The following is a 72089-nucleotide window of genomic DNA, read 5'->3' on the forward strand; positions in this document are numbered from 1 at the left end:
AGATCATGTCCCATTACGTCTATCCGAGCACTCATGAGTCCTCCTTCACTGCAGACATGGCTGTTCTACTATGGTGCATCCTTACAGACCAACCTCTGAATCTTTCAAGACACATCCGGAATGCTATGGAGCATGTACAAATCGCGGGCAACCTACCTTTTCCCGCCTTGGTCTCAGATCTTGTCTCAGCAGCCGGAGTCTCCTACAGAGCTGGGGACACCAAAGCCATGCTTCCACGGGATGATCAATATATCCCTCACGGGAAATACCTCAGACTTTCAGCAGCCACTACAAGCCAGCCTACTGGGCCAGTTGAAGATATTCCTTCTTCAACACTACAAGCATCTACAACCGAGAAATTGCTCCAGCAGATACTTGAAAAATTAGATCGGCATGAACTGAAAGCTAAGATGAGAGAGCGCCGTAACAAGCGCTGATTCAAACACCTCAAGGAGCTACTCAAGGGACGCTTAAGAGACTCAGACACCCCGGACTCCACTTCCTTTACTAGCACCGGGAGCCATGACGGCCCCGACGATGGAGATACTACTACCAGCCCACCCCTGTTCCTGACAGATGGCACCGAGGACGGTGCAAAGCCTTAAGTGTGGGGAGGTCGGTCAGTACCTGACTTCCGGAGGTAAATTCTCTTCTCTGGCACCAATAATTAGGATATTTTAGTTAGATTTTCTTTCTTTTATAAAATAAAATAAACTGCATAGGTTAGAATAGTTGCATGCATGTTCTACTTGATTGAAAAGACAATAAGTTTCTTTTAAAATCTATCTTTGGAACAAAATTTCACTAATTTTTCAAAATTTTTATGATAAATCTGCTTGAGTTGTATTTGGAACATGATGTTTGAGCTAAAGAACACACAACCTGTGAAAGATTTGAGCCTTTATGTATGGTTACATTATTTAACCATAATCATTTTATTCTTGTGTGTTTACTCCTCTATGATTGTAATCTATATTTTGTTTTATCTTATATGTCCAATATTTACTATATTTACATGCTTGCACATGATTGAGGCCATTATTTGTTTAAACTCACTTATCCAAATCAAGCCTACCCTTCTCAATTACCTTTGTTAACCACTTTGAGCCGTTAAAACCCCATTTGTTCTATATTTTATCACATTACTAACCTTAAGCTGAAAAATAATTGCATATCCCAAATTGAATCTTTGGTTAGCTTAAGATAGAATTGTGTATGCTAGTTAAGTATGGGAAATTGTGGGGACAAAAGTTGTTGAGGGAATGTGTCATGAAAATTTAAAGGGAATTTGGATGCCTACTCATGTGAAGATATGAGAACAAAAAAATCTATGTACATTAATAAGCTTTATCTTTTAAAAAAAATCAATAAATAAGGGGACAAAAATTACCCCAATGTTAATTTTAGAATTCAAATATCAATGCACATATGATAGAATCAAAATACAAAGTTGAAACATGAGTATGGGTTGAAAAAGGGAATTATGCGTAGCTAAGCATGAATTTAAAAGTATATAGAATATATGTATATTAGGTGAGAGCTTAGGTTAATTAAAGATTCAATTTATAAAGCTCACTTAGCCATATGTATATCCTTACCTGCACCTTGGCCCCATTACAACCCTAAAAAGACCTCATGATGTTTGCATTGGTATATTAACTGTTGTTGATTGGTTAAGAGAAAAACAAAAGTTAGAAAACATGACTAGAGAAGAATAGAGTGATTACCCTATACACTAGAGATTAGAGCGTACATACATTATCAGTGAGGGTTCAATGTTTGAATTTTCATGTTTCCTGCTTTCATAAGCTATCTTCTTGCACTTTTATCGGTTTTATTGTATGATGATAGAATTAGTGGAATTTGAATTGTAACTGTTTTGAAAGGCTTATTTACTTTTGATCAAGTAGACAATAATCATATAGTTGCATTTATTTATACACGTAGGATTGCATTACATTTCATGAGTTTCTACATGTTCATACTTATTTCCTTGTCTCCTTCAATTTAGCATGAGGACATGCTAATATTTAAGTGTGGGGAGGTTGATAAACCACTATTTCATGGTTTATATTGTGTTTAATTGTGTGGTTTTGTCATGATCCTTGCCCACTTATTCATCAATTTAGCATGCATTTAGATTTCCTTCCTAAATTCAGTACATGTTTGAAAATTGCTTCCTAGAGACTTTAATTATTTACTTTTAATTCTCCTTTATTCCATTCGATGCCGTGATCTGTGTGTCAAGTGTTTCAGTCCCCATAGGGCATGAATGAGATGGAGATTGGAGAGGAAGCTAGCAAAAAAATGGAAGGAACACAAGAAATTGAGGAGACAACCAGCGAGAAGTGACGCGGTCGTATGGCTCACGCGACCGCGCGAAGGAGCGCAAATCGCAGCGACGCGGCAACATGGCTTGCGTGGCCGCGCGGATTGGAAAGCAAAGGCGACGCGGTAGCGTGGACAACGCGAACGCGTGAAGAGGAAAAAGCGCAAGCGACGCGTCCGCATGAACGACGCGATCGCGTGACATGTGCGATCTGCATAATCTGCAGAATTCGATGGAGGCGATTTTGGGCCTTATTCCGGCCCAGTTTTCGGCCCGGAACAGTAGACTAGAGTCAGAGAATATGCAGAAACAACACAGACATTCATTAAGTAGTTTTTAGATCTAGTTTTTCACTCTCTTAGGTTTTTCTCTCGAGTTTTAGGATTTTAATTTTCAATTGATCTTAGCATTGGAACATTGAGAAGAGTTATTTCCTCATCAAGACATCATCATTCTAGTTTGTTCTCTTAACTTGGTTCTAATCTTCCATGTTCTTTGTTATGTTCAATTTTGTCATTCAGATACTTTTATGATTATTTAATGCAAGGATTATTTCTTTTTAATTCAATTTCAATATCAATAATCATGTCTTCTTTTAATTTCCTTTCATGTGCCATGGATTCTTTATTTATAATGCGTGAGTAGTTCCCTTACTTGATGGGGAGTTGATTAAAAGGAACTCTTGAGTTGGAAAGATTGAAAGAAAATTTGTAATTGGGTTAAATGTTGGATTGCTATCTTGTCACCGACGCCAATCCCTTTGAACTAAGTGGGTTGCAACTTGTGAATAGATCTGGCACTCCCACTTGGTTGACTTTCCTTTACCTAGTAAAGGATAACCAAACAGAACAACCATTAATTACAAATTAATCTTACAATCACACCATTAATGATAGAGATTCTAACCAATCAATTCCCAGTCAAGGCTTTTATTTATATTATTTAAAATTCCTCAATTTAATTCCCAATTTACCTAGCTCAACTTCTTGGAACATCTGATTAATAAAACAGCACACTTTTCTGCAACTCGTTGGGAGACGACCTGGGACTTAAAACTCCCAGTAATTTTAATTTAAACTTTCTGTGACACATTTCTAAATTGATAGGCAGATTTTCGGTGAGTTAAGAACTATACTTGCAACGTAACCATTTTAATAAATTTTTAATTCACCAGCTTCTGCTTCCCATCAATTTTTGGCGCCGTTGCCGGGGAGTTGCAATAGAGTGCTAATTTTATTAATTAGAATTTATTTATTTGCATTTTATTTAATTTTGCTATTATGAGCTGCATGTTTCTTCCGTCAAATGACACGTTCACTTCCTGATCCGCGCTTGCTAATATTCGATCCTGAAATTGAAAAGACAATTTCACGAATAAGGCGAGAACAACGTAGGTTAGCCCACTCTGAGGGCGGATCTGAAAGTGAATTTGAGGAAGAAACCAGCCCCCGTTCTACTGATTCGGTTGTTTTACGTGCAGAAAACATGGCAGCTAGAAGAGTTACCATTCAGGAGGAAGGAGCTCCTAATTTTACAATGAAACCGTTTCAAGCGCATCATCCAGCGGTAGCTATGGATTTTGAAATAAAGACCGCACTGCTAAATTTGATGCCCAAGTTTCATGGCCTACCTGCTCAAGAGCCTATCAAGCACTTGAGAGATATCCAGGCAGCCTGTTCTACTGTCAGGCGTGATGGCACTGATGAAACTTCAATTCTGCTGAAAGCTTTCCCGTTCTCTCTTGAGGGGAAAGCGAGAGAGTTGTACTACACTCAACCCCTAGCAAATGTATCCAACTGGGATACACTCAGAAAGGAGTTTCTGGAGAAATTCTTTCCATCTGAAGTTATTGATAAACTAAGGAAGGATATCTCTACAATTGTTCAGGATGACAATGAGACTCTCTTCGAATACTGGGAGCGCTTCAATAATCTTCTGGAAGCATGCCCCTACCACATGATTGACAAGATCGTGCTACTTAGCTATGTCACACAAGGAATGAGGCCCCAGGATAAGACCACATTGGAAAGTGCCAGCAATGGGTCTATGAAGAAGTACAAGACCACTGATGAAGCTTGGCAATTGATCAGTGATTTAGCTGAATCTACTCGGAACCACAGACAGAAGCAAGGCCGTTCAAGGGCCGTTGCAGAAGTATCTTCTGGCATAGAGACTGCTACTCTAAATTGAAGCATCTGTGAGATGACCAATCTGCTGAAGCAAATGCAGTTGAATCAACAAGCTCAGCAAACCCAACCACAGCAAAACCAACAACTAGTCCCACAAAGAATTTGCGGAATTTGTGCTGATTACAGTCATTACACTGATGAATGCCCGCAGCTCCAACAAGAAGACAACATGGTGGCATCCACTCACAACTTCTATGACCGCCCCAACCAAGGGTAGAATCAAAGTGGAAATAATAACCATGGATGGCAGGACAATTCAAACCAGAATTGGAGGGACAACAATAATAGAGGAGGCAGAGATAATCAAGGAAATCAGAGGTGGAATAATAACAACAACAGGCAGCAAAATCAACCTTACCGAGCACCTCACCTGAGGCAAAACCAAGGACCACCGAACAATCAGCAGCAAACCTCTCAATTTACTCATTCTTCTGTATCTTCTAATGAAGATTTATTACAAGCTTTTGAGAAAAGACAACTGGCCATGGAGAATACCATCGTGAACAATATTAATGCCAGTCTGAATGGTTTCACCTCTACTCTGCAAGCTTTTATGTCACAGCTTAGTTTAGCACAAAATTCCAGTAACCAACCTTCAAGCACCACTGGAATCCCCTCTCAACCATTACCCAATCCAAAGGGAGGCATTAATTCCATCACCCTGAGATCCGGAACCACACTGCAGGAGAGGAATCAAGAGGAACCAAGCTCACCAGAATACGCCTCAGCTGAAGAGGTGGTGGAAATCGAAGATGTTGAAGAGGAAGAGGATATACAGGACATAGCCGAAGAAGAGATAGCTCCGCCACAGGAAGAAGCACAAAAAGGCGCAGGCACCACAGAAAACACTACTCCCATTCCATTTCCACAACTTGCAAGGAAGCCCAGGAAGCAGCTGGAACCTGATCCTAAAATGGTAGAAATATTCAAAAAGGTTGAGGTAATTGTTCCCCTTTTTTATGTTATTCAGCAGGTACCTAAATATGCAAAGTTTCTAAAGGACTTATGTATTCATAAAGACAAAATTAATGAATTAGAAACTATTCCTTTAGGTAGTTCTATATCTGCTTTAATGGGAGGATTACCTGAAAAATGTAGTGATCCAGGTCCTTGCATAGTTAGTTGTACTATTGGTGGTGTAGTAATTTATGACTGCATGTGTGATTTAGGAGCATGTGTCAGTATAATGCCTTTGTCTATATATGATGTTTTAAGGCTCCCTCCCTTAAAAAGGTCGGTAGCTCGTTTTGTGTTAGCAGATAAAAGCATTATTACAGTGGCTGGAGTTGCTGAAGATGTTTTGGTGAACATTAAAGGGCTCACATTTCCCACTGATTTTTATATCTTGGAGATGCCCTATAATGATTCAGATAAGCCATCATCAATCCTACTTGGAAGACCATTCCTGAAGATATCAAAATTCAAATTGGATGCTTTTTCAGGAACATACTCCTTTGAAATAGATGGCCGCATAGTGATCTTCAATCTGAATGGAGTCATTGACAACCCCCCAGAAGATCGTTCTATCTTTCAGTGTGATGTCATAGACGAAAGTGTGGCTGAAGTTCAAAAAGAAGAGTTTGAAGAGAGGCACACTGGACAAGGTCCAAGTGTGGGGACCCTCTTAACTGACAATGAGGACACTTCGCCATTTTCGCAAGTCCCAGATAATCCAGAGCCTACCCATGATCGGAAGTTAGAATTGAAACCTCTCCCTCCACATCTCAAATATGCTTATCTTGAGGATGAGCAGAAGCTTCCGGTTATTATTGCTAGGGAACTGACTTCTCAACAAGAAGAGCAGTTACTTGATGTACTGAGGAAGCATAAGAAGGCAATTGGGTGGAGTTTGGCAGACATAGTGGGAATTAACCCTCAAGTATGCGAGCACAGAATATTTTTAGAAAAAGGAGCAAGACCTGTCCGTCAACCACAAAGAAGATTGAATCCTACCATCTTGGAAGTTGTCAAAAAGGAAGTGACCAGATTATTGGAAGCCGGTATCATATACCCCATTTCAGACAGTGAATGGGTAAGCCCAGTACAAGTGGTGCCCAAGAAATCTGGAGTCACTACCGTGAAGAATGAGCATGGAGAGCTCATAACAACTAGAGTTCAGAATGCTTGGAGAGTCTGCATTGATTACGGACGTCTCAACCAAGCTACCCGTAAGGATCACTACCCACTTCCATTCATTGATCAAATGCTAGATCACCTGTCAGGTAAATCACATTATTGCTTTTTAGATGGTTACACAGGTTATTTCCAGATTCATATAGCTCCTGAGGATCAGGAAAAGACTACTTTTACATGTCCTTTTGGGACTTATGCTTATAAGAGAATGCCCTTTGGCTTGTGCAATGCACCAGCTACTTTCCAAAGGTGCATGATGAGCCTTTTCTCTGATCTTATTGAGGACTGTATAGAAGTTTTTATGGACGATTTTAGCGTTTATGGTGATTCTTTTAACCTTTGCTTAGATGGATTATCTAGAGTATTAGATAGATGTGTTGATACAAACCTTGTATTGAATTTAGAAAAATGCCACTTTATGGTAAAGCAAGGGATTGTATTAGGACATGTGGTATCTAATAATGGCATTTCTGTAGACCCAGCAAAGGTGAATGTTATTTCTAGTTTACCTTACCCCTCTTCTGTGAGGGAAGTCCGTTCGTTCTTTGGCCATGCAGGTTTCTATATGAGATTTATTAAGGACTTTAGTAAGGTGGCACTTCTCTTATCCAGATTACTGCAGAAGGACATTGAGTTCGAGTTCAGTGAAGATTGCAAACAAGCATTTGATAAACTGAAGACTGATCTAACTCAAGCCCCAATTGTAAGAGGACCCGACTGGAGCCAGCCGTTTGAAATCATGTACGATGCTTCCAACCATGCAGTAGGAGCAGCGCTGGCTCAGCGTGAAGGTAAGGATCCTTTTGTTATTGCCTATGCGTCTAAGACTTTAGACACTGCCCAGTCCAATTATACTACTACTGAGAAAGAGCTACTTGCTATTGTTTTCGCTCTGGATAAATTCTGAGCTTATTTACTTGGTACTAGAGTAGTAGTGTATTCGGACCATGCAGCTCTAAAGTATTTATTAGCTAAAAAGGAATCCAAACCAAGACTTATATGTTGGATACTGCTGTTACAAGAATTTGATTTAGAAATAAAGGACAGGAGTGGTAATCAAAATTTAGTAGCAGACCACTTGAGTTGCCTTGAACATATTAAGGATGATTCTACTCCTATAGATGATAATTTTCCTTTTGACAACCTGCAAGCAGTATCTGAGGTAGTCCCTTGGTACGCATCTGTTGCTAATTATTTAGTTAGCCGCACATTTCCTCCACATTTCTCTAAACATCAAAGAGACAAGCTGAAAAGCGAGTCTAAATATTATATATGGGATGACCCATATTTATGGAGATGTGGCGCTGACCAGATAATTAGACGATGTGTACCTCAATCAGAATTCCAGTCCATTTTAGAGGCCTGTCACTCATCTGAGAGTGGAGGACACTTTGGCCCTCAAAGAACAGCTAGAAAGATCTTAGACTGCAAATTCTGGTGGCCTACTCTTTTTAGAGATGCTGCTGAGTTTTGTAAATCTTGTCACCCATGCCAGAAATTTGGTAACATATCCAGGAGGGATGAGATGCCTCAACAGTATATGCTTTTCTGTGAAATTTTTGATGTATGGGGCATTGACTTCATGGGTCCATTTCCAAATTCTAGTGGATATTTTTATATATTGTTAGCTGTGGATTATGTTTCCAAATGGGTGGAAGCAATTCCTACCCGCACTGATGATGCTAACACTGTTGTTTCCTTTGTGAGAAACCATATTATATGCCGCTTTGGATCACCACGAGCGATCGTGAGCGATCAAGGCACCCATTTTTGTAACAGGAGACTAACAGGATTGATGAAGAAGCATGGGATAATCCATAAAGTTGCAACAGCTTACCATCCCCAAACTAATGGGCAAGCCGAGGTGTCAAACAGAGAAATTAAGCATATCTTGCAGAAGATAGTAAAGCCTCATAGAAAAGACTGGAGCACCAGACTACAAGATGCACTGTGGGCATACAGAACAGCATACAAGACACCCATTGGGATGAGTCCCTTCCGCTTGGTTTATGGAAAAGCTTGCCATCTCCCAGTTGAAATAGAACACAGAGCCTTCTGGGCAGTTAAGGAGTGCAACATGGGAATTGAGAGTGCTGGAGCTGAAAGAAAGTTGCAACTGCAGGAACTGGAGAACCTTCGCCTGGAAGCTTATGAGAACTCCAGAATATACAAGGAAAAGATGAAAGCTGTGCATGATCAAAACATCAAGAAGAGAGAGTTCCAACCTGGAGATTTTGTTCTCCTTTACAAATCTCGACTGAGGCTCATGCCCGGTAAGTTGAGATCAAAATGGGAAGGGCCATACAGAATAGAGAAGGCTGAACCGTACGGAGTTTATCACCTAAGCCATCCTTCAAGCTCTGAACTTATTAAGGTTAATGGACAACGCCTGAAGCTATACCATGGCGAGAAGGTGCAGAAAAATAAGGAGCTTGAGATCTTCCGCCTGGAAGATCCCCACATCGCAGCAGATTGAGCTATAAGAGCGTCCAACTTACGGACGTAAAAGCAAAGTGCTTGGTGGGAGACAACCCACCGCGGTATGATCGTTCTTTTTTTCACTTTTAGTTTTTCTTCTTTAATAACTCTTCTCTTTATTAGTACTTCCGTGCTCTTTCATATGCATATCTTTATATTTCTTATTAAAAAAAAAATTTTGCCGCGCGACACGATCGCACCAGCGACGCGTCCGCGTGGCAGGAGGAGTGAAGAAAAATCAAAATGAACAGAAAGTTATGCAGGAGGAGCGCTATAATTGCGCCAATGGCACAAATTACCCCATGCGACTGCATCGCGGACGCGACCGCGTCGCTTGGACATCATGACCTCCCACGCGACCGCGTGCCCCACACGGCTGCGTGCCCTGCATTTTCGACATAAAAGGGTGCACAATGCTATATTGTGCGAGAGTGGTGCTGGATTGGTGCTGGAAGCACAATCCTTGTCACGCGACCGCGTCGCCGATGCGGCCGCGTCGATTATTCTCTGACGCACACTCACGCGATCGCGTGACCCACGCGATCGCGTCACCCAATTTTGGCAAATAAAATGAATCGAACAGAGAGTTGTGCTGGAGCGAGGCTGCACTCGCGCCAGCAGCGCAACACCTGTCACGCGACCGCGTGACCGACACGATCGCGTCATCTTACCTAATGCGCACCCACGCAAATGCGTGCCTTCCGCGGCCGCGTCGCATGCTCCGCACTGCTAAACCTCAATTGCCAAATTATCTTATCTTTCTTTCCTCCAAATCCTAATTTTTTTCTTTTCCCTCCTTCTTTCTTCTTCCCCCCTCCCCCTTCTATCTCACCTTTCACTCTCTCTCTTTCTCCCCCATTAACAAGGTTTTACCTTCTTTTTCCTTCTTCTCTTTTCTATCATTCTTATTATATTACGTATATATTATTATTTTCTTTTTCCTTTCTTTTTCTTTTCAAACTTCTATTTTTCTTTATCCTTCTTTTCCATTTTTACATGGTGTTAGAAATTTTTTGGGTCATTATCCCTCATTATATGCTTGTGACTTGTTACAATTCAATGGACAATTATTATCTTTAAGGGATTGCTTGCATGTTCAATTTCATACTTTTTATATCTTGTTTAACATGCACGCCATATGTTTGTGAAAATGCCCATATAGCATTATGCACTTCTCTATGTTACTATACTATTCAATGCTTGCTTTTCACAACTTTCCCTTATTATTTTATTAATTAAATTCAATTGTCAATACAAACGTGATGGTTTGTTACAAAGTAATGCTTCGTCTACGCTACTCATGCCTTTGCCTGCATGCCAATAAACCTCTTGCATTCCTTTGTCCTACATACACTTGCTATATTTCCATTGATGAGCTTTTCACATGTAATCCGGACCATATGTTAATGCCATTTATCTTTATCGTGCATTGACTATCACTTACAATACCCTCTCCCTTGCTCTATCTCTTTGAATTTAATTCCCTTTCTCTTCCCTTCTTTCAGGATGGCCACCAAGAAAGGAAAAGAGAAAGCTACTTCCAAACCACCAGCAAGAAGAGGAACTAAAAGAGCATTAGTGGCAGAGCCTTCTTCAACAGCAGTCAAGCCCTCGACAAAAAGAGTTAAGAGGATAATAAAGGTTGATGACAAAGAGAAAGCCTTTCCAGCAAAGGACTCTGCGCAATTTCCTAATCGCTACTGTGAGCAGATGTTCCCTATCCTAGCAGAAAGGTACTATAACAATGAATACCTCCTTATCCTTCCGTCCAATATTGCAACTTTTGTTGAGCCGCAAATTGAGCGAAGACAATGGGGTTTCCTACGGAAACAGCCACGGCAGATCAATCTTTCTTGGGTAGTTGAGTTCTACTCCAACTTCTACATACCGACCCTACAGTCTGATTATGTCCGGCAGAAATAAGTCCCCATCACAGAAGAGGCCATTCAGCAAGTTCTGAGTCTCCCCCCTATTCATGTAGGAATGGACGCTTTTCAAGAAGCCACTCTTCAGCGCCAGAGATACCAATTTGACTGGGACTCCGTTCTCGGAGTCATTGCATTACCTGGCAGCCGTTGGATCTATGGATACCACCGTACCCGCCCTAAGGGAATCTTGGCTTCCGCACTTACCTTGGAGGCTCGCGTATGGGCACAGATCATGTCCCATTACATCTTTCCGAGCACTCATGAGTTCTCCTTCACTGCAGACATGGCTGTTCTACTATGGTGCATCCTTACAGACCAACCTCTGAATCTTTCAAGACACATCCGGAATGCTATGGAGCATGTACAAATCGCGGGCAACCTACCTTTTCCCACCTTGGTCTCAGATCTTGTCTCAGCAGCCAGAGTCTCTTACAGAGCTGGGGACACCAAAGCCATGCTTCCACGAGATGATCAATATATCCCTCATGGGAAATACCTCAGACTTTCAGCAGCCACTACAAGCCAGCCTACTGGGCTAGTTGAAGATATTCCTTCTTCAACACCACAAGCATCTACAACTGAGAAATTGCTCCAGCAGATACTTGAAAAATTGGATCGGCATGAACTGAAAGCTAAGATGAGAGAGCGCCGTAACAAGCGCCGATTCAAACACCTCAAGGGGCTACTCAAGGGACGCTTCAGAGACTCAGACACCCCGGACTCTACTTCCTTTACTAGCACCGGGAGCCATAACGGCCCCGACGATGGAGATACTACTACCAGCCCACCCCTGTTCCTGACAGATGGCACCGAGGACGGTGCAAAGCCTTAAGTGTGGGGAAGTCGGTCAGTACCTGACTTCCGGAGGTAAATTCTCTTCTCTGGCAACAATAATTAGAATATTTTAGTTAGATTTTCTTTCTTTTATAAAATAGAATAAAGTGCATAGGTTAGAATAGTTGCATGCATGTTCTACTTGATTGAAAAGACAATAAGTTTCTTTTAAAATCTATCTTTGGAACAAAATTTCACTAATTTTTCAAAATTTTTATGATAAATCTGCTTGAGTTGTATTTGGAACATGATGTTTGAGCTAAAGAACACATAACCTGTGAAAGATTTGAGCCTTTATGTATGGTTACATTATTTAACCATAATCATTTTATTCTTGTGTGTTTACTCCTCTATGATTGTAATCTATATTTTGTTTTATCTTATATGTCCAATATTTATTATATTTACATGCTTGCACATGATTGAGGCCATTATTTGTTTAAACTCACTTATCTAAATCAAGCCTACCCTTCTCAATTACCTTTGTTAACCACTTTGAGCCTTTAAAACCCCATTTGTTCTATATTTTACCACATTACTAACCTTAAGCTGAAAAACAATTGCATATCCCAAATTGAATCTTTGGTTAGCTTAAGATAGAATTGTGTATGCTAGTTAAGTATGGGAAATTGTGGGGACAAAAGTTGTTGAGGGAATGTGTCATGAAAATTTAAAGGAAATTTGGATACCTACTCATGTGAAGATATGAGAATAAAAAAATCTATGTGCATTAATAAGCTTTATCTTTTAAAAAAAAATCAATAAATAAGGGGACAAAAATTACCCCAATGTTAATTTTAGAATTCAAATATCAATGCACATATGATAGAATCAAAATACAAAGTTGAAACATGAGTATGGGTTGAAAAAGGGAATTATGGGTAGCTAAGCATGAATTTAAAAGTATATAGAATATATGTATATTAGGTGAGAGCTTAGGTTAATTAAAGATTCAATTTATAAAGCTCACTTAGCCATATGTATATCCTTACCTGCACCTTGGCCCCATTACAACCCTAAAAAGACCTCATGATGTTTGCATTGGTATATTAACTGTTGTTGATTGGTTAAAAGAAAAACAAAAGTTAGAAAACATGACTAGAGAAGAATAGAGTGATTACCCTATACACTAGAGATTAGAGCGTACATACATTATCAGTGAGGGTTCAATGTTTGAATTTTCATGTTTCCTGCTTTCATAAGCTATCTTCTTGCACTTTTATCGGTTTTATTGTATGATGATAGAATTAGTGGAATTTGAATTGTAACTGTTTTGAAAGGCTTATTTACTTTTGATCAAGTAGACAATAATCATATAGTTGCATTTATTTATACACGTAGGATTGCATTACATTTCATGAGTTTCTACATGTTCATACTTATTTCCTTGTCTCCTTCAATTTAGCATGAGGACATGCTAATATTTAAGTGTGGGGAGGTTGATAAACCACTATTTCATGGTTTATATTGTGTTTAATTGTGTGGTTTTGTCATGATCCTTGCCCACTTATTCATCAATTTAGCATGCATTTAGATTTCCTTCCTAAATTCAGTACATGTTTGAAAATTGCTTCCTAGAGACTTTAATTATTTACTTTTAATTCTCCTTTATTCCATTCGATACCGTGATCTGTGTGTCAAGTGTTTCAGTCCCCATAGGGCATGAATGAGATGGAGATTGGAGAGGAAGCTAGCAAAAAAATGGAAGGAACACAAGAAATTGAGGAGACAACCAGCGAGAAGTGACGCGGTCGCATGGCTCACGCGACCGCGCGAAGGAGCGCAAACCACAGCGACGCGGCCGCATGGCTTGCGCAGCCGCGCGGATTGGAAAGCACAGGCGACGCGGTAGCGTGGACAACGCGAATGCGTGGAGAGGAAAAAGCGCAAGCGACGCGTCCGCATGGACGACGCGATCGCGTGACATGTGCGATCTGCATAATCTGCAGAATTCGATGGGGGCAATTTTAGGCCTTATTTCGGCCCAGTTTTCGGCCCGGAACAGCAGACTAGAGTCAGAGAATATGCAGAAACAACACAGACATTCATTAAGTAGTTTTTAGATCTAGTTTTTCACTCTCTTAGGTTTTTCTCTCGAGTTTTAGGATTTTAATTTTCAATTGATCTTAGCATTGGAACATTGAGAAGAGTTATTTCCTCATCAAGACATCATCATTCTAGTTTGTTCTCTTAACTTGGTTCTAATCTTCCATGTTCTTTGTTATGTTCAATTTTGTCATTCAGATACTTTTATGATTATTTAATGCAAGGATTATTTCTTTTTAATTCAATTTCAATATCAATAATCATGTCTTCTTTTAATTTCCTTTCATGTGCCATGGATTCTTTATTTATAATGCGTGAGTAGTTCCCTTACTTGATGGGGAGTTGATTAAAAGGAACTCTTGAGTTGGAAGGATTGAAAGAAAATTTGTAATTGGGTTAAATGTTGGATTGCTATCTTGTCACCGACGCCAATCCCTTTGAACTAAGTGGGTTGCAACTTGTGAACAGATCTGGCACTCCCACTTGTTTGACTTTTCTTTACCTAGTAAAGGATAACCAAACAGAACAACCATTAATTATAAATTAATCTTACAATCACACCATCAATGATAGAGATTCTAACCAATCAATTCCCAGTCAAGGCTTTTATTTATATTATTTAAAATTCCTCAATTTAATTCCCAATTTACCTAGCTCAACTTCTTGGAACATCTGATTAATAAAACAGCACACTTTTCTGCAACTCGTTGGAAGACGACCTGGGACTTAAAACTCCCAGTAATTTTAATTTAAACTTTCTGTGACACATTTCTAAATTGATAGGAAGATTTTCGGTGAGTTAAGAACTATACTTGCAACGTAACCATTTTAATAAATTTTTAATTCACCAGCTTCTGCTTCCCATCACTCATGCCATCAGAAATACAATATGAAGTGTAAAAATGTCAAAAGGTACAAAATAAATCTCTAAAAGTAGTTTTTATACTAAACTAGTGACCTAGGTTTACAGAAAATGAGTAAACTAAGATAGATAGTGCAGAAATCCACTTCTAGGGTCCACTTGGCGTGTGCTTGGGCTAAGCATTGAAGCTTCCATGTGTAGAGACTTTTCTTGGAGTTAAACGCCAGGTTGCTGCTTGTTTCTGGCGTTTAACTCCAGTTTTTATGCCAGTTCAGGTGTTTAACGCCAGAATAGGGCGGAGACTTGGCGTTAAACGCCAATTTGTGTGATCTCAACTCGGGAAAAGTATGAACTATTATATATTGATGGAAAGCCCAGGATGTCTACTTTCCAACGCAATTGAGAGCGTGCCAGTTGGAATTCTGTAGCTCCAAAAAATCCATTTCGAGTGCAGGGAGGTCAGAATCCAACAGCATCTACAGTCCTTTTTCAGCCTCTGAATCAGATTTTTGCTCAGGTCCCTCAATTTCAGCCAGAAAGTACCTGAAATCACAAAAAAACACACAAACTCATAGTAAAGTCCAGAAATGTGAATTTTGCTTGAAAACTAATAAAAACATAGTAAAAACTAACTAAATCATACTAAAAACTACCTAAAAATAATGCTAAAAAGCGTATAAATTCTCCGCTCATCAATCTCCGTGACAAATCTTGGGGAATCGGCACAATTCCTCAAACTTGTTTGTGTATTCAGTGACTGACATCTGATCCTATTTCAATTGCAGCAATTCAAGGTCTTTAGCAATTTTGACCGAATCAGGGAAGTATTTCTTGTAAAACTCAGTTCGGAATGCATCCCAGGGTATAGCACCATCAGCCTAGTGCAGAAGGCGTCACGTCCCTTACCACCAATACTGGGCTTCGCTCACTAATTGATAAGTTGCAAACTCAACACATTGATCTTTAGGGACTTGCTGTGCTTGTAAAGCCCGCTGATCACCTAAAACTAGTTGTCGGCCTTAGTGGGGTTTGTGGTTCCTCCAAAGATCGGTGGATGTATCTTCAGAAAAGTTACAAGCGTCATTGGCCCGTTATCCCCATTAGTGTCGTTTCCATTTCCAGCTTGATTCCCTAGCACCTTGGCTGCCGCTTGCATAGCCGTAGCCATATTTTTCAGGGCAGCCATGAAGTTCACAGGGTTATCCCCCATCGTTTTAGGTCCCGCATTACTATTCCTACCTTTGCCTCAGCCACGACCGCGTCCACGAGTCACCTTCTGGTCCCTGTTCACATCAAATAGGTGATATTAAGGTGATCAGTCTTAATATCCTAAGTCCAGTGCTTCAAAGTCTCAAATGCATGCTCATGAATATTCATGCCACATATATCAATTAGATATCCTAATTATCATGTACAAACACCCAGATTATGCCCAGAAGCATAGTCAGTCCGTTACTCAAGCTCTACAAGAACGAACTGCTCTGATACCATAATGTTACAACCTATTATAGAGAGCTTTACGCTTAAGTCGTAAAACAAAGGTGGTGAGATATTATGACCTCTAAAAATAAAATATATACGTAGATATAATTGAAGAGATTTGTAACTTGGAGTCTTGAAGAAAAGTTTAAGCAAAAAAAACAGTGAAAAGAAAAGCGCATTACACTTGAAACGTAAAACCGAAGAAAAGATAAGGGTAAGACATGAGTATATACAAAGAGTCGAGTACCAAAATACATAATATCAAGCTCCAAACACAACCTGCGAACAGAAATACATAACAGAAAACCCCAAACTATAACTTCCCAACTTCGCTTGCCATAGAAACCTCTAGATACTTACCGAGGCACATCTCGACCTGCATCTGAAAATAACAACATAGATATGGAATGAGAACTGGAGATTCTCAGCATGGTAATCGTGCCCACACACATAATATATAAGGTCTCAGAAAAGCTAGAGAAGATCCTAGAACTTCGACACTTAGATATAGAGCTTAGAGTTAAAGTTTAAAACCATAATATAAGATGAGTTGTCTAAGGTTCCTAAGTCTAACTCAATTCTACTTATTCCCTCAGCTTCTCGCCTTCCTCTAATCCTCCAAAACTCTAGTGTACAGATAAGCAATACAGACAAAGCAAACACAAGTAAGATACAGATACAGTAGGTAGCAATATAGCAGGTAAGCATAATAATCACATAGGCCAGCCCAACTAATGCATAATCAAAAAAGTCACACATATGCATATGATATATGCCTGCCTTATGGCTGATGAGTCTCATCTGTCGGTTATAAAGCTAACTCGATATGTCCGGTAGCTAACCCGGACATCGTCCTCTTGAAAACTGGTGAGCGGTACAGTACCACAATCCTTACCTGGTGAGCGGTAAACCACCTCGATCCCCACCATCTGCGGGCGGTAAACCACCTCGATCTCCACAAACATTTCCAATTAAAAAACAGCACACACGTGGGCAATAAATAACCACGATCCCGACAAACACATTCACAACCCGTGGGTAGTAAACAACCACGATCCCCACGCCTATTGTGACATTGGACAAGCGGTACACCACCACGATCCTTTCCAGGTCAAAACTCACATTCAAAATCACAATCTTTTGGCCTGGAGCAAGTGGGACTAAGCCACAACCCTTGCGTACTGCCCAGGTAATTCAAATCTCAAATTTGTTTTCCTTTAAAACTAAAACCACCTCTTTGTAATATTCTCCAAAACCTTTAAAACAATTTTACTTAAAACCAATTCTTCTTTCAAAAGACAAAAGAAAATCATTTATTAGTTAGACTCGGCAAGGCCTCTAGACTATAGAGGAGCGACAAACAATCTCATTTTCCTAAATTCCTTAAAATCATAGCTTCTCAATTTGAATTGATTAAAATAAAATTTAAACCAAAGCCAAATCATTCAAACCAAACTAACTTATTTAAACCAAAACCAATTTCAATTTCATTCTTAAATTTGAAACACTCCCAAAATTCTCATAAAATTTTGGCAGCTCCTCCCCTAAAACTCGGACTTTGCCACCCTTCTCAGGTCCTATCCAAACCACTCAATCATCCATAAATACATACATATATATAATCAACAAATCTCTACAACTCATCCTCATCATCATTTACTATCAATATTATTTATCACATTCATTAATAATCAAACATCATGCATTTCAACTACCCACTCAACAATTTCCAACAACGAGTCACTAAACCTCAACCTTCCATATCATACAACTTATCCTATAGTCATCTAGCCTATGTTTTCACGAAACATATATATTATCTACGAGAAACCAAAATCATACCTTGGCCGATTCCTCGTAAAGCCAAAAAGTACTTCAAAGTCCTCCTCACCATAAGTCCCAAGTTCTAATTCACCACTCAACAAGTTCAATCCAGCATCCAACACCACCAATCACTTTAAACCTCAAGCATTTAATCTAAAAATATACAATTTCATCATAATTCAATATAGCGCTTATTAAATTGAAAAGTTCACCAAGGGTTGAGAGCTCCTTATCTCACCCATGGCCTAATGGGACAACACCCAACAATACTCGCAAGTTAGAGCTCACCTAAACCATTAAAATCACATAATTCTCAATTTCAAAGCTCATGAATTTCAAAATTGAAGGGAGGAATTTTGGGTGATAAAAATTGAATTTCTTACCAAATTGGTTAGTGAACTTTGTAGAGAATTCCGAGATAAACGCGTAGGCGCTAACGGCTCGTCAATCGAAGCTTCCAATTGAAAGATAAGGGGAATTGAAATCAGAGCCAAGGGTTTGTGTTCCTCCCCTTTCTCCGTTCCTTGCTTCAATGTGATTCCCAATTGAATTTGGGGAAGAAGAGCTGTAGCTCTTCTTTTAAGTGGCAATTGGGTTGGGTCTTGGGTCCGGTTTGGGCCTAGTTCAATCGGTTTGGTCCGTTCGACTTAATTTTGGGTCAAAATCTTTAAAATTAGTGTCAAAATTTTTATTTTAATTATTTCTTCCATTCTAAACTATAAAATTTAATTTTTTAATTTTTTTAAATAATAATTAATTTATTAGCTAATTATTTATTCATTTTTACGGTTAAACTATTGTTGTTGCCTTTTTTTCTCCTCCTCCTCCTCCTCCTCCTCCTCCTAGTGTTATTGCAGTATTTTTTATTTCCTCTTTTTCTACATTTATTTTTTCTTGTTTTTATTATTTTTAAGAGGATAAAAATAAGAAGAATTATGGAAAGGTGAAACAAGAAAAAGAACAAAAAATTTTCTAATTGTGATATAGATTTTTGTTAAGACAGTGAAAGAAAAAGAACAAGAACAAAAATTTTTTAATGATGATGATGATGAATTGTGAAGAAAACTTTTAAACTATGGCATAAGAATTTCTTAATTTTGACACAGAAATTTCTTAATCGTGACCTAAAAAATTTTTTAGCCAATTAAAAGTTACTAAAAACAAAAATAGAACCAAAATCTCTTAACTACGTGATACAAAATAAAATTTAACCGTAACACATGAAATTTCTTAACCAATCAAAAGTTATCAAAAAAAATTTTAACTTGTGGTCTTTTGAGGACTTTTTGTATTATTCACCAAAAAATTTTGTGCCATTTCTAATTAAATGATATATTTTTCTTATCATTGAACTGATTAAGTGATATTGAACTCATATATAAAAAGTTTAGCGATTCCTATCTCATTTGCAATAAATTGATTTTTTTTAATTCCAAAGCACATTTGAATGTGTTTTTTGGCTAAAGTTTTACAGTTGTGGTTCTTTAAAGATTTTTTTGTATTATTTACCAAAAGTTTCTATGTCATTTTTAATTAAATAATATTTTGTTATCACTAAAATTGATTGTATGATATTGAACTAATATATAATTAAGAGATTATTCATTTTCGTATCATTCGTAATAATTTGATGTATTTTTTAAATTTAAAATATATTTAAATATATTTTTGTTGGTTGAATTAGTCAAAGTTTTAGATTTATGGTCTTTTGAATATTTTTTGTGTTATTCACAAAAAATTATAGTATTATTTATAAATAAATTATGTGTTTTATTAATTGTGTGATATTGAACTAAATGATAATAATAATAATAATAGTGATGATCAGTGGCGGAACCAGAAATTTCATAAGAGGGGGCCAATTAAATATAAATATAACAAAAAATTAACAAAATATGATTTGTAGCATATATATCAAAAAAGTAATTATATTATATAAAAGTCAATGTTCAACTACATACTTTAAGATTTTGATATTTTTAAACTTGCTCGACGATGCTTCATGGAACTAAAATCATCAATTATCATCTCTGAAGTGAATTTTGAAGTAATTTCCTTTTCAATATATACAATCATACAATCTGCTAAAAATTCATCTTCCATCTTGTTTCGAAGCCTTGTTTTAATAATCTTCATAGCTGAAAAGGCCCGTTCAGTTGTTGTTGTTGTCACAGGAAGAGTCAAAACAAGACGAATTAATCTATCAATTAAAGGATATATATTTGATTTTCCTGTCTCTGTCAATTTTTGACACAATTCAGCAAGAGTAGACAAATTTTGAAAATCTAGAGCTTTAACCACATCAAGTTCATAATGTTGTAACTCATAATCCAATTGAATCTTTTCTTGCTCAGAAAAATCTAAAGAATAGAAATTCTTTACAAGATTGCATATGTTGCAAACACTGAATAACTTGAAAGCATCTTTAGGATCTAAAGATGTACTCAATATGAGGAGCTCGGTTGCTTGCTCACTAAATCTACTATTTAGCTCTTTCAATTGAAAATCTATCACGCTAGTAAAAATGTCAATACGATAGTGGTGTTCAACAGTGACAACATCCTTTTTATGACGAGACCGAATTATGTCACTAAAAAAAGCACCCATATCAGGTATCTGAATAGCATGATCATTGCAGAAAGAACTAACTTTCTCCAAAAGTGCTCTCCAACTATTATCTCTTAACTGTTGAATCAATGACTTTGTACTAGAAACCAGATGCATAGCATTCAAAATGTCTTGAGATTTTTGTTGCAATGCTTGACAAAGTTTATCAGTGATTCCCATGATTTCTTTCATCATATGCAAAATGAAAACAAAATCAAATGATAATAAAGATTTAAGAGCATAAGTAGCATCACCACGTTGAGAATATGTAGATCCATTAGTAGCCAAATCTTCCAGAACTGAAGTTGTTGCTCCAAACATACGTAAAAGGCTACAAATTGAGTTGAAGTGAGAGCTCCACCTGGTATCCAAATTTGCGGACGCTTTCCGGGATCACGCATCAATGTATCAATATTAACTTGATCTATTTCAGTCCTTGTTATTTTGGAAGCAGGGGGTTGAATATCTTGCTCAACAAGTTGTGTCACAGGTTGTTCAATAATATTTTGAACATTACTCAAAGAATCTGAAGCTGAATTTTGTTCATCATATATTCTCTCTTTTCTCTTGAAAAATGAGTGAATTGTTTTCATCTTTGACATTTTTAACTTAACTTGAACTATCTAACAAAAAAAAACAAAAATAATTGCATATATTATTTTCTTAAAAAAAATATTAAACCTATTGAGTAATAACAAATAATTTTAGAAACACAAATATATAATAACCAAAAATAAAGTTATTGATTTACCTGATTATTTTTTTTGTTCCAAGTCTCACCAAAAAATAATTCTATTGAGTTTTGTCCTCACTTCAATCTTTGAACACTGTCTATTATAAAAAAAATAAATTAATTATTTTAAATAAATAATATAAATAATACTTGACATTGTTATTAACTTAAAAAAAATTGAAATATACCTCTTTGAATCTTTGTTGTGCATTCAATGGTTAATATTTTGCTGTTCACTTCTCTTCAATGGTTTTTCTTCATATGTCTTGTTTTAGTATGGAAGGAAAATTAGAATGAGAAGAGTAGAAGACCAAAAGTTTGGAAACCACTAAAAGATAGAGAAAAGTGGCGCTGATGCCTCTGATGGTTTGAAACAAATATTTGAAAAATGTACTAGGGTTACTTTAATTAATAGTATGGGCTTGGGCTAGTATAATAGAACCATTTTTATTAATTATTAGAATGGGCTATTTATTAACAAGAGCAACAATAATTCAAATATCCAATACATAGTGCAATTTTTAGTTATTTTAATTTATAAAATTTTGTAACTTATATTTTTTTTAATATTATATATAAAAAAATTTAATATTATTAATTATTACTATTTACTATTTTTTTAAAAAAATTTTGGGGGGACCATGGCCACCTTAGGTCTCCCGTGGATTCGCCATTGGTGATGATAGTGGTAGTAGTGATAATGATGACAAACAATGGCAATAAAGGAGAGGAGGATGAGAGAGAAGAAAAAAAAAGAAAAAAAATAAAAAAAGAAAAAGAAAAAAGAACTGATAAAAAAAATGTTGGTCAGGGACAGATCCAATATATATAGGAGTGGATATATAATATCCTATTGTAATAATATGTTTGTCCCTATATTTAAAAAAATTTTATTTATGTATGAAAAACTTTTATATTATTAAATATCAATATAATAATAAAAGTAATTGTATTATATAAATTTAATTTATTAAAATTAAAAAATTAAATATAAACAAATGTAAAACAAATAAACAAACAAATCGACAATAATAATAGTAATACTAATAATGATTGAATTAGCTAATTATACAAAGTCAACTCTAGGTTCTCAAAATATCCATGAGAGTATTAGTATTTAATAATACTTCTTAAAAGTTAATTGAGATCATATATATCATTTATTTATTTTTATTATTTTATTTAATTTAATTTTGATAATAATATAATAATTTATTTCTATAAAAAAACGTTTATCCCATAAATATTATAGAGTGTCAATTCTATAATTAAATATAAATTATATTTACCTTATAAAAGAAAGCATTATATATATATATATATATATATGAGAATTGTGTTTGTTTGATTTTAAATTTTTATTTTTTATATAATTTTTTTGTCTCTCTTATATAATTATAATAAAAAATTAAAGTTAGTCTATTTGAATTTTATTTTTTATAGATTCTTTAAATATTAAGTTATAATCTTTTTATATTATGTAAAAATAATCAATAAAAATATGACTTGATGGATATGAAATGTTTGATAAGACACTAATATCAATAATAAACATATGATATAACGTATTAGAAAACTGACTAACATACTTTAAATTTTAGATTTTTAAATATATTAATGTTAATTTTTTTAACTATTTTTTTATACTATTTTTATCTACACAACTACAATTTTTTAGGTTCATCATAGGAAATGGTACGGTGATGATGATCATGATCATGGTAAATTGGTAATGAAGGTGAAGGAAAACCGGAGGAGAAGGAAGAGAAGATGTTGAAGAAGCATGCAAATGTAAATTTAATTTAATAGAATTTAGTTAAAAAAATTTGGTTATCTAGCTTTTCTGTAAATAAAATGAGTATATTAATATAGGTGTTAACGTGTTTAATAATAATAATAATAATAATAATAATAATAATAAAGTTAATTGATTTAATTAATTAGACATCTTAAACTCAAATTTCAGAAATAACAATTTTTTTTTTATATCATAAGGGTATTATAGTGATGAATAATATTTTAAAAAAATATCGTGGCACCTATGCTCGGCAACGCAAGTAGCATGCATCTCTCATGGCGACGAATGTGTGTGTATGTATGCATGTCTGTCTCTCTTTTGGGGAAAAAAAATCACTGCTATATTCACCGTCGATGAAATGAGTAATCTTCATTCTATCACACCTCATCTCCTAATTCTCCCAACCATCCCCGACTCACGTAGTAGGTAACAAATTCTTGAGTATATGGTCAAATTAAGGGATTGTGGGTTTTGATATGGGTTAAAGTGGATTTGAAATTTTCAGTGGAGGTGAGCTTTATACCAATGGGAGCTGGAATTAGTGGATATGTTGCATGAGACCTTAAGGCCCATAAAGTTAACACATCAAAAGCCGGACAGAATTTTTTGGAAGTTTGACAAGGAAGGTATATTTTCAACTAACTCTTTTGTGCAGGTAGTACAGTCAGAATCCCTTCCGAAGGATATAACCAGCTACAGTTTCACAAGAACACTATGGAAATGTTTGGTGCCGCCACAAGTGGAGTTATTTACTTGGTTTACTCTAATAGGAAGAGTAAATACTAAAGAAAGACTCCTTAGATTGGAAATTATTAGCCAAAGTAATAACATGTGCGTCCTGTGTAATAAAGAAGTTGAACATATTCACTTATTCACCATTTATTCTTGGGGTGTGAGTTTACTTGGCAGGTGTGGTGTCAATGGCTAACTGAATTTGGGAGATCGTGGACTATCCCGAGCTCACTGAAAGAACATTTTGAGAGTTGGACAGGTGCTGTTAATAGGAAGGTAGAGTGCAACAAGTGGTTCATTTGCTTTTTCTCGGTTATTTGGATTGTTTGGCTCGAGAGAAACGGACGAATCTTTAATAACAAGGAGGCAACTGCAGATGTGGTATTTTAGAAATCTTTAAATAGTTATAGAGAATGGAGTAGTTTAGATTCTTTCTGTTGTTGATGGCAATATCGGAGGTGACATTAAGGAGATTTTTGTTTTCATTTTCTTATTTTTGTTGAATTGTTGGCTTATTTATCGCTCTACTTTATTGTGTTGAGCTCTCTTATTCAAAAAAAATAACGTTTTTTTTTTTTTTCAAATTCAACACTATTTTTCGTAAACAAGAGAGAGAAAATAGAAAAGAAAGAAGAAAAGAATAGTTGAATATTTTGAAAAAAGAAATATGGTTATTTTTTATATTATTATAATAAGAATGGAGAAAGATGAGCCACATAACTTTTATATTGGTGAAACAATAAGATTTTAAAAGACAATTATGTATAAAATAAAAGTACAATCAAATAGTATATAACTATATATAGCCATTCTCTTTGTACATTATCTTTCAATCAACAATTTTTTATAAGTATTTCTTTTATATGATAATGATATATAATTGGGTAATATTGCAAAACAACATTAACTCGTGAAATATTATATAAAATTATGAAATGAAAAAAATTATGAATCTATTAAAAGATTAAATGAAATGAAAGGGAAAAATCATGTATATATATCTTTTATTTAGATTTTGAGTATAATCAGTGTATATCAATAACAAACTTTATACGCCTAGAATATTGTTTGTCAAATTGTCATCAACCTTAGCGCAATTAACACATGATTTCCCAAAAAGCGAAAAGCAAAATGTGCCTGAAAAAATAAAAGCACTTTATTTGCATTCACCAAAATTTCAAGCAGTGATTATAATTTATCTTCCTGAAAGAACGTATGGCGGGATGGCAGTATTGTTGTTTAATATAATTTTCCTGCTGCAGGAGGAAATTGTCAGCACTGAACAGGAAATAAAGATGAGTTTCAACGACGTGATTATTATTATTATTTAATTTTGATAGAATTAACAAAACTAACTGCATAGTTAGGTATGAATCCCCACAAAAATTGTGTCAAACATACAAGACAAAGCCAAGAACTCCTTCCAACTTAGCATGCCAATTTGGAGTTAAACCATAGGTTCTTGAAGATTTAGTTACGACGGCATCATCAAAGGTATCTCAACAATGATCTGTATTTGTTTTTCTTTAATTACATCACAAAATTAGAAACGGGCCAAACAGGAAACAACAAACTACTCCAACTTTTCCCACTTTAATTATCAGAATCCAAATCTCAGGCCAGCCGGCCGTACAGCCAGCCTCTTCCATCTCCACGTCACTGTTCAATCCTATGCGGTAGAACCAAAGTTCTGATTCTTTTTTAATGCATACAAATACAATTAACTTCTGGGGTTTTCATATTAACAAAAGATGGTTATTTCTTAAATTATGCGATCAATAATAAAGTTTTTTTTTTCGTTTAATTGATAACAGAGTTGACGTCCTAAACACAATTTACTACTACTTTAGGGAAAACCAATATTAATTGAGGGAAAAAAAAAGAAAATTCATTCGCTACTGTATACCCCATAATTCTGTAAAAGTCACTTCTAGGATTCTTCTACCACACCCTGTTTTTCCATCACTACTTGTGAGTTGTGACAAACTATAAGAATTAAGGATTTAAGAGGAGCTCCATAATAAAGTTTGAACTGTTGCCATTATAACAGAACCATCATGCAAATTGTTGTAGATGATCATGATTATAACACAGAAAGTGGAATAAAAGATCCTTAAATGTCTATATAGAACGAAGAATTACCTTTCTGCCGCAATTCCTTATATATAAAAATTGTTATTTACAATGCTAATATTTTTTGGGTGTCTATTACAATCTGCTAATATGTTTCGAGTATACGCTGTATATCTAATTCTGAAATAAAAGAAGAAAAAAATTAACTCTATTTTTCCTAAAATTGTGAGAATCTCCAATCCAATGGCCGTTGAATCACATGAGGGAACAAGCATTGGGATTCTCGTCGCTGAACATCTGAGGAGCAGGATAACGAGGGTGCATGTAATAAGGGGGTGGCTCGGTATACCCTTGATTATTATGATGATTAACATCATGGCTCCCTCCATAACCCCAATAATCATAAGGGTACCCTTGATTATTAGGGTACCCGGCCCCTGATGAAGAAGGGTTAACCTCCACCGCGTAGCTAGTACTAGTTTGACCAGGTCCATACCCATCGTACCAATACATAGGAGCAGGTGGGTACCCGTAACCGGAGTGCTCCATTCTGTTAATTTCCACTGCCTTGGTCCCACCTTCCTCCACCACCGCCTTCTTCCCGCCGTCTCCTCCGCCGCCACCACCACCACCACCTTCTTTCTTCCCTTTCTTTTCCCCTCCTCCTTCTTTGTTTTTTTTATCTTCTTCTTTCTTGGGTGGGCCCATCACCTCAACGTTCCTCTTGAGCTTCTCGTTCAGGAACGGCACCATTTCCTTCACGTCCATGGTTCCCGTAACGGTTACCAAATCCTTCCCTTCTTCAATGTTCACCGATTCCACTCCTGCTCAGCAACACGTCATCACACACCATGCTAGATTAATTAGTCGGTACTCACCTTAATTCTTAATCAATATTTAATTAATTAAAATTTAAGTGCCATTTTAAACAATAATCGTGTGGGGCTCTTGCATCACAAGCCCACCCAACTTATAATTAACTAATTAAATAAATAAAATACGTTTGTAAATTAAGTACAGAGAAATAACAGCTTTAATTTAATTTAATTAGGTCCAAAGTTACCTTTGACCTTGAGGATAATCTTGCGAATTTTCTGAATGCAACCGTCACAGTGCAATCTGATCTTCAACGCCACTGTGCTCTGCACAACACCAAACCACAAATTAAACTTAAACAATTAAAACAGAGAACACTCTAAAATCAAATGAAATTCAGAAAAAGAGTCATAGCTATGAGGAGAACGAGTCGCACTAATTTAACTCGGTCGTTACGGAAACATTAGGACTCAAAATTTTTCAATTAGGATGAAATTTGCACTCTGTTTCAGTCTTCACCGTATTGACCAAGATAAAAAATAAGTAAATAACAATAAAAAATTGAGTTATGTTAAGTATACACCAAAATCAATCACAAAAAATTGATCACTAATATAAAATATACATTGAAATATATCTATATATTAAAAATAAATTAAATTACCTATATATTTATACACAAATATATTAATACAAATATATTAATAACTGATTTTAGTGACTAATTTTAATCTACAAATAACATTTCTTTACAAAATTGAACTAAATCATAATAATCTACCTCTTTAGGCTTTTTTTCTTCGGGCTTTTTGGCTTCCGGTTTCTTGTCATCGGACTTCTTCTCCGGCGGCGGTTTATTATCGGCGGCGGGGAAGTCTTTCTTGGGCTGGGGGGAAAGGAGCTCGACCTTCTTGTTGGTTTTCTCGGCCAGCCTGTCTCGAACACTAGCGGGGTCCACTTTTCCGAAGACGGTTAGTTTGTTAGAGGAGATGTCGGCCTTCACGTCTTCCACACCTGAAACCCACAACAAACCAAAGTTGAAAATTCTGTCATCGATAACGGAATTCGCTTGTGTGGCCAGTGGGTGGGTTTTAAGTTAGTTAGTTTGTTACCGTCAAAGTGGCGAACGGCGCGTTTGATTTTCTTAACGCATCCCTCACAATGCATGTCTAGCTTCAATACGACAGGGGAGGGAGCGTCGTTTTTGTTCCCTCCGCCTTCGGTCTTCTTCTCCGTGTCATTCTTTGGCTGATCTGTTTTCTGTAACCGAACGATGTCAAAAAAAAAAAAAAACGGAAATTGCGTGAGTGAGGAATTTGAATAAAAAAGAAGACATGGAAACTGAAACTGAAACTGAAATTGAACGTTGAAACTGAAACTAACCTCTCCCATGTGGGGAACTGTTTTGGGGGAAATAAGAATAAGAGTTGGTTTTGAGTTTTTGACGAGAGTTGTTGAAATTTAATTTGAAGAGGAATCTGAAAAGAGAGGCAACGGGGTCAAATATATATAAAGAGAAGGGGTTTAAGGTCAAGGGAGTGAGGATGTCAGTGGTTACGGCAGAGTTGGATCTTGTTCATGATGTATGTGTATGTTTGAATGTGCATACATGATGATATTTAGATGACGTGGATTATATATTTATTTTCTATTTGAAGAATATAAATGTGGAACGTCAATTACTCGTATTCCTGTAGGGAAGAAAACGAGGAGCACGGTCATGTGCTTTCGGAAGGTTTGTGTTTTGTGGTTTTGCCGCAGGTTTGGACTTGAGGACGAGGTTATCAATTTATCATGACTTTGAACGTAACGGATTGGCTTAGGTCCGTCGAATTTGAACGGAACCGAACTGATTAAATGGATATTAAATGTGTATATAATATTAGAACGAATGAATAATCTGGTATAATTGAATCTGACTTTATGATATCCGATTATAATTAGTTTGAGTATTGATTTTGGAGAAGCTAAGTCCAAACTAATCTGTAAACTCAATTACTCTTTTATTAAATAAAAAAATACAAATTTTTATATATAATTTTTGCACTAATTAACCTAATTTTATTATAATTATTGACGTGTGCAACCTCCCAGTAATGTAACCGACCTAAGATTTCGGCATCAATCACTCCTGGCTGAGTCCGCTTTATCCTCTAACCGAAACCCATCACAGCAAGATACGCTAAAAAGAAGCACGTGACGACTCCTCGGAACTGAAAAGATACTAACAAACAATCCCGGTCATTTGGTATCGCAACTAACTCACACCTCACTTATAAAAACAGAAACCACAGCCCCTGGAAGGCACAGTATTCTCTTCTCTTACTTAAGACTCTTTCTTCTTTGATAAATACACGTTCTGACTTAAGCATCGGAGTGCTTTTGCAGGTACTCCCACCACCGTGTTTCAGAGACATCCGAGGACCCTTGCCACACTGATCCCAGCGGACGTGTAAGCTCGCCCGGACCAAACAAGCTCCCAAGGCCGAGCTTACTCCTCGGATTACTTGAACGGAACATTTGGCGCCCACCGTGGGGCCGATAACACTAACCCCACGATTCCCTATTATATTTCTACCTCTTGAGTTTTTCTTCGCAGGATAGCACGGGTCCCAGTCATGGCTGACAACGGAGTCCCTCAATTCACACAGGCCGAACTCATGGCCCAAATGGCGGAACTTCAAGCGGAGGTCAAAAGACTAGCCGAACTATCAGCACGAAATAACGCCAACCAGATAGGCGAGGGAAGTTCCAAAAGATCTTCCCAGGGCGCGCCTGACCTGCTGATCGCTGACCCACCGAAAGAGAGACTGACCTTGGACAACCCTTTTTCCGAAGAAATCACAAATTTTCAAATGCCAAAACATTTCACACTCCCCTCCTCACTTGAGCCGTATAAGGGGATTGGTGACCCCCGGGCTCACATTAAGAAATTTCAATCTATGATGTTTTTTAACGGTCCTAACAATGAACCTGTACTTTGCAGAGCATTCCCGACATATCTTGACGGAGCAGCTTTGCTTTGGTTCTCAAAACTACCTGCAGGTTCAATCTCATCATTTGAAGAACTGGCGAAGTCTTTCATTGATTACTTCGCCGCAGCGAGAATATACGTCCACGGATCAGATTACCTCGGCACGATCCGCCAAGGTCCACAGGAGAGCCTAAAAGATTACCTGACCAGGTTTGCAGAGGCGACCATGGAAATACCCGACCTAGATCCGGCTGTCCATCTCCATGCGCTTAAGGCCGGCCTCCGACCTGGCAAATTCAGAGAAACAATCGCCATCACCAAACCGAAGACACTGGAGGAGTTCAGGGAAAGGGCAGCCGGACAAATGGAAATTGAAGAACTACGCGAGGCCAACAAAACGGAAAGGAAACCCATAAGGGAGGAGGAACGATCAATGAGATCGACCCACAACAAGGAGGTCGGCAAAACGTTCAAGCTCACTCCGAAGTTTGACAATTACACCAGATTCAACACAAGAAGGGAAAAGATAATCAAGGAAATACTCAATGCCAAGATTATAAAACCCCCAATAAGAGCAGGCAGTTACCAAGACCAGAGGTTCGTAGACAAAACCAAACATTGTGCTTTCCATCAAAAATACGGACACACCACCGACGAATGCATAATAGCCAAAGACCTTTTGGAAAGGCTTGCACGGCAAGGCCTATTGGACAAATACATTGAGGGGAGGAAGCATAAGGAAGACGACCGAGGCAGGGAGGAAAGGCAACCGACTTCAGTAAACAAGGAAAAGTGGCCGAACAACAACCTGCCCAAGGCAGTCATAAACTGCATCTCCGGGGGATTCGCTGGAGGCGGCGAAACAACATCGGCCAGGAAACGAAGTTACCGAGCCATGCTAGCCATAGAAGGAGCCTCACCTCCAAACAAGAGCGACGCACCAGATTTAGAGATCACCTTCAATAAAGCGGATATGTCCTCGGCCGCCCCACACCTGGACGACCCGGTCGTAATTTCTATCCAGACAGGCGACCTACTGGTAAGAAAGGTCCTTTTGGACCCAGGTAGCAGCGCAGACGTACTTTTTCATTCTACATTTTTAAAGATGAACTTATCTGAAAAACTCATACAACCCTCCTCCGGAGAACTGGTAGGATTCTCCGGAGAAAGGGTACCCATAAAAGGTTATATATGGCTTAAAACGACAATAGGTGAAAACGCATCATTCCGAACACTTGATATACAATACCTGATTGTCGATTGCAATAGTCCTTATAACATTATCCTCGGGAGACCTGCTCTGAACATGTTCAGAGCAGTAATATCAACTTTCCACCTATGTGTTAAGTTTTAGGCACAGGACGGAAAAATAGCAACGATCCACTCAGACCGCCAACAAGCTCGGCAGTGTTATAACTCTTGCTTGAAAAGGTCGGATAACAGAGGAAGACAACATGAGATCAAAGCAGTACAAACCAGAGAGGAAGTCCTTTCCCTAGCCGAACTCGACCCCAGAGGAGACACACAAGAGAGACCACAACCAACTGACGAACTCCAAAAAATTCGACTAACGTCCAAACCAGAGCAAGTAACATACATAGGTCAAGCACTACAAGGGCAAGAAAGGTCGGATCTCGTAAAGCTGCTAAGAGCCAACGCAGACTTATTCGCCTGGACCCCAGCAGATATGCCGGGCATAAGTCCGGAGATCATCTGTCACAAACTCGCCACCAATCCTTCGAGCCGACCCATAGCCCAGAAGAAAAGAAACCTAGGAACAGAGAAATCAAAGGCGGCCCTGGAAGAGACCAGTAAACTCCTACAAGCCGACTTCATCAGAGAAATCCGCTTCACCACATGGCTCTCGAATGTGGTAATGGTAAGAAAAAACTCAGGTAAATGGCGCATGTGCGTCGATTTTACAGATTTGAACAAAGCATGTCCTAAAGACGCCTACCCTTTACCATGCATTGATAAACTTGTAGACAACGCTTCAGGTTTCGAAAGCTTGAGCTTCATGGATGCATACTCGGGGTATAATCAAATACTGATACATCCTGAAGATCAAAGCAAGACAGCATTCATAACCGAACATGGAAACTTTTGTTATCGTGTAATGCCATTTGGCTTAAAGAATGCAGGTGCGACCTATCAACGCTTGATGGACAAAGTCTTCCATCACCAAATAGGACGCAACATGGAGATATATGTGGACGACATGGTCGCGAAAACCAAGAGAGAAAAATCGCACTGTGAAGACCTCAAGGAAATATTTGGTCAACTACGAATTTACAATATGAGACTGAACCCCGAGAAGTGTGCCTTCGGAGTAAAGGGGGGAAAGTTTCTCGGATTCATGCTCACATCCCGAGGAATCGAGGCGAACCCTGAAAAATGTTCAGCAATACTCAACATGGAAAGCCCTAAAACGATAAAAGAGGTACAACAACTTGCAGGAAGGGTAGCTGCGCTATCCCGATTCCTCCCCGCTGCATCAAGCCGAGCATATCACCTCTTCCAAACGATATCAAAGAACAAAAAATTTCATTGGACAGAGGAAGGCGAGAAAGCATTTTCCGAGCTCAAAGCGATCTTAGCAACACCACCCGTGCTACAAAGACCAAAAATCGGTAACCCTTTATATTTATACTTATCTGTTTCAAACTATGCTATAAGCTCGGCCCTTGTTCTTGAAACAGGAAAAACGCAACAGCCAGTATACTTTGTCAGCAGAGTCATGCAACCAACCGAGCAACGATATCCGAAGATAGAACAACTCGCCCTTGCACTGATAACAACAGCAAGGAGACTCAGGCACTACTTCCAAAGCCACACAATAATAGTAAGGACGAATCATCCACTGAGACAAATATTAACAAAACCAGAACTGGCAGGACGGTTGACCAAATGGTCAATTGAACTCTCAGAGTTCGACATTTAGTTTCAGACAAGACCGGCCCTCAAGGCACAAGTTCTCACCGACTTCATCACAGAGATGACCCCACACGATCACATTGAAACATGGGAATTGCACGTAGATGGGGCGTCAAGTCGAGAAGGAAGCGGGGCTGGAATGATATTAAAGGAGGGAAATAAGGTGGTAGCCGAGCAAGCCCTCCAATTTCACTTCTCGGCAAGCAACAATCAGGCCGAGTATGAAGCCCTCATAGCGGGATTAAAGCTCGCCCTAAGCCACAAAGCAACGAACTTGACGGCACATTGCGATTCCCTCCTGGTGGTCCAACAAATCCGAGGAGAATTCCAGGTAAAAGATCCCTTGCTAGAACAATACTGGCTCATAGCAAAGGATCTAATTTCAAATTTCAGTTCGTTCACCATATTACATGTGCATAGAGAGCAAAACGTCAGGGCAGATATACTATCTAAACTCGCCGCCACCAGAGCGGACACACAAACATCAACATTATCACAGCACACACTCACAAAACCGAGCATTGAATTATTATGTATTGAAAACATTAACCACCTCCACGATTGGAGGAAACCTTTCCTTGAATACATATGTACAGGTGCATTACCCAGAGACGAGCTCCATCCTCAACAGTTCAAACGTAAGGCAAGCTTCTACACAAAAATATCAGGAGAACTATACAGACGAGGTTTCTCACAACCACTACTAAGATGCCTAGACCAAAACCAAGCCAGAGAAGTAATGAATGAAGTCCATGAAGGAGTATGTGGGAACCACATAGGAGGACGAGCTCTCGCCGCAAAAATAATCCGAACAGGATATTATTGGCCGACCATAAAGAGAGATTGCATAGCTAAAGTCAAAACATGCGACAAATGCCAGAAACATGAGGCGATCTCAACCAAGCCAGCCGAAGTACTGCACAGCATGGAGGTAAGCTGGCCTTTCTACAGATGGGGGCTTGACATCCTCGGCCCCTTCCCAACAGCACCATGACAGGTAAAATTTCTTTTGGTATCCATAGACTACTTCTCAAAATGGATAGAAGCGCAACCTTTAGCAAAGATAACAGCTGAAAAGGTACGATCTTTTATTTGGAGAAATATAATATGCCGCTTTGGGATACCAAAAGAAATAATATCGGACAATGGTAGACAATTTACAGACAGTAAGCTCGGATTATTTCTAAAAAATTTCAATATTCAACACCGTTTTAGCTCGGTAGAACACCCACAAACTAATGGGCAAGCCGAAGCTGCTAACCGAGTTGTGTTGCAGGCAATAAAGAAGAAACTCGACAACGCAAAGGGAGAATGGGCCGAGTTCATTCCCGAAGTACTATGGGGCTACAACACCACAATACATAACACTACAGGCGAAACACCCTTCAAGTTGGTCTATGGCTCGGAAGCCCTGATCCCCATTGAGGTCGGATTACCCACGCTAAGAACCGAGCTGTACGATGAACAACAAAACCTAAAGGCCAGGAGCGCCGAGCTTGACTTAGCTGAAGAGGACAGGGAAATCGCCGCAATCAAACAAAGGGCCCAGAAGAAAATAATAGAAAGAAAATATAACAGGACGGTGATTCCGAGAATATTCAACAAAGACGACCTTGTGCTCAGACGAACAGAGGAAGCCAGAAGACCTCCAGCTCATGGCAAGCTCGCCGCAAATTGGGAGGGCCCCTTCCGTGTCACCAAAGTGCTCGGCAAGGGAGCATATCAACTCCAAACATTACAAGGCAATGCCATTCCAGGAAACTGGAACATCTCGTCACTCAAAATGTATATGTCCTAGTCTGTATCAAATGCGAATGAAGGTACTCTTTTTCCCCCCTTAGAGCTTTTTTCCCAACGAAAGGGTTTTGCCTAAGGAAGGGTTTTAACGAGGCCGGACGCCCCCCAAATCCTTGTAAAAGCGTTAGATTCTTTTCAAATAAAGCCTAACGATGACAAAATACAACAAAAACACTTATATTATCAAACTGGCCTGAAACATCGGCCAAATACCACTACTTAATAGTCAAACCAGCCTAACGTCGGCCAAACACCATACAAAGTCCAAAAAACTAACAGTCTAGAGCTCAGACAGTTAAAACAAAAGCCACAAATACAAAACAAACTAAGAAGGAGCATTCTCATCATGCTCCTCCACAGTACCATCTACAACTAACTTTCCACCTACAACTATCTTTGTAATATCGAGCTTATTACAATCAAAATCAGGAGCTAGCAGGGCAATCTGACTCACAGCACGATCAAAACCATCAGAAAACATCTCCATTCCAGCCTCCTCTAGCTCGTACACGCGAGAAGTAAGCCGACCTTTAGCCACGTCATGCTCCATAACTTCAGCTTGCAACAAGCGGATCTGATCTCTCAGACGAACCACCTCATCCTCAGCCTCTTTCGCCCTAGCCACAGCACTAACAGCAACATCTTCCTTTTCCTTTACAACCTTCTCCAAATCAGCAATCCGAGCTGTATATGACTTCTCCATGGAAGAAACCTTGTTGACAGCTTCTTGCTGATCAGCACCAATACACTCAACAGTCCGACCAACGCAGAGTAAGCGAGAAGCAACCACCTACCCAGCATCCATAACATGAGAACAATACAAAAGATTGAAAGAATAAGAAACACAAACAAAAACATACCTGAACAAATTTACCAAGCGCTTCCATTCCAGCACGCCGCGTCATAAGCATGTCCCCAGGGTATTGAGAGGCCCGATCAGAAAGTTCGGCAAAGTCAAACTGTTCGCTCCACAGAGAATGAGAGTTAGACCCCGCAATGAAGCCATGAAGTTTCTTCTGACGATCAAACACAGGGTCCCCCTCACCACGGATTTCCTGGTCAGCCTCAGAGATAACCTCCAAAGAAACATCATCCCTCTTCCTCTTAAACGAAGAGGCCGGACGACCAACAGAGGAAAAAGCCTGTTCGCCACCATCCTTATGCTCGGCCTGACCGACAACCTTGTCCTTTTTCTTATTTAAAAAAGTTTGCAACTTTAAAGGATCCAGCAAGGGAACTCGTCCTCCTACAACATACCCAACGGAAACGATAAACAAAATAGGAAAATGGTAGTACGGACGAAAATTAAAACAAAACCTTACCTATATATGTTTTCAAAGCCTCAACATCACCCGAGTCATACAAACGCAATACATCAGAAATAGACATGCACTCCCCAGCAGCAACGCTCTCAACCAAAAAATCCAACACAAATTCCTCCTCTTCACTCCGCTCAGAGGCCTCAAGGATTTGACTAGGCTCAGAACACCAATAAAGGGGAAATCTTTCACAAAGATCATCGTCCAAGTAAAACGGGTATTCGGACTCAATGGACCGAACTTTGACAAAAAGGGACTTGAAATTTTTAAAAGAAGACTTATAAAGAAGAAATATGGAACGGCCAGGGAAACTGCTAAAGCAAACCCACAAACCTTTTCGAGTACCTTTCGCCTGAAAGAGCGAGAAGAACAATGGCAGGGAACAGGGAAAAGACAGATAATCCATCAGAATCTGGAAGGCGCGAAGGAACGCCCAGGAGTTAGGATGTAACTGCGAGGGAGCGCAGTTCAGTTGGGTAAGAACATCGCATTCGAAGGGCGAAAACGGAAAACGCACGCCAAGCTCAAGCATGCAGGGAGTGTACATGTAAAAGTACAACCAATCCCCTCTCCTCTCAAAAACCCTATCATCGCTAGAACAGGGAAGGAACTCTACACTAACCCTGGAACCCTTCCTCACGAAGTCCAACCCTTTCAACTCAGCAAGGGAGTCAACACTAGTAAAAGAAGACGACCGGGTCTTAACGTCCTCACTAACCCAGTGGTAAGGATCATCTTCCCTGACCTCCACAGCTTTTAGTTTCTCTTTCAATTTTTCCCCCGTGAATGACCAAAAACAGTAAAAGACAGAAAGAAAACACTAACCTTTCGAAGACATAGCAAGATAAAGTGGGAAGAAGAAGAAACGGCGAAGGCGTAAGTTCCGAAAGAAGTGATTATTGCAAAGCCCACTATTTTAGTGGGTAACTTAAACCCATACCCACTACGAAACATGGGGAACTAAAACGACACCAAATGCGCAATAAAAGCGACACGAATCACTAAACACACAAACCAAAAACCAAGCCCACCAAAACGATTATCGCGCGCAAATAAAGACATGGACGATCGAAGCTCGGCCGATATTCCTGAGCACAACACCAGCCGAGCTTGGGGGCTATGACGTGTGCAACCTCCCAGTAATGTAACCGACCTAAGATCTCGGCATCAATCACTCCTGGATGAGTCCGCTTTATCCTCTAACCGAAACCCATCACAGCAAGATACGCTAAAAAGAAGCACGTGACGACTCCTCGGAACTGAAAAGATACTAACAAACAATCCCGGTCATTTGGTATCGCAACTAACTCACACCTCACTTATAAAAACAGAAACCACAGCCCCTGGAAGGCACAGTATTCTCTTCTCTTACTTAAGACTCTTTCTTCTTTGATAAATACACGTTCTGACTTAAGCATCGGAGTGCTTTTGCAGGTACTCCCACCACCGTGTTTCAGAGACATCCGAGGACCCTTGCCACACTGATCCCAGCGGACGTGTAAGCTCGCCCGGACCAAACAAGCTCCCAAGGCCGAGCTTACTCCTCGGATTACTTGAACGGAACAATTATAAATTTATGGGTATTTTATTTATTGTCATGCTACACATCTATATATCCATATATTTAAGTTGGCCCAATCCCAAACAACTTCACGCGCATCCAATCTCACTAAATAAACATGACTTTCACACACCCAATACACACGAAATTGCTATTTCATTCGCGCTTCATTATGGAAAAACGTTTTTTCTTCTTCAAAACGCACGAAACCGCTGCTACTCTTCGAATCTCTCTCAAAATCACTCAAACTTCGCTCACGTTCTCTGCAAAAAATCACTACTGGAGAAGAATCGCGAGAAGATTTCGCAAGAAACAACTAGAAACTAACGAAAACAGCAACAAAGACTGACAAAGGTATGAGAAAAATTACTATTCATTTGAAATCTTGCAATGTAGCGTTTCTCCTAGTTGCATTTTAAGTTTACTGGATTGATTTGTTTCGTTTAGTATATCGACGTATTCTGTTTGCATTTTTACAGTGTAACTAGGGCTTTGAATAAAATTTGTTCTTATTTTCATTCAGTTCGTTGGATAGTGTAACTAGGGCTTTGAACTTGATTGTTACTCTATTTAGTGGATAGTGTATGTGAGTAGATACTGTATCTAAATTTGAACTTGGTTGTTACTCTGTTGAGTTGACATCTTTTGCATGGAGAAATACTATTCTTGATGATTGAAAGTTTATAACGATTTGTTCACCACATATATGTTGTTCGGTTCAGTGGCCTTGGTGATTTCCATTTACTTGATATTTAGTGTGTTCAGGGCTTAGGGTTATTCTAATTGCATTTTTCTCCTATAACTAGGGGTTTATATGAAATTTGTTCTTAATTTCATTCAGTTCAGTGGATAGTGTAACTAGGGCTTTGAACTTGATTTTTACTCTGTTCAGTGGATAGTGTATGTGAGTAGATACTATATCTAAATTTGAACTTGCTTGTTACTCTATTGAGTTGACATCTTTTGCATGGAGAAATACTATTCTTGATGATTGAAAGTTTACAACGATTTGTTCACCACATATATGTTGTTCGGTTTGGTGGTCTGGGTGATTTCCATTTACTTGATATTTAGTGTTTTTAGGGTTTAGGGTTATTTTGATTGCATTTTTCCACTATAACTAGGAGTTTGTATAAAATTTGTTCTTATTTTCATTCAGTTCAGTGGATAGTGTAACTAGGGTTTTGAACTTGGTTTTTACTCTGTTCAGTGGATAGTGTATGTGAGTAAATACTGTATCTAAATTTGAACTTGGTTGTTACTCTGTTGAGTTGACATCTTTTCGATGGAGAAATACTATTTTTGATGATTGAAAGTTTATAACGATTTGTTCACCACATATATGTTGTTCGGTTCGGTGGCTTTGGTGATTCTCATTCACTTGATAATTAGTGTGTTTAGGGTTTAGGGTTATTTTGATTACATGCAGTAATGCTTTTCTAGCCGTTTTATTATTTATCATGTTTATTCAATGCATGAATAGGGTTCGGTTCAGTGGGTTGGGACATTTTAATTGACTTGATTAACATATACATGCTTGTGGTTGTTGGTGTATTGAGTGAAATATTGACCAAATTTTTTCATTACAGAAAAACGGAACAAGACAATGGTGACAAAGAAGGAGAAGCCACACTATAATGTAAGCACATTAAATATATTTATCCATTTTCATTCAAATAATATCTATTTTGTATTATAAAAATATCCTCACATTCTGTTTCAAAACTTGTTGAAAACTCATGATTGCAGATGTCAAACAAAGGCAATAGCAACAGTGTTCAGGGATATGAGTCAGGAAAAGAAAGATATAGTTGAAGAAATGGGATTTGGTGCCCTGGCACATGTCCCAAAAATGAATGTCTCTCACGCCCTCTTGAGAGAATTGATTGATTGCTATGATGACTATAATAGATGCTTGATGTAAGAACCGGAGTTTTTCACGTAAAACCGTTTTAATAAAATAATTTTAGTGTCCGGAATGGATTCAAAATTTGAAAGTTTTAATTTGAAAATATAAAGGTGAAATTTGATTTCAATGAATTTTTCTGAGTCAGAAAATGTATTTTCTGTGAAAAATCGGGAAAAACCGCAAACCGACAGTCGAACCGGTTGAATTGGTTCAAGTCTGGCCGGTGCTGTGCGAGAGATAGTGGAAACAGTTAAAAACTTTAGAAAATAGTAGGAATGGAAAACCGAGCATTAATTTTAAAGGTTTGGCCCAAAGTTGGGCCAAACGGACTAAAAATGCTAATAGATTGGACCGGGCCCAAGCCCAACATATATAAGGGTTCATTAAATGAACCTATTCAACACACCACTCTCATAACTCACACAGACCAGCTGGGAAAGAGAGGAGGGAGAAGAGAGAAGAGCACTATTCACCTACAACTTCAATCCGCGATATCTCGAGCTACAGTGCTCCGATTCACGTGCCGTCAGCGGCTACGCGAAGCTCTCGCCGAACCCGTCACTTCTATCTGTGCTTTATGGTAAGATTTTCGAGTTTTCCTGCCCAGCTTTCGTGCCCTTGTGAATTTCGAGTTTTTGGTTTGGTTTTGAGTGAAATCTTGTGATTTTGGGTGTTTAGGTACACTCTAGCACTTGATTCCCATTGGGTTTCGACCCAATCCTCTTTTGGTAAGGTGAGCACACTTGATCTCTTGTGATTTTGTGTATATATGAAACCCTAGGTTTGATTTATGGAACATGTGTCATATTAGCTTGAATAATGGAGCTTGTTGGTGATTGTTGATGCTTGTTGGAGTGATTGGTGGCTTGGATTGAGGTTGAAAGCTTAGCTTGTGCTCACTTGGGGTTTTGGTACATATTGGGAATCGGCCAAGGTATGGTTTCAGTTTTCTCTATGTAGCATTGGTGTGGGAAATCGTGATTCACACTTTTCACATCTCCACACAACTAACCAGCAAGTGCACTGGGTCATCCAAGTAATAAACCTTACGTCAGTAAGGGTCGATCCCACGGAGATTGTCGGCTTGAAGCAAGCTATGGTCATCCTTGTAAATCTCAGTCAGGCGGATTCAAATGGTTATGAGGTTTTGATAATTAAAATATAAATAAAACATAAAATAAAATAAAGTTACTTATGTAATTCATTGGTGGGAATTTCAGATAAGCGTTTGGAGATGCTTTGTCGCTTCTGAACCTCTGCTTTCCTATTGTCCTCTTCCAATCATGCGTCCTCTCTTCCATGGCAAGCTGTAGGATCCTCTCAGTGAAAATGGTCCTCTATGGTTTCTGCACGGCTAATCAACTGTCGGATTTCTCGTATCGGATGAAAAATACCAGGTACAGCTACCGCATGGCTAATCATCTATCGGTTCCCGCTAGCATCGGAATAGGATCCATTGATCCTTTTGCACACTGTCATTGTGCCCAAAATTCGCAGGTTTGAAGCTCGTCACAGTCATCCCTTCCCAAATCCTACTCGGAATACCACAGACAAGGTTTAGACTTTCCGGATCCCAGGAATGCTGCCAATTGATTCTAGCCTATACCACGAAGATACTAATCTCACGGACTCGGTCAGTGTATTAGATACCCAAGAGAATATACTCTGGCTATCATCCAATGACTACGTTTAACATCATATAGACCGCTTTGTGGTTGTCAGGCACACGGATCTTGGCTAAGCGAGTAACGAAGATTGGGTGATCGTCACGGGTCACCCCTTCATTCTGGCTTAACTGAATTAAGTACGAGAGTATATCTTGGAGAAGAAGTAGGCGTGAATTGAATAGAAAATAGTAGTAATTGCATTAATTCATGAAGAACAGCAGAGCTCCACACCTTAATCTATGGGGTGTAGAAACTCCACGGTAGAAAATACATAAGTGAAAGAGGTCTAGACATGGCCGTGAGGCCAGCCTCTCCAAAGAGGTTTTCAGATGAAAAAAGTTACATAAGGTGATCAAAGATATAAAATAAATCTCTAAAAGTAGTTTTATACTAAACTAGTAACCTAGGGTTGCAGAAAATGAGTAACTAAGTACAGATAGTACAGAAATCCATTTTCGGGGCCCACTTGGTGTGTGCTTGGATAGAGCATTGAAGCTTTCACATGAATTGGCTGTTCTTGGAGTTAAACGCCAGCTTTGGTGCCAATTTGGGCGTTTAACTCCAATTCTGGTGCCAGTTTGGGCGTTTTACGCCAGAAAGTTTTAGGCTGTCCTTGAGTGCCAGTTTGGGCCATCAAATCTCAAGCAAAGTATGGACTATTATATATTTCTGGAAAGCCCAAGATGTCTACTTTTTAACGCAATTAAGAGCACTCCAATTGGGCTTTTGTAGCTCCAGAAAATCTACTTCGAGTGCAGGAGGGTCAAAATCCAACAACATCTGCAGTCCTTTTTCAGCTTCTGAATCAAATTTTTGCTCAGGTCCCAACAATTTCAGCTAGAAAATACCTGAAATCACAGAAAAACACAAAAACTCATAGTAAAGTCCAGAAATGTGATTTTTAAATAAAAACTAATAAAAATATAATAAAAAGTAACTAAAACATACTAAAAATTATGTAAAAACAATGCCAAAAAGGTATAAATTATTCGCTCATCATAACACTAAACTTAAATTGTTGCTTGTCCCCAAGCAACTAAAAACAAAATAGGATAAAAAGAAGAGAATATACAATGAATTCCAAACTTATCAATGAACTTAGTTCCAATTAGATGAGCGGGGCTAGTAGCCTTTTTGCTTCTGAACAGTTTTGGCATCTCACTTTATCCTTTGAAGTTCAGAATGATTGGCATCCATAGGAACTTAGAATTCAGATAGTGTTATTGATTCTCTTAGTTCAGTATGTTGATTCTTGAACACAGCTACTTTATGAGTCTTGGCCGTGACCCTAAGCATTTTATTTTCCAGTATTACCACGGGATACATAAATGCCATAGACACATAACTGGGTGAACCTTTTCAGATTGTGACTCAGCTTTGCTAGAGTCCCCAATTAGAGGTGCCCAGAGCTCTTAAGCACACTCTTTTTGCTTTGGACCACGACTTTAACCGCTCAGTCTCAAGCTTTTCACTTGACACCTTCACGCCACAAACACATGGTTAGGGACAGCTTGGTTTAGCCGCTTAGGCCAGAATTTTATTCCTTTGGACCCTCCTATCCATTAATGCTCAAAGCCTTGGATCCTTTTTTTCCCTTGTCTTTTGGTTTTAAGGGTTATTGGCTTTTTCTTTTTCTTCTTTTTTTTTCTTTATTATTATTTTTTTCGCCAATTTTTTTTCTTTTTTTTTTTTCGCAAGCTTTGTGTTTTTCACTACTTTTTCTTGCTTCAAGAATAAATTTTATGATTTTTCAGATTATCAATAACATTTCTCTTTTTACATTATTCTTTCAAGAGCCAATAATTTTAACATTCATAAACAACAAATTCAAAAATATGCACTGTTCAAGCATTCATTCAGAAAACAAAAAATATTGCCACCACATCAAAATAATTAAACTAATTTCAAGATAGAATTCGAAATCATGCACTTCTTGTTCTTTTGCAATTAAAAACATTTTTCATTTAAGAAAGGTGAAGGATTCATAGGACATTCATAGCTTTAAGACATAAACACTAGACACTAATGATAATGTAATAAAGACATAAACATTGACAAAACATAAAGCATATAATTCGAAAAACAGGAAAATAAGAACAAGAAAATTAAAGAACGGGTCCACCTTAGTGATGGCGGCTAGTTCTTCCTCTTGAAGATCTTATGGAGTGCTTGAGCTCCTTTATGTTCTTCTTTGCCTTTGTTGCTCCTCTCTCATGGCTCTTTGGTCTTCTCTAATTTCATGGAGGATGATGGAATGCTCTTGGTGCTCCATCCTTAGTTGCCCCATGTTGGAACTCAAATCTCCTAAAGAGGTGTTGAGTTGCTCCCAATAGTTTTGTGGAGAAAAGTGTATCCCTTGAGGCATCTCAGGGATTTCTTGATGAGGAATTTCCTCATGCTCTTGTTGAGGTCCATGAGTGGGCTCTCTTATTTGCTCCATCATTTTCTTAGTGATGGGCTTGTCTTCATCAATGATGATGTCTTCCTCTATGACAATTCCAGCTGAATTGCATAGGTTACATATGAGATGAAGGAAGGCTAACCTTGCCAAAGTAGAGGGCTTGTCCGCCAACTTGTAGAGTTCTAGGGATATGATCTCATGAACTTCTACTTCCTCTCCATTCATGATGCTATGGATCATGATAGCCTGGTCTATTGTAACTTCAGACCGGTTGCTAGTAGAAATGATAGAGTGTTGAATGAACTCCAACCATCCCCTAGCCATGGGTTTGAGGTCAAGCCTTCTTAGTTGAACCGGCTTGCCTCTTGAGTCTCTCTTTCATTGAGCTCCTTCCACACAAATGTCCCTAAGGACTTGGTCCAACCTTTGATTAAAGTTGACCCTTCTAGTGAAAGGGTGAGGATCTCCTTGCATCATTGGCAAGTTGAATGCCAACCTCACATTTTCCGGATTGAAATCCAAGTAATTCCCCCGAACCATTGTGAGCCAATTCTTTGGGTTCGGGTTCACACTTTGATCATGGTTCTTAGTGATCCATGCATTAGCATAGAACTCTTGAACTATTGAGATTCCGACTTATTGAATGGGGTTGGTGAGAGCTTTCCAACCTCCTCTTTGAATCTCACGTCGGATCTCCGGATATTCACCCTTTTTGAGCATGAAGGGGGCTTCGGGAATCACTTTTTTCTTGGCCACAACTTCATAGAAGTGGTCTTGATGGACCTTTGAGATGAATCTTTCCATCTCCCATGACTCGGAGGTGGAAGCAATTGCCTTCCCTTTCCTCTTTCTAGAGGTTTCTCCGACCTTAGGTGCCATTAATGGTTATGGAAAAATAAAAAAGCAGAGCTTTTTCCACACCAAACTTAAAAGGTTTGCTCGTCCTCGAGTAAAAGAAGAAAGAAAGGAGTAGAAGAAGAAGAAATAGAGGAGATGGAGGCTAGTAGTGGTTTCGGCCAAGGGGGTAGTGGTGTGTATGATGTGTGAAATTGAAGGTAGTGAGGAGGGGTATTTATAGGGTAGGAGAGAGAGGGAATTCGGTCATGAAGGGGTGGGTTTGGGAGGGAAGTGTTTTGAATTTGAATGGTGAGGAGGTGGGGTTTATGATGGATGGATGTGAGTGGTGAAGAGAATATGGGGAAGAAGTATTGATGTGATTGGTCAAGGGTATTTGGGGAAGAGTGTTATGGAAATGTGTGAAAAGGAGAGAAGAAGAGGTGGGGTAGGTGGGGATCCTGTGGGATCCACAGATCCTGAGGTGTCAAGGAATTCTGCTCCCTGCACCATTCTGGCATTCAAACGCCCTCTGTGTGCCAATTCTGGCATTAAACGCCAACTCTGCTACCTTTTCTGGTGTTAAACGCCAGTCTACTATCCCTTTCTGGCGTTTAACGCCAGCCAGACACCCTTTTCTGGCGTTAAACTCCAGTCTGTCTGCCATTTCTGGCGTTTAACGCCAGCCAGATGCCAGACACCCTTTTCTGGCATTAAACGCCCAAAATGCTGCCCATTCTGGCGTTTAACGTCCAGAATGCTGCCAGGCTGGGCGTTAAACGCCCATTCTGCTATCCTTACTGGCGTTTAAATGCCAGTAAGCCTGTCCTCCAGGGTGTGCTGTTTTTGATGCTGTTTTTCATTTGGCTTTAATTCTGCAGCTGTTTTTATGACTTCACCTGATTATCAACCTTAAAAAAAATAAAATGACAATGGAATATAGATAAATATAATTAAATAACATTGGGTTGCCTCCCAATAAGTGCTTCTTTAATGTCAATAGCTTGACAGTGAGCTCTTAGAGAGCTTCACAGAGATTTAGAGCTTAATGGTGGCCTCCCAACACCAAACTTAGAAGTTGAGTGTGAGGGCTCTGTTTGACTCTGTATTGAGAGAAGCTTTTCATGCTTCCTCTCCATGGTTACAGGAGAAGATCCTTGAGCCTTAAACACAAGGTAGTCCTCATTCAATTGAAGGACTAACTTTCCTTTGTCCACATCAATCATAGCTCTTGCTGTGGCTAGGAAGGGTCTTCCAAGGATGATAGATTCATCTTCATCCTTCCCAGTGTCTAGGATTATGAAATCAGTAGGGATGTACAGGCCTTCAACCTTTACTAAGACATCCTCTACAAGTCCAGAAGCCTATTTTCTTGATTTGTCTGCCATCTCTAGTGAGATTCTTGCAGCTTGTACCTCAAAGATCCCTAGTTTTTCCATTACAGAGAGTGACATAAGGTTTATTCCTGACCCCAGGTCACACAGAGCCTTCTCAAAGGTCATGGTGCCTATGGTACAGGGTATTAAGAACTTTCCGGGATCCAGTTTCTTCTGAGGTAATTTCAGTTGAACCAAAGCATTCAGTTCATTGATGAGCAATGGAGGTTCATCCTCCCAAGTCTCATTACCAAATAAGTTGGCATTCAGCTTCATGATTGCTCCTAGATACTGTGTAACTTGTTCTTCAACAATATCTTCATCCTCTTCAGAGGAAGAATCTTCATCAGAGCTCATGAATGACAATAGTAAGTTCAGTGGAATCTCTATGGTCTCTATATGAGCCTCAGATTCCTTTGGTTCCTTATTAGGGAACTCCTTAGTGGTTAGTGGATGTCCATTGAGGTCTTCTTCACTGGAAATCACTGCCTCTTCCTCCTCTATAGGTTCGGCCATGTTGGGTATATTGATGGCCTTGCACTCTCTCTTTGGATTCTCTTCTGTATTGATTGGGAGAGTACTAGGAGGGATTTCAGTAACTCTTTTACTCAGCTGACCCACTTGTGCCTCCAAATTTCTGATGGAGGACCTTGTTTCAGTAATAAAACTGAGAGTGGTCTTAGATAGATCAGAGATTATGGTTGCTAAGTCAGAGAGGCTCTGCTTAGAATTCTCTGTCTGTTGCTTAGAAGATGATGGAAAAGGCTTGCTATTGCCAAACCTATTTCTCCCACCATTATTATTATTGAATCCTTGTTGAGGCTTCTGCTGATCCTTCCATGAGAAATTAGGATGATTCCTCCATAAAGGATTGTAAGTGTTTCCATAGGATTCTCCCATATAATTCACTTCTTCCATTCCAGGATTCTCAGGGTCATAAGCTTCTCCTTCAGATGAAGCTACTTTAGTACCGCCAGATGCAGCTTGCATTCCAGTCAGATTCTGAGAAATCATATTGACTTGCTGAGTCAATATTTTATTCTGAGCCAATATGGCATTTAGAGTATCAATCTCAAGAACTCATTTCTTTTGAGTCATCCCATTATTCACAAGATTTCTTTCAGAAGTATACATGAACTGGTTATTTGCAACCATCTCAATGAGTTCCTGGGCCTCTACAAGCATCTTCTTCAGATGAAGAGATCCACCAGCAGAGTGATCCAAGGACATCTTGGATAATTTAGACAGACCATCATAGAATATACATAAGATGCTCCATTCTGAAAGCATGTCAGAAGGACACCTTCTGATCAATTACTTGTATCTTTCCCAAGCTTCATAGAGGGATTCACCTTCCTTCTGTCTGAAGGTCTGGACTTCCACTCTAAGCTTGCTCAACTTTTGAGGTGGAAAGAATTTGGCCAAGAAAGCATTGACCAACTTTTCCCAAGAGTTCAGGCTTTTTTTAGGTTGTGAGTCCAACCATATCCCAGCTCTGTCTCTTACAGCAAAGGGAAAAAGCATAAGTCTGTAGACCTCGGGATTAACCCCATTGGTCTTAACAGTGTCACAGATTTGCAAAAACTCAGCTAAGAACTGATGAGGATCTTCCAATGGAAGTCCATGAAACTTGCAATTCTGCTGCATTAGAGAAACTAATTGAGGCTTAAGCTCAAATTTGTTTGCTCCAATTGCAGGAATTTAGATGCTTCTTCCATAGAAGTCAGAAGTTGGTGCAGTAAAGTCACCAAGCACCTTCCTTGCATCTCCACCATTGTTATTGGGTTCGGCTGCCATAGCTACTTCCTTTTCAAAAATTTCTGTAAGGTCCTCTCCAGAGTGTTGTGCTTTAGCTTCTCTTAGCTTCCTCTTCAGAGTCTTTTCAGGTTCAGGATCAGTTTCAACAAGAATGTCCTTATCCTTGTTCCTACTCATATGAAAAAAAAGAGAATAGAAAAGAAGAGGAATCCTCTATGTCATAGTATAGAGATTCCTTTATGTGAGTAGAAGAATAGAAGAATAGAATGAAGAAGGGAGAAGAAGAAGAATTCGAACACAGAGAGGGAGAGAGGGTTCAAATTATTAGATGAAGAGAAGTGTTAGTAAATAAATAAAATAAATAGAAAGAGATGAGAGAGAAAGAGTATTCGAATATTAATTAAAATAAAAGAAAAATATTTTTATTTTTATTTTAATTATAAGTTAGAATTCGAAATTTAAGAAAAGAAATAAAGGTAAATTGAAAACTAAATAAATTAATTAATTAAAAAGAATTTTGAAAAAGTTGTTAGTTAGTTTTCGAAAATGAGAAGTGAAAAAGTAGTTAGGTAGTTTTGAAAAAGATAAGAAATAGTAAACTTTTAAAATCAAACAAAAAGTCAAGTAGTTAATTGAAAAAGATTTGAAAATAAATTTTGAAAAGATAAGAAGTTAGAAAAAGATTTTGAAATTAAGTTTTGAAAAAGATATGATTGAAATTTATTTTGAAAAAGATTTGAAAAAAAAAATTTAAAAAGACTTGATTTTGAAAATTAAAGTTGATGACTTGACTAACAAGAAACTAAAAGATATGATTCTAGAATTTAAAGATTGAACCTTTCTTAACAGGAAAGTAACAAACTTGAAATTTTTGAATCAAAACATTAAATGTTAGCAATAATTTCAAAAATGTGAGATAAAAATAAGAAAAAGATTTTGAAAATTAATTAAAATATTTTCGGAAAACATGAAAGAAAGATGAAAAAAAATTGAAAAGATAGAATTTTTAAATTGAAAATTTGGCTTGACTAACAAGAAACAACTAAATTTTACAAATTTTTTTTTACTAAGTCAACCCAACATTTCGAAATTTATGAGTAAAATAAGGGAAAGATATTATTTTTTTATTTTTAAATTTTTAATGAGGAGAGAGAAAAAAGAAAAAAAAAGATATCATTTTGTTGTTTTTCTCTTTTTTTTTTTCATTAAACATCAAAAATGAAACAAAACATAAAAATTTAAGATAAAAAAAATGCATGTAAGAACACTTTGAATGTCAAGATGAACACCAATAACACTTTGAAGATCATGATGAACATCAAGAACATGTTTTTGAAAATTTTTAAGGAAAGAAACACATGCAAGACACCAAACTTAAAAATTTTTAATGTTTAGACACCATGAATTCGAAAATGCTTATGGAAAACAACAAAAATCACAAAACAAGAAAATTTAAAGATCAAACAAGAAAAATCATCAAGAACAACTTGAAGATCAATGAAGAACACAATGCATATTTTTTTTCGAAAATTAAAGGGAAATTAAAACATGCAATTGACACCAAACTTAAAATTTGACACAAGACTCAAACAAGAAACACAAAATTTTTTTATTTTTATGATTTTATTAATTTTTTTGTATTTTTTGAAAATTATTTTGGAAAAAGAAAATAAAGGGATACAAAATTTTTAAAAGGAATTTCAGGAATCATGCAATGTTAGTCTAAAGCTTCGGTCCAAAAGAATTAGACATGGCCAAATGGCCAGCCAAGCTTTAAGTGAAAGCTTCAGTCCAAAAGATTAGACATGGCCAAATAGCCAGCCAAGCTTTAGCATAAAACATACAAGCATGTCAATGAGAAGTGGAAGCCTCAGTCCAAAGATTAGACATGGCTAAACAGCCAGCCAGGCTTCAACATATCTTATGAAACTCTAGAATTCGTTCTTAAAAACTCTGAAGAACATTTTTTTTGAATTTTTCGAAAATAAAAATAAAAAGCTTAAACATAAAATAAAATTACCCAATCTAAGCAACAAGATGAACCGACAGTTGTCCAAACTCGAACAATCTCCGGCAACGGCGCCAAAAACTTGGTGTGGGAAATCGTGATTCACACTTTTCACATCTCCGCACAACTAACCAGCAAGTGCACTGGGTCGTCCAAGTAATAAACCTTACGTCAGTAAGGGTCGATCCCACGGAGATTGTCGGCTTGAAGCAAGCTATGGTCATTGATAAACCACTATTTCATGGTTTATCTTGTGCTTAATTGAGTGGATTTTATCAACTCTTTACCCACTTATTCATACTATTTGCATGGTTTTACATTTGTCTTCCTAATTATGTGCTTTGATTGAAAACATGCTTCTTTGGCCTTAATTTCCCTATGTTTAAACCTCTCTTATTACCATTAGATGTCTTGATATGTGTGTTAAGTGATTTTAGAGATTACAGGACAGGAATGGCTCAGAGGATGGAAAGGAAGCATGCAAAAGTGGAAGAAATACAAGAAGTTGGAAAAATTGCTAAGCTGTCCAGCCTGACCTCTTTGCACTCAAACGGCTATAACTTTAGCTACAGAGGTCCAAATGACGCGGTTTCAGTTGCGTTGGAAAGCTAACATCCGGGGCTTTGATTTGATATATAATATGCCATAGTTTCCCTGATGATAGGCGATGCGATCGCGTGCTCTATGCGGACACATCACAGTGGCAAAAAACCAGCGTGGCAGATTTCATCTCCAGCGATTTCTGGGCTGTTTTCGACCCAGTTTGCGGCTCAGAAAATACAGATTAGAGGCTATAAAGTATAGGGAATGCATTCATTCATAATAATAAGCTCACAATTCACAATTTTAGGAGTAGATGTAGTTTTAGAGAGAGAGGTTCTCTCCTCTCTCTTAGGATTAGGATTTAGGATTTTTCTTAGTTTTAGGAGTGTCTCTCAATCCCAGGTTCAATGCTCTTTTTATTTATTTTCTCAATTTAATTTATGAACTCTTCCATGTTACATTTGATATCTTTATTAGTGCTAATTAAAGTATTTCAGAATTACGATTGCTCTCTTTAATTTATGTATTCAAATTATTTTTATTCAAGTAGATTCTCTTCTCTTTTGGCTTTGGTTGAGTCATTGGACACTTGAGTTATCAAACTCATTGTTGATTGAAAATTGGATTTCTTCATTTCATTAATTCAAGTTCCAATAACTCTAGCCTTTCCCAAGGAAAGATTAGGACCTGAGGAATCAAAATTAATTCATCCACTTTACTTACCTTCATAGTTAGAGGTTAACAAAGTGGGAGAAAAATCCAATTCTCATTACAATTGATAAGGATAACTAGGATAGGAATTCTGATTTTCATACCTTGCCAAGAGTTTATTTTATTATTACTATTTTATTTTATTCTTATTGTTCAACATACTGTTTCCTTACTTTCAAAACCCCCAAATTTACAAACTCATAACCAATAATAAGAACATACCTCCCTGCAATTCCTTGAGAAGACGACCCGAGGTTTAAATACTCGATTATCAATTTTAAAAGGAGTTTGTTACTTGTGACAACTAAAACATTTGTACGAAAGGATTTCTGTTAGTTTAGAGACTATATCTATAACGCGACTATTTTTATAAAATTCTTTACTGGCAAAAATCCTAACGTCAAAATGGCGCCGTTGCCGGGGAATTGCAAACGTGTGCCTTATTATTGGTTATTGTAAATATTTTCTTTTGCTTATTGATTTGTTTTTATTTTTATTTTTATTTTTTTACTTTTTCGTAAATTAAGAGGTTATTGGTTTTTATTTTAAAATTTTTATCTTAACTTATCTTATTTCAAAATTTAATTTTTAAAATTTCAAAATTTAATTTTCAAATTTAAAAATTTAAAATAACCTTTTAATTTCAATTTGTTCTTATTTTCGTTTTTAATTTTTTATTTGCTATCATGAACTCTCACCCCTCTGGCTATGAGTCTGGTTACAATTATATTGCAGGAAGAAGAAATTACGATGAGAACAGGCATCAAGGTTGGAACAATCAAAGATGGGAGGAGCCACAAGGATCTGATCAACCCTCATGGCAACAACCACCTCCAATGAACTATCAACAACCACCACTATATGCCTATAAACCCTCTCCTCAACATAACTTTGGACCACCATACTCACAAGCCCCTTTTCACCGTTCACCTTCATATGATCCTAACCCACATCCACCATACCAACCACCCTATGAACCGAATGAGCCATACATAGATCCACCCCAACCTCCATTGGATAACAATACACTCATCTCTAACATCATTGGTCTCACCTCTACACTCCAAAATCTTATATCCCGCATGAACCAACCCTCTACCTCCAATATTCAACCCTCAAGCTCTAGTGCACTTCCTTTTCAACCACATAATGATCTTTTCATCCCATCACCACCCTCCATGGAAGAGCACCCACATCCATCAATCCAAGAGCAAGATGATCCCAATTATGCTATTGATATGGAACAGGAAAGAAGGAATCATCTTCGCGAATCCATACTTCATAAAGAGCTAGAGGAGGCCCTATGGGTAAAGGTAGGAGAGACCCTTGAAGATGAAAGAGTAGTTGAAAGGAGTTGTCATGGAAGGAAAATCATCAAGGATGAGTACGATTTTATACTTAAACAACTGGACAAAACAGCAATTATTAAAAAGGAAGAAGTGGTTGCAGACTTAAGAGATGCTATATCTCCATTGGAAAGTCCAGTCACAGAGCCTCCTTCCATGCCCTTGGTGAGCAATGAAAAAGAGATTAAATTGGAAGAAAGCTACCAAGAGGAAGAGGTTGAAATTAAAGAAGTTTACAAAAAGGTGGAAGTTGTCAAAGAGCACAAGGGAGTGGAGCTTGAAATCACCTTGCCAAAGTTATTGGAGACCCCTCCCCCTACGTTGCCATCATCCTTCACAACATTCAAGTGGGTAAAATTCATATCCCTTAGCTTTCTAATTCCACTTGAATATGGGATACTGGAGACGGATGGTCAACTTAGAGCTCTTTGTGGCATTAAGAGTAAGAGGAAGATGGTCAGTGGTAAGAATTGTTCTGCAAGGTTCATTATGGTTGGAAGCTTTAAGTTTAAACGCAAAGGTTGGTGTAGAGCTCAACTGAGTGGGTCTAGGAAGTTGTTTGGCTACTTTAGTGAGAATTCAGATTGCTTACCACCCGGTTGGAACACTAATGATCAACAAGAAGACGGGTGCAATAGCAAGGTTTGGGATCCTGGAATCTGTTCTGACATCCAACACCCCGGGAGCCTAAGAATCTGTTTGAAGCTGCTCAAAGGCTTTATGTGCCTAGTTTGGGATCCCGGAGGATATTGGAATCACAAACATTGGTGGAGATTCCTAGATGAGTACAAGCATAAGCCACCATAACAGGGAGCTCACCAAATGTCCAACTTAAGGACTCTAACTAAAAGTGCTAGGTGGGAGACAACCCACCATGGTATGATCGTTTCTTTTTCAATTTTATTTCGTTTTGTTTTTATTTTATTTTATTTTCATTGAACCTGGAATTATTTATTGCATCTACATTAGCATTGCATTCTGCACTTTTCATGCATCAAAAAAAAAAAATTCATGCCACGCGACCGCCTGATTGACGCGTCCGCGTCGCAGGTGTGGGAAAGAATAATAAAATGAACAGAGAGTCACGCGAGAGCATGGCTGGAGGCGTGCCAATGGCACAAATCATCTCACGCGACAGCGTCGCTGATGCGACCGCGTCATATGGGAACAATGGCCTCCCACGCGACCGCGTGCCCCACGCGGCCGCGTGACCAGGATTTCGACGTAATAATGGTGCACAGCCGAAAGTCGTGCTATAGTGGTGCTGGACTGGCGCTGGACGCGCAGTCCATCTCAAGCGACCGCGTGCCCCACGCGGCTGCGTCACATCCTACTAAGTGGCCACTCGCGCGATCGCATGCCCCATGCGATCGCGTCACCCAATATTTGGCAATTAATGATTTTTGAACAGAGAGTTGTGCGAGAGCGAGGCTGCCCTCGCGCCAGTAGCATAAAACGGGTCACGCGACCGCATGCCCACGCGATCGCGTCAATCAGTTTAAGCGCAAGCCGCGCGACCGCGTGCCCCACGCGACCGCGTTGCTTGCGCCGCACAGCTTATCCTAATTTGCCAAATATCTTATCTTTTCTCCCCCAATCCTAATTTTTCCTCTCTCCTTTCTTACTTACTTCTTCTTCCCTTCTTTCCCTTCTCATTCTTCTTATCTTTTATTTTATTTTACTTAATTTATTTGCATATTTCATTTGTTGCATCTTAATTTTGTGCATATTTTTGTTTTCTTTTCTAAATTCATTATTTTTCCCTTGGTGTTAAAATTTTCTTATTTAACTGTTGCATCTTCTCTTGAATTATTTTGGGTGCTTAGTGACTTGTTTTATTCTGGATAGGTAATATTATTTATATCAATGCCAACCTTTTATACTTGTATTACTTTTACATTGGCATGAATTTTTATTATCTCTCCTTACCCACACTCTCTTCCCTATTTTTGCAAATTTTTGCACTCTTGATTTGCCATGTACTTCTACTGTTTTCTCATTTTCATGTTGTAGCTACCATGTAATTGAGACCCTTATTATTTGGCATTAATACCCATATTTTATTTATGTTCTTATCTTTATTTCTGGGTTACTATTCTTCTTTTTCTCTTCTTTCAGGCTGGCCACCGAAAACGGAAAAAGGGAGAAACTTCTAAAAGGAAAGACAAACAAGTCCATCTGCACAATCCTTGAAGAAAGGCATCAGTTGGAACAACCCATCCACCTGCTCATCTCAGCATGCACCGAGGACGGTGCAATCTTTAAGTGTGGGAAGGTCGATACCGATCTCCATGGGTTAGTATTTTCTTCTCAACACCAATATTTTATTTTTCTTGTTAGTTGTTGCATTTGCATGTTTGATTGCATATTTGTTTGTTTGATTTTATGCATATTTTACCACTTGGTTGAAGTAATATTTTCTTTTTCAAGAAACCTTTTAAGAGCATTTCACTAATTTGAATAAAATTTAATGTTACACTTGTTTGAAGAGATATTATACTGGAACATGGTTTAGAGCTCGAACACACAAAACCTGTGAGATTTTGAGCCTATTTGAATTGGTTTCATTTTTCAACCAATATTTTATTTTTTATGTGTGTTTTTCTTTCTAAAATTGTGATCTTTGTCTTGCTTAATTCTATATTTCCATAATTTGATGTATGTATACACTTACATGATTGAGACCTTTGTTTCACTGAGCTTACATACCCATATGGCCTTACCTTTCATTATCCCTTGCAAACCAATTTTGAGCCTATTTTACCCCTTTGTTCTTTTTATTTAGCACATCATTAACTCTAAGCGAAAAATAATAAATGTCCTTAATTTGAATCCTTGGTTAGCTTAGACTAGTGAGAGTGCTTATGATTTAAGTGTGGGAAAATTGGGTTTGGAACCATTTGGTTTGAGAATTGAGTATGTTAGAATTTTCTGAAAATGTGAAAGAAATGTTTAGGACATGTTCATGCATTCAATAATTTAATCATATGTATTGAAAAAAATAAAAGAATATATATATATATATATATATATATATATATATATATATATATAATAAAAGAAAAGAAAAAAAAAATATATATATATGCAAAAAAATGAATGAGAAAAAGAAAATTAAGCAAAAAGGGGACAAAATGCCCCAAAATAAATGGTGAAAGCAATGCATATATACTGTACTTAAAATTAGGATGCATGAATATGTGGAAACATGGTTAATGGATAGTTAAGGGTGATATTATGATTACATGGATTGTCTAAAGTTAGGTGGAAAGTTTAAGTTAATTAAGGATTCAGATTTTAGTCCACTTGGCCAAATACAATCCTACCTTGACCCTAACCCCATTACAACCCTTAAAAGACCTCTTGATATATGTATCTGTGCATTAACTTTATGTTGATTGTTAGATGAAGAGCAAGCCTTAGAAATCAAGGTTAGTAGAGAATTGAGAGAATCAAACTTTAAACACTTGAGTGATTAGAGTGTATACACTACCAGTGAGGGTTCGATGCTCAATCCCTTGTTCCCTGCTTTCATGAGTTATTTTCTTCTTGCAAGTCTATTTGTACTTCATTTTCATGATTTGAATTAGTGAAATCCAGTTCATATTTCTTCTTGAAAGATTTATTTATTTTTAACTAAGTAGGTAGAAACACTTTGCATGTAGTTGCATTCATATAGATAGGTTGCATTTCATACATTCTACCATTCCTCTTCACCCTTTATAGTTTCTCTTGAGCTTAGCATGAGGACATGCTAATGTTTAAGTGTGGGGAAGTTGATAAACCACTATTTCATGGTTTATCTTGTGCTTAATTGAGTGGATTTTATCAACTCTTCACCCACTTATTCATACTATTTGCATGGTTTTACATTTGCCTTCCTAATTATGTGCTTTGATTGAAAACATGCTTCTTTGGCCTTAAGTTCCCTATGTTTAAACCTCTCTTATTACCATTAGATGCCTTGATATGTGTGTTAAGTGATTTCAGAGATTACAGGGCAGGAATGGCTCAGAGGATGGAAAGGAAGCATGCAAAAGTGGAAGGAATACAAGAAGTTGGAGAAATTGCTAAGCTGTCCAGCCTGACCTCTTCGCACTCAAACGGCTATAACTTTAGCTACAAAGGTCCAAATGACACGGTTCCAGTTGTGTTAGAAAGCTAACGTCTGGGGCTTCGATTTGATATATAATATGCCATAGTTTCCCTGACGATAGGCGACGCGACCGCGTGCTCCATGCGGACGCATCGCAGTGGCGAAAAACCAGCATGGCAGATTTCATCTCCAGCGATTTTTGGGCTGTTTTTGACCCAGTTTGCGGCCCAGAAAACACAGATTAGAGGCTATAAAGTAGAGAAAATGCATCCATTCATAATAATAAGCTCACAATTCACAATTTTAGGAGTAGATGTAGTTTTAGAGAGAGAGGTTCTCTCCTCTCTCTTAGGATTAGGATTTAGGATTTCTCTTAGTTTTAGGAGTGTCTCTCAATCCCAGGTTCAATGTTCTTTTTATTTATTTTCTCAATTTAATTTATGAACTCTTCCATGTTACATTTGATATCTTTATTAGTGCTAATTAAAGTATTTCAGAATTACGATTGCTCTCTTTAATTTATGTATTCAAATTATTTTCATTCAAGTAGATTCTCTTCTCTTTTGGCTTTGGTTGAGTCATTGGAGACACTTGAGTTATCAAACTCATTGTTGATTGAAAATTGGATTTCTTCATTTCATTAATTCAAGTTCCAATAACTCTAGCCTTTCCCAAGGAAAGACTAGGACCTGAGGAATCAAAATTAATTCATCCACTTTACTTACCTTCATAGTTAGAGGTTAACAAAGTGGGAGAAAAATCCAATTCTTATTACAATTGATAAGGATAACTAGGATAGAAATTCTGATTTTCATACCTTGCCAAGAGTTTATTTTATTATTACTATTTTATTTTATTCTTATTGTTCAACATACTGTTTTCTTACTTTCAAAACCCCCAAATTTACAAACTCATAACCAATAATAAGAACATACCTCCCTGCAATTCCTTGAGAAGACGACCCGAGGTTTAAATACTCAGTTATCAATTTTAAAAGGGGTTTGTTACTTGTGACAACCAAAACGTTTGTACGAAGGGGTTTTTGTTGGTTTAGAGACTATATCTACAACGCGACTGTTTTTATAAAATTCTTTACTGGCAAAAATCCTAACGTCAGTCATCCTTGTAAATCTCAGTCAGGCGGATTCAAATGGTTATGAGGTTTTGATAATTAAAATATAAATAAAACATAAAATAAAATAAAGTTACTTATGTAATTCATTGGTGGGAATTTCAAATAAGCGTTTGGAGATGCTTTGTCGCTTCTGAACCTTTGCTTTCCTATTGTCCTCTTCCAATCATGCGTGCTCCCTTCCATGGCAAGCTGTAGGATCCTCTCAGTGAAAATGCTCCTCTACAGTTTCTTCATGGCTAATCAACTGTCGGATTTCTCGTCTCGGATGAAAAATACCAGGTACAACTACCGCATGGCTAATCATCTGTCGGTTCCCGCTAGCGTCGGAATAGGATCCATTGATCCTTTTGCACACTGTCACTGTGCCCAACATTCGCAGGTTTAAAGCTCGTCACAGTCATCCCTTCCCAGATCCTACTCGGAATACCACAGATAAGGTTTAGACTTTTTGGATCCCAGGAATGCTGCCAATTGATTCTAGCCTATACCACGAAGATACTAATCTCACGGACTCGGTCCGTGTATTAGATACTCAAGAGAATATACTCTGGTTGTCGTCCAATGACTACATTGAACATCATGTAGACCGCTTTGTGGTTGTCAGGCACGCAAATCTTGGCTAACCGAGTAACAAAGATTGGGTGATTGTCACGGGTCACCCCTTCATTCTGACTTAACTGAATTAAGTACGAGAGTATATCTTGGAGAAGAAGTAGGTGTGAATTGAATAGAAAACAGTAGTAATTGCATTAATTCATGAAGAATAGCAGAGCTCCACACCTTAATCTATGGGGTGTAGAAACTCCACGGTAGAAAATATATAAGTGAAAGAGGTCTAGGCATGGCCATGAGGCCAGCCTCTCCAAAGAGGTTTTCATATGTAAAAAGTTACATAAGGTGATCAAAGATATAAAATAAATCTCTAAAAGTAGTTTTTATACTAAACTAGTAACCTAGGGTTACAGAAAATGAGTAACTAAGTACAGATAGTACAAAAATCCACTTCCGGGGCCCACTTGGTGTGTGCTTGGGCTGAGCATTGAAGCTTTCACGTGCATAGGCTGTTCTTGGAGTTAAACGCCAGCTTTGGTGCCAGTTTGGGCGTTTAACTCCAATTCTGGTGCCAGTTTGGGCGTTTTACGCCAGAAAGTTTTAGGCTGGCTTTGAGCGCCAGTTTGGCCATCAAATCTCGGGCAAAGTATGGACTATTATATTTTGCTGGAAAGCCCAGGATGTTTGCTTTCCAACGCAATTGAGAGCGCGCCAATTGGGTTTTTGTAGCTCCAGAAAATCCACTTGGAGTGTAGGAGCGTCAGAATCCAACAGCATCTGCAGTCCTTTTTCAGCCTCTGAATCAGATTTTGCTCAGGTCCCTCAATTTCAGCCAGAAAATACCTGAAATCATAGAAAAACATACAAACTCATAGTAAAGTCCAGAAATGTGATTTTTAAATAAAAACTAATAAAAATATAATAAAAGTAACTTAAACATACTAAAAACTATGAAAAAATAATGCCAAAAAGGGTATAAATTATCTGCTCATCAAGCATATAATATTCTTGGACACTTAGGCTAGTGACCTATAGGATATGTTTGAATTATAATGGTTGTTGAGTTGTTGAATGATGAGGTATGATAATTTATGATTAATTGATGAGCTTTGGTTATGTTGGTGAAAGTGTTGCATGATAATGCATGATAATTGATGATTTGGAATGATTGATAAATGACTATATTGATGTTGATAGCATGATATTGGAGATTGATGTTGATAATTGATGAAGATGATGGTTAGTAAGAGTATTATTATGTACTTGATAGTGGGAATTGATGGTTATATATGTGGGAGTGGTAAGTTGAAGTATGGCAAATGGTAAAATCTGATATGGGATAGAGTTAATGTAGTTTTGGTTGGTTTGGGTTATGAAGGTTGGTAAATTGAGATTCTTGTGAGTTTGGGTAAAAGTTGGTTTTTGGTGAACTTTGTCTGATCATAACATATGCCTTGATTTTCAAAATTGGTTGAAAATTATTTGAAAGTAAAGCTTGTTGAAAACTCTTCAAATCAATATAAAGTTTGTAAAATTTGGAATTTTGTAGAGGAAGTCATGATCATTAAAAGATTGGTGTCAAAATCTAAAATTTTGCAAAGTTGCAGAATTTTGTGATTTCTGGTATGTGCGCACGCACAGCCTTGTGCGCACGCACACCTCTGCGAAATTTTACACCTGTGCGCACGCACACGCAGAGGCAGGCAATCTGTTCATAGCGCTAGCACAGCTTGTGCGCGCACATACCCAATGAGGAATCGCAACCTGTGCGCACGCACATGTTGGAAAGGTCAGTCTGTTGAGGGCGCTAGCACAGGTTGTGTGAGCGAACAGACATTGTAAATTTTGGTACCTATGCATATGCACACCTCTATGCGTGCGCACACATTTTAAAACTTCTCCAGGGCGTGCGCACGCACACCCCTGTGCGTACGCACATGCACTGTTTCTCAAACTTAAATTTTGTTTTCAACTATTTCACCTTCCCAACAAGCTTGTAAGATTCTATGACACCATTTTAAGATTCTTGGGCTTATTTTTGGGCATTGAATCATGGAGAAAGGTCTTAGGAGAATTAGTTGGGTTTTACTTTGATAGGCTAAAAAACGGAGGTTTAGGTTTCTGGTGTACTGAGGATGGGCTTGGTGGAGTGAGAAAGAGGAATGGAAATGTTGAATTGACAGTGGTTGAGATGAGTCGAGGACTCGGAATGAGATGACGGATCCATGATATACTAAAAATGTTTTTTGAAAACCACTGATGTATCATTTGTATACTGAGATTGTTGAGACGCTATGCGCCCGACAGGGACGGTGGTTGGATCCCGCTTGTCAAGGTAGCAGCGACGGCAAAAGGACGGTGGTTAAATCCTGCTTATGTTAGGATGTGAGGTCGGAGACAAGAGTGTCCCGCTCGCATCCCTTTGGATCAATAGAGTGTGTAGGCACAAAACCCTGGACAGTGATCCAAGCACTATATCTCGGGGGATCCCAATGATGATTCCGAAGGGCAACATCTCCATGGAGATGTGTCGGGTTGGTAGTTGAACTGACAACGTGATATCATAGCCAGTAGGACAGGCATTCATCATGTATATTTTCTATCTATTTGTTTGCTTTGCCTACTTGTAATTGTATGCCTAATTGAATAACATGCCTAATTGCTTACTTGAATTACTTGCCTTATATGCTTCTACTTGTGTTTTACTTGCATTGTAATTAATTGTGATTTCTACTGGGATTGAGGAGGCTTGGAAGGCGGTGACAATGGGATCGCACGGAGGATAGGCTGGTGAAGGCTGTGGGACAGCGGAGACTGTTAGACTAGAAAATCCTTTAAGATAGATTACCCATTTTATATGCTAAGGTTTTAAGTTTTGTTAAGGTTTTATAAATGCTTTACTGTTTTAGTTATGCCTTAAGATTGAAATCTTGTGATGCATATAAAGTTTAGGATTGCCTTTGGCGTCCCGGGGTCTTATATCCTACATCACTGGGCACTGTTACCATACTGAGAACCTCTGGTTCTTATACCATATTTCTGTTGCATTTTTCAGATGCAGGTTGCAACCCACCTCGGTGAGTTGTTTGGATGGTGACAGAGGCGGATGATCCAGATACCTCTTGGAGTCTTTTTGTTTTGTTTATTTATACATCTCTCACTTTTGTATTTTGCTTTTGCCTAGAGGCTTGTATTAGAGAAAGAAAAACTTGTATAAGCTGTTTTAAACTTCAGATTTTGTCTTGTCTGTATATATGGCTAGCTAGCATAAACTCCGCGAGCCATGGCTAGATTCTTATGATATTACACTATCATACTATTATCTTTTGTTATGATGTATCTGTTTCTTGTGGCTTAAGTTAGAAGTTTCGTTAGTACGTTTTGCGCTTTTTAAATCCTGTTTTTGAGCTATATCCTTCATTGGGTTTCTAGATAATATCAATTCTTTCTATATATTATATCTATGAGCTTAGAATTGTCGTAACCTTTAATTAACCTTTGCTTTACGATGCGAGGTAAAGCTTAGGCTAATTAGGGTGTCACATTTAGTGGTATCAGAGCGGTTCGTCTTCGTGAGCCTGAGGGATGGACCAATTGTACTTTATTGCATACTCTGGGTCATTTTTCTTTCATGCTATTTAGGTTATCTACTTGATATTTTATAGCATGCTTGTTTGTGAGTGCCGTTTAGGGATAATTGAAACACTAGGCTTTTGATACTGAGACTGATCACCTCGATATCGATTGTTTGGTGTAGACAGGAACCCTAATGGCCACTCATGGAGAAGGTTGAGCACGTTCATTAGAGAGTAGGAATGAGTAACCGGCTGATAACCATGCCGAGTTCATGGCGGCGATGGCGAATCTGGCGAACACCATCGAAGCGAATGCTGCTGCGACTCTGCAAGCTGTGCAGAGGTTAGCCCAACCGGCCGGAAGCGGAAACGAAAATGGAGAAGGTGCTAAGGATAGCTTGAGTGGTGTCCCGAGAACTCTAGCTGCTTTTTTGAAAGCTGACCTGCCTGCTTTCAATGGATCGACAGCTCCTACCGAAGCAGACAACTGGTTCCAAGCTGTGGAGCGGGTCTTACGAACTCAACATGTACCATACGACAAGTTCGTGGAATATGCGACTTATCAACTAGTAGGAGAAGCTCAGCAATGGTGGCAAGGAGAGCGCCGACTGTTACACCAATAGAATGTGGACATTACATGGGTATTATTCTAGGAAGCTTTCTATAAAAAGTACTTGCATGAGTCAATAAGGGAGGCCAGAAAATTGGAGCTCTTACTGCTGAAACAAGGGTCTATGACTATAGCTGAATACACCAGCAAGTTCGAGGAACTCTGTAGGTTCTCGAGGATAAGTCAGGGTACTCCTGAGTCTTATGAGGGATGGAAATGCGTTAAATACGAAGTAGGACTGGGGGAAGATATCAGGTGTGTTGTGGCTCCATTGGAGATTAGGAGATTCTCTGAATTGGTGGACAAGGCGAGGGTTGTCGAAGAATATGCAAAGACGGTAGCCTCGTCAAGGGACACTCATGGAGGAAACACTAATCAAGGACGTGGTAATCACCTTGGACCAAGGGGACAGAACTTTAAGAGAAATGAACACACTCCTCAGCATCTTCGAGGTCAAGGGGATTTCAGAAGGAACGACAATGCTTAGTTCCACATGGCAAAGGAAAATGGACGATGCTATACTTGTAGATTGCCAGGGCACCTTGCTAAGGATTGTCGTCGAGGGAGGAACCGAGATGTGGGTAGGAGTCAACAACTAGGCCAAAATTTCACTAGGGATGCAGGAGAGACGACAGAATCGGATCCGTTGATAAAAGGTAAGCACATAAGGTTGTTGTGATATGTTATTAGGACCCAGTTGGCTTAGTTTTATCCTATGGAAGGTTGTAATAAGTTTGGTCGGACTTAGAGATTTGTTAGAGGGACCGATGGAGAAGGAGGATTTGATGCATGTAGCTGAGTAACACGGATTCTTAATGACGATAAATCGAGTGGACATGCCGGAATGGTTATCGGGCATCGTTAGAAATCTTATCGGTTCCCTATATGGATGAAGGGTGCGATTCAGCACTAGCGGCAATTAAATAACATGCCTAATTGCTTACTTGAATTACTTGCCTTATATGCTTCATCATGTGCATTTTCTATCTGTTTGTTTGCTTTGCCGACTTGTAATTGTATGCCTAATTGAATAACATGCCTAATTGCTTACTTGAATTACTTGCCTTATATGCTTCTACTTGTGTTTTACTTGCATTGTAATTAATTGTGATTTCTACTGGGATTGAGGAGGCTCGGAAGGCGATGGCAATGGGATCGCACGGAGGATAGGCTGGTGAAGGCTGTGGGACAGCAGAGACTATTAGACTAGAAAATCCTTTAAGATAGATTAGCCATTTTATATGCTAAGGTTTTAAGTTTTGTTAAGGTTTTATAAATGCTTTACTGTTTTAGTTATGCCTTAAGATTGAAATATTGTGATGGATATGAAGTTTAGGATTGCCTTTGGCATCCCGGGGTCTTATATCCTACATCACTGGGGACTGTTACGATGCTGAGAACCTCTGGTTCTCATACCACATTTCTGTTGTATTTTTCATATGCAAGTTGCAACCCACCTCGGTGAGTTGTTTGGATTGTGACAGAAGCGGAGGATCTGGATACCTCTTGGAGTCTTTTTGTCTTATTTATTTATACATCTCTCACTTTTGTATTTTGCTTTTGCCTAGAGGCTTGTATTAGATAGAGAAAAACTTGTATAAGCTTTTTTAAACTTCAAATTCCGTCTTGTCTATATATATGGCTAACCGGCTTAAACTCCGGAGCCGTGGCTAGATTCTTATGATATTACACTATCATACTATTATCTTTTGTTATGATGTATCTATTTATTGTGCCTTATGTTAGAAGTTTCGTTAGTACGTTTTGCGCTTTTTAAATCCTGTTTTTGAGCTATATCCTTCGTCGGGCTTCTAGATAATATCAATTCTTTCTATATATTATATGTATGAGCATAGAACTGTCGTAACCTTTGATTAACCTTTGCTTTATGACGTGAGGTAAAGCTTAGGCTAATTAGGGGGTTACACATGAAAACTCTCCAGGAGAAAATAAAGATAACTCCCTGCAAGGTAGCAGCTGTGTTGGGCATAAATAACGGCGTTAATACACTTTCCACTTCCTGCTTACTTTCGGTTCATTGGTGTACAAAAAATTAAACTGAGCCTTTTTGGCTGATTATTTGCTATTAAAATATTGTAGAGAATCGTTTTGATGAAAAGGTTGATTACACCAAACTGAATCTGGAAGACAAGGCAATATTTGACAGCGTTAAAAATATTTCGTTGGCAACTTTGACAAGGTCTGTTCTGGAGATGAGTGTTGAAGGGGAGGAGAACCGGCAAAAATTCAAGAGGACTTTTGTGGTATTCATACAAAAGTTCTTCTTGCTGCCAACGACGGTAAGCGTGGCCTCCCCGATCCATAAGCCACCTATCTTTCATGTGGAAAACATTCGAGAGTGGGATTGGGCAAAACATGTGCTCAGCTTCTTGGTGAAAGGAATTGAAAACAAGAGAAAGGGAAGGAAATAGTCCATTGATGGTTGTGTTTTTGTTTTGATGTTGATATACTTCCATGAAACTAAGTTTCCTCGCCTGTTCGGACCTGATGCTTCCCTGGCACTGTGGGTGGCCCATTGGACAAAGCAAATGATGCTCGACTGGATTTCGAAGGAAGCAACAGACCCATTGGTAAATTAAACAAAAAATTCCCCCTAAAATTTCGTTTCAAATGCTTCTAAAATACTCTGCTAACTAAATAAACTTGTGTTTTAAGTTATAATCTATTTATTTCTCCTACTTGCAATTGTTATTGTGTTCATTTGAATCTTTGTGCATTCAGAAACATTTTTCTTGATGATTAAATATTTGTCATGTTTTATTCACCATATGAATCTTGTCCGATTCGGTGGGCTTGCTCCCTTTGGTTCACCTGATTGTTAGTGTGTTCATTTGAATCCTTGTGCATTCAGAAACAATTTTCTTGATGATTAAATGTTTGTCATGTTTAATTTACCATATGAATCTTGTTTGGTTCGGTGGACTTGCTCCCTTTGGTTCACCTGATTTTTAGTGTGTTCAATTGAGTCCTTGTGCAGACAAAAATATTTTTTTGATCATTAAATATTTTTTTGCTCATGTTGATTCAGCTGATTGTTACTGTATTTCTCATTAAATAAGTTTCTATTTTAGGGACTTCTGTATAGAAAGCAAATAAATAAGGAAAAAACAAAAACAAAGAAGTTTGATAAGAAAGAAAAAGGAAAGAAAGAAAAAAAGAAGATTGTTGATTTGGATTCTTCTTCGGAAGAAGAAAGATTTTCTGAATCTGAATCTGAATCCGAATCCAACAAAACACCACCAGAAAAGAGAACAAGACAACAGAGGGTGGTTAAAAAACAAAAGCTTGTTGAGACGGATTCAGAAACAATAAGTGAAACTGAAAGCGTTCCCACGGATTCAAAGAGCAAAAGTGAATCCGAAAACCAGTAAGTTTGATCTTCATATTGAATTCATTTAACTTGTATTTGCTTAAATTTGTTCTTATGCGCTTGTTCTTATGTTTTTCATAGAAGAAGAAATTGAAAAAACCGGCACAAAGAAAAGAAAACAACCATAGAAGGTGGTTAAAAAACAAAGCGAAAAAAGGAAGCCTGTGCCGACAGATTCAGAGAGCACAAGCAAATCTGAAAGCCAGTAAGTATTGGGTCACTTGTATTTGATTCTCTATTTTTCATTCATTTTATTGTTTGCGTCTTCACTTCTCCCTTTGTATATAGAAATGTTTTTCTTGATCTATATATGTATCACGTTTTATTCTTCACATTAATTGAGTTTGGTTCGGTCGAGTCTGTCAGTTTTGTTCACCTGATTGTTAGTATCTTTTTCTTGCTTATATTTTTCTCCAGTATAAATTCGATGTGTATGTCTATCTTGTAGAGAAAAAAAATCGAAAAAACACCCATAGTAAAAAGAAAACAACTGTAGAGGGTGGTAAAAAAAACCAAATCTGACAATGAGTAAGTTTCTCAAATCATATTTTCTTTTATTGATGCTTTCATTTTAGGTTCCTTGATACTTATTTTATGAACTTTCAAAACTAAACAAGTAAAAGACAACGCTGTAGAAAGAAGAAGACAAGCGTTGGAGACGATAAGAGAAAAGAGATCAAGGCAAAGAAATCATGGAGCTCAAACAGAAAATGTTGCTCCAGATCAGTTTGAATCGACGGAGGCGCAAAATGATTTCCCTCAGACGTAAGATTTCAGTTTCTTATACCGAGTTATTTTTCTTTCTTTGCTTACTTTTTCTAGAACCTTTTCTAATTCCTCTAGATTCAATTACTAATATTTATTTATCTTGCTTAGACTGCCGACTATAAATCTGGATAGCGAACCTCTCTTACAGACTCCAGCAAGCTCTGCACTGTCTGTAAATGCGCTGGACAATACCAGGTAAATTGGTTCATTGCATGCTTTACTTTCTGTCCAGTGGTTTTCAAAAATGAATTTCATGTGTTTCTAGACCTCTGCTTTTAATCTTGGTTTCTAATTTTAATTTGTTATCTTTTTTTTAGGAAAAACACCCTGGAAAGCCCGGTAAAATATTTTAGAAAAAAGAAAATCCATCCAAGAAAAAGTTTTAAAACTCCACCAGTGTAAGTTAAAAATATTTATGTTACTCTTTTAGATTTAGGTAATTAATTTTTGTTTAATTAATCATAGAGAAAACCTGTTTAAATGTCACTAGCGCTACACCTGATTCTGAGCTATAAGTCATTGAGGTTCGACAAGAAACTCATTCTGAACCATTGGAAATGTGAGTTTTTCAATGTGCAGATTTTCGTTTTTCAGAACAAATTTTAATTATTCAACATTAACTTCTTGCTTGTTTACATTCCTTGGAAATCCTCTTGCGTTGTCTCTTTCAAGTTCTCTTCAAGAAGAGTTGATCAAAGATGACTTTATCTATATTTCTCTAGAAATTCAAACACAACAAACTTCTGATAATGAGTAAGTTTATAAATATTTATTCATCACATGAATCCTATTCGGTTCGATGGCTTGGTAATTTTAAATTACTGGATAGCTAGTGTATCCAGGGTTTATGGTTATTCTGATTGCATTTTCACTTGATAGTTAGTGTTTTCAGTGTTTAGGGTTATTCTGATTGCATGCAGCAATGCTTTTCTAGCTGTTTCATTATTTATCATGTTTTATTTAGTGCATTAATAGGGTTCGGTTTGGTGGGCTCATAAAATACTTTTTATTATTTTTAATGGAATATGATAATATTTTGGGATCATTATTAAACTATTTTCTATTTAATGCAGCAGCCCTTTGGAACCGCAACAGCAGACCTGCAAAGAAGCACTGGCACAACAATCAAAACAACAAAAACAAGCTACTGAGGAATCTTCACCAAGGAATACAGAGCCAGAACCTCCAATGAATGTGTAAGTTCTAATTAATATCATTTTTTATAATATTCTTGTCCAGCTGGTAATTAGAATTCTTTTTAATAGTTTTAATGGTACAAGATAATAATTCTGGGTCATTACTAAACTCTTTTCTGTTTAATACAGCAGCCTTCCCAAACAATAACAGAAAGAAGAAGCTCCGGTGGCACGACAATTACAAGAAGAAGCATAGCCTGATTTGTAAGTTTTATGCTTCTTCAAATCTGGATATTTTCTGTTTACCCCTTGGGTTAATTTTGGTTCACTACATTGTTTAATATCATTTTTATCTAATATCATTGTTTAATATTTCTATCGTCTTACAGTTCTGCTCATCCTAGACAACGGGAAGATGATATGCCTTCCTTTAGCCTTGGGATAAGTCCCCCAGCATCTCAACAAACTCCCCCTCTCAACCAACTCAGCCCTCTGAGCTGACTGTTCCCAGCTTGAAATCCTGGCACAGGCGGTGGTAGATGCTGGGGTGACGACAGCATTGAAGTTTGCTAAAGCAACAACTGCCGAGCCAACGTTCACAGCTGCTGAAGTTTACAAAACTCCGGAGAAAAAGAAAAAAAATCATGGGGGAGTTGATCGAACAGTGTTATCATTGGATGACACATGTGAAACAGAGCAAAGATAATAGCAACGAATATGACGCCTTATTCGTATTGAAGCATGAGGCACTTTACGAAGGGGTTAGACAACATTTCATGTCTCTAATGCCAAAAGAACAAGTGGAAAGCATGGTAAATTCTTTACCATTTGTGTTAACGTTAATGATTTTTCCAAAGAGTCTTATACATTATATCTCATAAATTTTCTTCCTGTAGGTGTTCACCACACATAGCATGATTCTTAATGAAATAAAATGTCACCTGTATCAGGAACAAATATACATTGTGCCACTGGATATTGTGGCAAGCTAAATTTCTTATTCCCTGTTGATTGATGTTTATCGCGTCTCATCCTTAACTCATTAGACTTATTCATCATATGAATTGTGTTTGGTTCGGTGGAAATGTTCATATTGATTCACTAGTCTGGTCACTTCTGATTTAACTGATGTTAATTTTATGGATGTTTATGTTGGGAACCCATGGCGTGGAATACACTAATAAAAAGACAAAGAAGGCCTATCGGTTCGATATCGAACAATATACCCACCACTGCCATTTCCTTGACAAAATAAAATTGGCATCACATCCATTTATAAGTTGTTATTTCTAAAAAATCTTTGATAATTTTCTCGTTTGCTATTGTTTCGATTGAAATATTCTACCATTTTTCCAAACTTTAGCTGTTTGTGCCAGTTTGCAACAGAGGGCATTGGTGGTTGTGGATGGCCGATGTCAAAAAAAAGGCATTCTATGTCCTTGACTCTATCAATAAAGAGAAAAAAGATATAGCTGAATCGAGAGTAAAATTGAACAAATTTGTTGTAAGTTATTTTATTGTAAATTATTCAAATTATTCAGTACATGAGAGGAGTTCGGTCCATTGTTGTTGATTCTCTTTATTTACTTTTTGTGTCCCTTTCAGGGTTTAATAATTTCCCAGATGAGGGTGTACGCTGGGGCGGAACCCTTAATGGAGGACGGAGAGGGAGAAGAAGCAGAGTATATCATGTTGAACAGTCAACGTACAGAGTAAGAATATTTCTCTTCTATAGTGCTATTTTTAATGTGTGTTATTTTGTATATTAATAATCGTATTATATTCAATTATTGCTTAGCTATAATTGTAGCATATGCGTCATGAAATGGCTCGAAACAATTGATCCACAAAAGATCAAAAGCGGGACCAGATATAAATATAGAGCTTGGACACAAGTAAGTAGTTTCTAAATTAATAAAGTTCTTTCATTTATTATTTCAGTTAGGTTCATTTCTTATGTAACTAATTCCTTTCAATTGAAATGTAACAAAAGATTGATGGCTTCAGGCACCAATATGGTCCGAATCCGAGACCAAGTGATTTGGGAATCTGAAGCAATAAGACTCCCGAAGCCATCTGCTGCCTTCGCCAGCCCTTATTGTAAATTCACATATGGGGATTTAGATAGTAAATAGGATATACATTGATTCACTGGTTGTAATTAATAATATTTTGTTTAACTTATTTAAAAAAGCAAACAATGCTTCTTTCAATGTATATATGTAAATATTAATTTAAATGTTAATGTATATATCTAATGTAAATATTTATATTTGATTCAAGATGGATTACTCCTTGTCCTGTTGGTCTGAGATGTTAATTTATATATTTGTTGGAACTGTCTGGCTACTGTTTTATTCCAAGGTCACAGTGAATGGAATCAGTGTATTTATCAAGACATTAAGAACCCAAAAAAACACAGTGAACTAAAATTAATACACTGGACGAACCAAACAGCTGTATATATCAATATAGCAGAGAGCTAATTATAAAAAAATATTTCTATCAGTTTTCAGTTTCAGAAACACCTTTACTCTCTGACATAGCACAATAAATTGACTATTCAATAAAGAAAAAAATTGACTTTTGAATAAAGAATTTCACAAAAATGTGACTATTCATTAAAGATTAACAACAGTCAGAAAATAAACCCTGCTATAAACTCAGTGAACTGAAATTTGCTCATGGGTGAAAAGAAATTTATATTAATAAAAACTAAAACTCGTATAATTCTCTCTGGAAAAATTCATATCTGGTGCATTGTAAAGGCTGGAGCTTGACTGAATCGTTGATCCACAGTCTAAAATGTTCAACTGCAAAAGACTTAATAAAATCATATATTAGCAAAATGCACAAATGAATTTTTCCTAATCAAAAGCAAGTCAATTTTACCTCGATTGGAGCTGTCTTTTTCTTTTTCTTCGTGGCGTTTGAGATCTTTTTTTTTTCAGGTTTGATCCAAGTCTGTTCTTGGGCCGGCCTCTTGTTTTGACACGTGGCGGGCTTTGAAGGTCGTTCACGTCACTCAATATCGCTTCTTCATGGGACAACGAACTTTTTCCTTTGCTTATCTCTTGATATTCTTGCATCTCGGCGATGACCTTGTCAAACGCCTGATGATGGCCTAAAGTGGGTTAGGAATTTCACAAAAATAGAATTTCTCCATTGCAAGTATAGTCCAAACCCAACAATTGACCATCAATCAAAGTTTAAATTCAAAAGATGTCACAATTCAACACAAAATAATCGGAAGTTTTAAATCCCGGGTCGTTCTCCTTAGGAATTGCAATGAAGTGATCAATTATTGGTTATTAGGGGGAAAGGGGTTTTGAGATTGCAAGAGGCAAGAAATATAAATAGCAAGAAATTAAAGAAATAAACAATAGCTAAATATCAAAGGCAATTAAAGTCAAGGCAATTAATCAAGAGAAAGGAAAATTCAAATGCTAAGAAACCTCTTGGAAAGGGTTGAGAGTCAAGGTTCCCTATCCTAGCCATTGACCACAAACACATGATGATTATGAAGAGTTAATCCTACTTAGTCAATCCTAACATCAAGGATAAGTCAAATAGGCATAATTGATCTCAATCCACAAGTCCTAGTCTACTCAAATATATTAATCAAGCATGGACATCAATGACTCAAGGTCACCAAAGTCCTCAATTCCAAGCCAAGAGTGAGGAAAAACTACACTAAAACTAAGCCAAGCATTTTATCAAACACTTGGTATACATGAAAATAAAGGCAAATTAAATTGCAATAATAATAAATTCTAAATCTATCAAAAGCAAGAAAATGATAATAACAACTCAACTAAATAACAAAAAACATAAAAACATCAAATTGCATTAATGAAAATTAAAATTAACAAGAGTTCATCAACAATAAAATAACCAAATAAAAGAAATAACAAGTAAAACTAAAAGAAGTAAGATGCTAGAACAAGAAATAGTAAAGAAAGCTAAATTAAAGCAAGTATCAAAGCATAAATCTAATAGAAATTTAACTATTCTACCCTAAATTCTAGAGAGAAGAGAGAGCTTCTCTCTCTAGAAATGACCTAAAACATGCTCTAAGCTAAACCTAATTGCTCTCCCTTGCCTCCTCTTGAATTAGGGTTGAAATAGCTTCAGAAATGAGTTGGATTGTGTTTTGGAGGCCCAAAATTCGCTGCCAGCGTTTTGCATTAAATGAGGTCACGTGCTGGGACTTGTGCGTACGCATGCATTACTTGTGCATATGCATGACTGCACGATTCCACCTGTGCGTACGCACGCATAGTTGTGCATGCGCACACTTGCTGAAAAGCTCCAAACTCCATTTCTTCTTGCTAAGCTCCCTGTGTTGTTTGAGCATCTATGCCCGGTCTGGACAGCAAGGATCTGAGTGATTCAGAATGACTTTGGAAATTGTCCAAAGACCGACGTCCTTCATTATGTGTACGTAAAGCCTGGTTGGACAGTTTAACCTAGCTGAGGGATTTGTCTTCAGAGTTAGAGATATCTTGGATTTCCACCTCCTCTCTCTGCTGCATACGATTAGTTGATTCTTAATCTTGTCTCCATCCCGAGTCGTGTTCCTTATTTTGGTAGAAAAACTGGCAAGTTTGGAATAATATTTATAGAATTTCCAGCTTCTTCTAGTGTCTTGAAAATCACCCCCACCTTTGGGACAAACTTTTCATCCACAACACAGCTGGTCTGAATAGTGAACCGAAAATGTCCTTACAGTGAAACAATTATATATTACTCAGTAAACGAATCATAATACATTATATATATTCAAATTCAAACTCCTTTCTGCATGTCAAACCGAACACGTAC

At 37.8% G+C, this 72089-nt stretch overlaps 5 protein-coding genes and 1 non-coding gene across 6 annotated transcripts; 3 read left to right on the top strand and 3 right to left on the bottom strand.

Moving 5' to 3' along the window:
* Positions 1-20067: 20067 nt before the first annotated feature.
* On the bottom strand, positions 20068-21033 carry LOC148555364 (uncharacterized). Its single transcript, XM_088490638.1, has one exon. The coding sequence runs from the start codon at positions 21031-21033 to the stop codon at positions 20068-20070; it is 966 nt and encodes a 321-aa protein (XP_088346764.1).
* A 5085-nt stretch (positions 21034-26118) lies between these two features.
* LOC107648599 (heavy metal-associated isoprenylated plant protein 3) lies at positions 26119-28482 on the bottom strand. Its single transcript, XM_016352408.3, has 5 exons — positions 28248-28482; positions 27977-28124; positions 27646-27878; positions 27112-27190; positions 26119-26872 (listed from the first exon to the last, which is right to left on the bottom strand). Exons 1-5 carry the CDS (start codon positions 28254-28256, stop codon positions 26304-26306), a joined length of 1038 nt encoding a protein of 345 aa, XP_016207894.1. The 5' UTR covers positions 28257-28482; the 3' UTR covers positions 26119-26303.
* LOC107646760 (uncharacterized) lies at positions 28409-31192 on the top strand. The gene is made up of 4 exons (XM_016350921.2): positions 28409-28447; positions 28562-28625; positions 29253-29316; positions 29464-31192. The coding sequence occupies exons 1-4, from the start codon at positions 28409-28411 to the stop codon at positions 31190-31192; spliced, it is 1896 nt and encodes a 631-aa protein (XP_016206407.2).
* A 1641-nt stretch (positions 31193-32833) lies between these two features.
* LOC148555365 (uncharacterized) lies at positions 32834-34570 on the top strand. Its single transcript, XM_088490639.1, has 2 exons — positions 32834-33703; positions 34049-34570. Exons 1-2 carry the CDS (start codon positions 32834-32836, stop codon positions 34568-34570), a joined length of 1392 nt encoding a protein of 463 aa, XP_088346765.1.
* Positions 34571-34894: 324 nt separating this feature from the next.
* Positions 34895-35480, bottom strand: LOC148555366 (uncharacterized). Its single transcript, XM_088489626.1, has 2 exons — positions 35430-35480; positions 34895-35359 (listed from the first exon to the last, which is right to left on the bottom strand). Exons 1-2 carry the CDS (start codon positions 35478-35480, stop codon positions 34895-34897), a joined length of 516 nt encoding a protein of 171 aa, XP_088345752.1.
* An 11440-nt stretch (positions 35481-46920) lies between these two features.
* On the top strand, positions 46921-47028 carry LOC148555367 (small nucleolar RNA R71). The gene has a single exon (XR_015887710.1). It is a non-coding gene; the product is annotated as a small nucleolar RNA R71 (small nucleolar RNA).
* The last annotated feature ends 25061 nt before the right edge of the window (positions 47029-72089 follow it).

Source organism: Arachis ipaensis, chromosome B6 (assembly GCF_059453495.1).
Source record: "Arachis ipaensis isolate K30076 ecotype BB chromosome B6, ASM5945349v1, whole genome shotgun sequence".
NCBI lineage: Eukaryota > Viridiplantae > Streptophyta > Magnoliopsida > Fabales > Fabaceae > Arachis > Arachis ipaensis.

Bases quoted from the DNA above. Each gene is read 5' to 3' on its own strand.
- LOC107648599 (XM_016352408.3), bottom strand. The intron at 27,879-27,976 runs GTAACAAACTAA...TGTGGGTTTCAG, and splicing joins CGCCGTTCGCCACTTTGACG to GTGTGGAAGACGTGAAGGCC. The intron at 26,873-27,111 runs GTAACTTTGGAC...GTTGCTGAGCAG, and splicing joins GATTATCCTCAAGGTCAAAG to GAGTGGAATCGGTGAACATT.
- LOC148555366 (XM_088489626.1), bottom strand. From the start codon at position 35,480: ATGCTTATGACGCGGCGTGCTGGAATGGAAGCGCTTGGTAAATTTGTT. The intron at 35,360-35,429 runs GTATGTTTTTGT...GATGCTGGGTAG, and splicing joins CGCTTGGTAAATTTGTTCAG to GTGGTTGCTTCTCGCTTACT.
- LOC148555364 (XM_088490638.1), bottom strand. From the start codon at position 21,033: ATGTTTGGAGCAACAACTTCAGTTCTGGAAGATTTGGCTACTAATGGA.
- LOC107646760 (XM_016350921.2), top strand. From the start codon at position 28,409: ATGTCAGTGGTTACGGCAGAGTTGGATCTTGTTCATGAT. The intron at 28,448-28,561 runs GTATGTGTATGT...GTATTCCTGTAG, and splicing joins AGTTGGATCTTGTTCATGAT to GGAAGAAAACGAGGAGCACG. The intron at 29,317-29,463 runs GTAAGCTCGCCC...TTTTCTTCGCAG, and splicing joins ACACTGATCCCAGCGGACGT to GATAGCACGGGTCCCAGTCA.
- LOC148555365 (XM_088490639.1), top strand. From the start codon at position 32,834: ATGACCCCACACGATCACATTGAAACATGGGAATTGCACGTAGATGGG. The intron at 33,704-34,048 runs GTAAGCTGGCCT...GTTGTGTTGCAG, and splicing joins AAGTACTGCACAGCATGGAG to GCAATAAAGAAGAAACTCGA.